Source organism: Quercus robur, chromosome 4 (assembly GCF_932294415.1).
Source record: "Quercus robur chromosome 4, dhQueRobu3.1, whole genome shotgun sequence".
Lineage (NCBI taxonomy): Eukaryota > Viridiplantae > Streptophyta > Magnoliopsida > Fagales > Fagaceae > Quercus > Quercus robur.
Window position 1 is genome coordinate 44,488,475 of NC_065537.1, and position 72,089 is coordinate 44,560,563.

At 36.7% G+C, this 72,089-nt stretch overlaps 1 protein-coding gene across 2 annotated transcripts; it reads left to right on the forward strand.

Annotated features, from left to right (window-relative positions):
- Positions 1-12,353: 12,353 nt before the first annotated feature.
- LOC126722109 (DENN domain and WD repeat-containing protein SCD1-like) lies at positions 12,354-54,682 on the forward strand. 2 transcript variants are annotated; one of them, XM_050425257.1, is made up of 32 exons: positions 12,355-12,550; positions 14,185-14,482; positions 14,606-14,699; positions 17,019-17,220; positions 17,797-17,938; positions 18,065-18,165; positions 20,857-20,920; positions 21,178-21,291; positions 23,598-23,815; positions 24,940-24,994; positions 25,125-25,208; positions 25,454-25,652; positions 26,056-26,185; positions 26,301-26,364; positions 26,468-26,512; positions 33,113-33,188; positions 33,311-33,384; positions 33,497-33,547; positions 33,991-34,148; positions 36,121-36,168; positions 36,454-36,511; positions 36,632-36,715; positions 51,052-51,313; positions 51,411-51,610; positions 51,730-51,794; positions 51,910-52,033; positions 52,340-52,521; positions 52,615-52,686; positions 52,782-52,942; positions 53,058-53,099; positions 53,358-53,566; positions 54,322-54,682. In XM_050425257.1, exons 2-32 carry the CDS (start codon positions 14,309-14,311, stop codon positions 54,415-54,417), a joined length of 3,648 nt encoding a protein of 1,215 aa, XP_050281214.1. In that variant the 5' UTR covers positions 12,355-12,550; positions 14,185-14,308; the 3' UTR covers positions 54,418-54,682. The 2 variants fall into 2 exon arrangements, with proteins under 2 accessions (XP_050281215.1, XP_050281214.1); XM_050425258.1 differs by lacking the exons at positions 52,782-52,942; positions 53,058-53,099; positions 53,358-53,566; positions 54,322-54,682 and having other exon boundaries at positions 12,354-12,552; positions 52,615-52,690.
- Positions 54,683-72,089: the final 17,407 nt, after the last annotated feature.

Sequence of the window (72,089 nt, forward strand, 5' to 3'; positions counted from 1 at the left end):
CAATTGATGCCACGGCCTAAGCCCTTGCCCGACCTGTTGACACTGAAGGCATCAACGAGTTGTTTGGGGATGACCCCATTTCCTACGCTCAAGGTGACAGAGGGGCCACTCTTCAGAACAACCAAGTCAAATCTGTCGAAGATGAGACTCGTCCTCTTGAAGAAGCCAAGATGGTTGATAAGGAGAAGGACGAGGAGACCCTTATCGATTAGCCATAAATTTTTGAATTGTCGTAAACTTTTTTATTCTTTTTCCTTTTTATTGTAAAAATCCCTGTGAGAACAATATTTATGTTATTATTACCATCACCCATGGTTTTTGGGTTTTGGATGTAAGCACTTGCCCTCTATGGGCTTTTATCTTATTATCTTTTTATATCCATTGTTTGCATTTTTTACTTGAATACTTTGTCATTATGTTGGATTCTCATTTTGATATGCGCGTTTGTCTGTCCACCATGGGGACTAGTATACATGTTAGGATGCACCTGTCCTTTTGAGGACTGGGTGAATTTTTTGGGATGAACCTGTCTACTTGGGTGTACCCGTCCCCTTGAGGATTTAGTAAATTTTAAGGTATCATCGGGATGAACCCGTCCACTTAGGGACTTGGTAATTTCAAGGCATCCCTTTAAGATGAATTTGTCCACTTAGGGATTTGGTAATTTCAAGTCATCTTGTTAGGATGAACCCGACCACTTAAGGACTTGGCAATTTGAAGGCATCCCTTTAGGATGAACTTGTCCACTTAGGCACTTGGTAATTTCAAGGCATCCCTTTAGGATGAACCTGTCCACTTATGGAATTTAACAAGTTGCAAGGCATCCGTTGGATGCACCCATCCATTTATGGACTTGTATAAATTTTAATATGTCCTTATGGCGCATCTGTTCACCTAAGGATTTGGTCGTAGACATGGTTTTGTAGAAATGTATACATGCGCATGATATTTCTGAACAACTCCTCTTATTATGATAAATGTGTGAATAAGTAAAATTGTTTTTGAAAAAGAAAATAAAAAGCTGCCCTTTGGGCTGAAAAGAACTGTAGATAATAAAAACAATTAGAATGAAATAAACTGGAAATGAGGAGTGGTCTGCATGCTATCGTCTACTGGTAGTATTTCTTTAGGTGCTTAGTGTTCCACGGATGATGCAACTTCTATTCGTCAAGTGTATCCAGATGATAGGTGTCTTTCCTTTACCACGAAGTGATTTTGTAAGGTCCCTTCCAATTAGGTTCTAGCATTTCCTCGGAAGGATCTCTTGTGGTGCCTGTCAACTTCCTCAGTATGAGGTCTCTAACTTGGAAATCTCTATGTTTGACTCTGGTGTTGTAGTGCTGACTATGAGGTTCTAATATCGTGCTAACCTTTGTTTAGTTATCACTCTAATTTCGTCTACTAGTTCAAGTTGTAGGTGCATGGCTTCATTGTTTCTACTCTCTTCATGATTCTCCACTCTGTAGCTTATGAGTCTGACCTTAGCTAGGATAACGACTTTGCTTCCGTATGCTAATCGAAATGGCATCTCTCTTGTAAGTGTTCTAGTTATCATCTTGTATGCCTGTAGTATGCTTGGCAACTCTTTCGGCCATATATCCTTTGTCCCCTCGAGTCGAGTCTTGATGATTTTAAACAAAGATCAGTTCATGACCTCAACTTGTCTATTGGCCGGAGGGTGGGCAGGTAAGGAGTAGTGATTCTTGATCCCCAACTATAAGCAAAAGTCCTTGAATGAGTTGTTGTCAAACTGCTTTTTGTTATCTGAGACCAAGACTTTAAGGATCCCGTATCTGCAGATAGAGTTTCTCCAGACGAATTTTTATACGTTTTTCTCCGTGATAGTGGCCAGGGCTTCAGCTTCCACCAATTTGGTAAAGTAATCTATGCCGACCACTAGGAACTTCAGTTGTCTCATCGCTATTGGGAATGGGCCCATGATTTCCAATCCCCATTGAGTAAAAGGCCATAGGGTCATCATCGGGGTGAGCTCTTCCGTTGGCTATCTGATGATGTTGCTGAATCTTTGGCATTTGTCGCAAGCTTTGACATAGACTTGGCATCCTTCTGCATGGTAAGCTAATAGTATCTTGCTCGAATCAACTTGTGTACTAGTGATCATGACCCCGAATCGTTCCTGTAGATCCCTTCATGAACTTCCCTTATGACATAATTGGCTTTTTCGGGGCTTAGGTATCTTAGGTATGGTCGGGAGAAGCATCTTTTGTACAAGACTTCTTTTATCAGGATGAATCATGCTACTTGAACTTTTAGCTTCCTTGCGGCCTTCTTTCTGTCAGGTAATGTGCCGTCTTTCAAGTAGGAGACTAATGGGGTAGTCTTATTGCTTTCAGAACTTATCTCCTGCATATTGACGCCATCTATTAATGGTGAAAGCTGAACAAAATAAAGTACCTTACTAGGAATGAGCATGTGTTTCGCTGATGCGGCCTTGGTAAGACGATCGGCTTGCTCGTTCTCTCCTCTTGGGATTTGAACAAACTTGGCTTGAAGTTCGTCCACATGTTTCCTTACTTGCTCTAGGTATTTCTTCATCCTTACATTTTTGCATTCGTAATCACTATTCACTAGCTTGTGACTACTTGAGAGTCGCAATAAACAACCATACTTGTGGCCCCTACTACTTTGACGAGATCTAGTCTTGCCACTAGAGTTTCGTACTCCGACTCATTGTTGGTCATAGGGAAGTCAAGACGAACCATGCATTCAATCTTGTCCCCTTCTGGAGAGTGGAGTACTATTCCTACTCTGCCAACTTGCTTGTTGGACGATCTATCCGTGTGGATACTCCACTGAGGATGCTATTCTGCCCCATGTCCTTCCATAATGGTGAACTTTGCAATGAAGTCAGCGACCACCTGCCCCTTCACGGCAGTGCGCGGGCGGTACTGTACATTGAATTCACTCAACTCAATTGCCTATAATGCCATTCGTCCAACGGCTTCAGGATTACTCATTGCTCTCTGTAGAGGCTTGTTTGTCAGAAATATCACCGTGTGAGCCTGGAAATATGGTTTGAGTTTGTGGGCTGCAGTCACCAAGGCGAAGGCCAGCTTCTCCGTCGGAGGGTACCTCTCCTCTACACCTTGTCTTCTTCTTTAACCAAAGCCGTGTTGACAGAAGCTAGGGAGATGACTAGGTAGAGAAACAATTCTTCCCAAGGTCTGGAATGACTTAGCAACAATGGGGAGGAGATGTATGCCTTTAAGTTCTCGAATGCTTGTTGATAATCTACCGTCCACTCGAAGGATTTCTTTAATGTGTGAAAGAAAAGCAGACATTTGTTTGTTGCCCTTGACACAAACCTATTCCGTGCCTCTACCTTGCCGTTGAGGCTTTGCACTTCTTTGACGTTCCTTGGTGGCGCCATCTCCATTATGGCCTGGATCTTGTCTGGGTTGACTTCAATGCCTCTTTGAGACACCATGAACCCTAGGAATTTTCCAGCTGTTACCCCAAATGTGCATTTGCTTGGATTGAGCTTCATGTTATAAGAGCAGAGGGTATTAAAGGTCTCATTGAGGTCGTCTAAATGGTCGTCTTCTCGTCGACTTTTCACTAGTGTGTCGTCCATATAGACTTGGACATTCCTCCCAATTTGATGTGCAAACATTTTGTTCATTAGCCTCTGATACGTTACGCCCACATTCTTGAGACCGAGTGGCATTACTTTGTCGTAGAAGAGGCCTTGGCTGGTGACGAACGAAGTCTTCTCCTGATTAGCGTTGTCCAGCTTAATTTGATTGTAACCAGAAAATGCATCCATGAAACTCAATAGCTAGTGTCTTGCTATCGAGTCTACCAGGACGGCGATCCATAGGAGTGGGTAGCTATCTTTAGGGCATGCCTTATTTAATTCTGTGAAGTCTACACACATCCCCTACTTTTCGTTGGCTTTCTTGATCATCACTACATTGGCCAACCAGTCGGGATAGTATACCTCCCTAATGAATTTTGCATCCTGCAATTTGTGGACTTCCTCCACTATAGCATTGTCTCATTCTTGGGAAAACAATCTCTTCTTCTAACGGATAGGGGGAAAAGAGGATGATAAATTCAACTTGTGAACCATGATTGACGGGTCGATCTTGGGCATGTCTTTATGACTCCAGGAAAAGACATCTCGGTTTTCTCTTAGGAATGTTGTGAGTGCTTGATGGGCTGGTGGACTGGCGAGGGTGCCGATCCTAGTTGTTTGCTCTAGTCTGGAGTTATCGAGAAGTATCTCCTCCAACCCCTCAACGGGCTCTGTAACCATCTGTTGCTTTTCTATGCTCATAGTCTACAAGTGGTCTTCTATTTCTAACATCACTATGTAGCACTCGCATGCTGCCACTTGGTCTCCCCGTACCTCTCCTACTCTGTACTTGGTGGGGAACTTGATCATCAGGTGATAGGTTAAAGTTATGGCATTCCACGAATTGAGGGTAGGACGGCCCAATATGGCATTGTAAGTAGACGAACAGTCGATGACAAGGAATGTAATATCTTTAGTGATTTGTTGAGGGTAATCACCAACCATCACAAGCAATGTGACTGCCCCAATGGAGTATACTCTCGTTCCTCCAAACTCGACGAACGGTGCATTGGCCAATATAAGCCGTTCTCTTTCGATCCTCATCTACTGGAACGCCAGATAATAGAGGATATCAACAGAGCTTCCATTATCAACTAGGACCCGGTGAGTGTTGTAATTCCCTACCCGTATGCTAACAACGAGTGCATCGTTATGTGGGTAGTGGTGATGTCAAATATCTTCCTCCAATAACCCAATTATGGGGTTGTTGACCCGTGGCATCTTTGGAACGAAACCCATTATCTGAACATTTTGAACTATCCTTAGGTAAGTTTTACGTGCCTTTCTAGATGAATCGGAAGCTGTGGTACCCCCTATAATCATCCTTATGTCCCCTAGGGGTGGCCTAAGGCGCTCGTTCTCCCTTTTTGCAGCTTGCTCTTGTGGTGGGTCTGTCATTTCTTTGATGATGAACCGTTGTAGTTTCCCTTCTCTGATTAGGGCTTCAATCTGTTGTTTCAAGTCATAGCACTCAGATATGTCATGATCATGATCTCGATAAAAATGACAATACTTCTCTCTCGACCTCTTGCTGGGATCTCCCTTTAATTTGCTAGGCCACGTCAAGGTCGTATCGTCCTTAATCTACATCAATACCTGATCAATCGGGGTGGTTAGCGGGGTGAAGCTGGTGAACCTTCTAGTGGGGGGTCTTGAGCGCCTATCCTTCCGTCGATCTCCGGTCTTAACCATCTTTCATCCCCTGTCTTACTATGTATCTTCTTGCCTTTCTCTTTTCTTGGGTTTCTCCTCTCGGGCTAGTAGTGCGTCCTCTGCATTTATGTACTTAGTAGCTCGATAAAGTACATCTGACATGGTCTTTAGGTCGTTCTTATATAAGGAGAACAAAAACCTCCCCTTTGCAAAGCATTGGTGAATGCAGCAACAAGTATCTTGTCATCAACTTCGTCTATTAAGAGGGTTTCCTTGTTGAAATGGGTTTTGTAAGACCTTAGCATCTTGTCCTCTTGTTTCTTGATGCTCATTAGGCATGCAGTGGACTTCTTATACCTGTGCCCCTCGATAAAGTGCGAGGCAAACTGTGCGCTCAGCTCCTTGAAGGTATCGATGGAGTTGGGCGTTAATTTGCTGAACCACACCTTTGTAGGACCCTTCAACGTAGTTGGGAAGGCTCGGCACATGATCTCATTCGCCATACCTTATAAGTGTATGAGGGTCTTAAATGACTTTAGGTGGTCTAAGAGATCCTTTGATTCGTTATAGGTTTCTATCTGTGGCATACAAAACTTTGCAGGAAGGGGGAATGAAGTGACGGGTGCTGTGAATGGCGAGTTTGTCTTGTGAACCTGCTCATTAAGGTTGTTTGACACTCGCCCCTTGAGGGCATTCATCATGAAGTCCATCCTCTCCTTCATTATTTGCATCTCCGTGACCATATGTGGTGGTGCCGTATTTGTGATGGATGAACGGCTGGTATCTTGTCGCCCTTGTCTACCTGGGGCATTGTTGCCTTCTAGTCCTTCTCTGTCCCTCCTTTAGGCATTATTGCCCTCTTGCTTCTTTCTGTGACTGTTAGGCCTAGCATCCCTCTGGTGTAGCTGTTCCTCCAGGTTGTGATTTTGCTTGGTAAAGCGTTCCACAATTGCGGCTAGGGTCTGTACTTGTCTTTCAAGGGAAGTTGTGAATGGTTCATCTCTGTTATTGTTGTTGGTTGCCATCGAACGAGTGAGTACCATACAACTCTTTGTCTAGGAAGTATTAATATGGCTACTATTGCTTTCTTATACTTTCCCACAGATGACGCCAACAGATGATGCCAAAAATCATCAGTGAGCCACACAGTCCTCACGTGCTCTAGACAGAACCTACAAATTAGAAAATAGAGAAGACCTTGCAGAGAGTACCAATATGGTACTGGCCAAATACCTTCCGTAGGTTAAGTTAGAGAGAATTTTTACAACTCTAGAGTGCCAGAGTTGGGATAATTACACGTACCTTGATTTTATGAGGGTTTTGAGGTTTTTATAATTTTGTAGAGTTAACCTTAATTTCTTGGTAGAGAGGGTCTTTCCTTATAAGGGAGATCTTCATCAATATTCACAATTTATGAGATGATTTCCTTACAGAGATTCCCATAATTATGGTGGGGCGTGGAGCGTAAGACATTTCCATACCAGAATCCTTGGAGACTACCCATGCCACGTGGGTGCCATGTAGATGCCATAAGGTGACGCGTGGCTTCAATGGACCGTTCCTTTCTATCCGTTCACCTAAAAGTGTCAATCTGTCCCTTACCTTTTCGTCCAGGTCATGAATCCATCAACTAGCTTTGTTAGACCAACTGTACCGTCTCCAAAATCTAGCTCCGTTAATTCAATCCATCTATCATGGAGTTTACCCCTATTAGTTACAAAGGTATCCACAATTGTCGGAGCATAGGGAAGGATAGACCTAGGTAGGGGCTCGGGCCTCCCAGCCCAATTATTTTATTTTACTTATTATATTTTTCATTTTTGTTTTTGGGCCTCCCTTCCAAAATCTTAAGCCCCTTTCCTCCCCAATCGGCTAGCTTAGCCCAACTAACAACTATTCAACCTAAAAACTTAACAAAAACGATATAAGTATTCACAATAGTGATTTTATTTTAGCAAAAAAGCTATTTTATCACCAAAGAACCAAAGAACCATGTGTTATTTGAAAAAGTTAAAGTTAATTTTTTTTGCAACTACAGTAAACTAGTATAAGTACCAGTTGGCTGCAGTAAGTTGTCAAAAATAAAATATAATATTTTATTAAGATTATCTCTCCTCATTCGATTAAAAAACTCAAATTATCTATTTTCCTTTAATATTTTAATGAGTTGTTTATATTAATTTATATTAAGTGGTAAAAAAATAGAACATTTGATATTGAGTGTATTGTAAAGTACGGTGGTAAAATAGATAAAGTAGTCTAACTTCAAAAAAAAAAAAAAAAATCTAGCCAACCTAGTATTAAAAAACAACATTATTTTGTTTTGTTTTATTTATTTATTTATTTTTGTCTTTGTTCGTAGATGATTGCATTGCATCTTAATGTATTTTGTGTATTTATAATTTATTAATATTATATGGATGCCTATTTGGAGTTTTTTTTTTTCTTATACTCCGATCCCCTTTAGCTTGAAATCCTAGATTCATCCCTATTGAAGAATCATGCAAATGTTGTGATATTCTTTGTGAAAAACATAGTGTTAAGTTATAGAAGCACTAAAAAATAATGAAATTTCAATTGGTTGTGGTTTGAATCAAGAAATGAGTCTAAAAAGACCTGGAGATACATGTTGGAGTTCCCATTATGGTGCACTTGTTAATCTTATTCATATGTTTTCTTCTATAATTAATGTGATTGAAACTATTATAGAAGATGCTTTAGATTCTGTTCCAAGAGTAGATGAAAATATCTTAATTGGTTTACTCCAAATATTCGAATCGTGTTTGATTTACATTTGATGAAAGGTGTGCTTGTCATAAGTAATGAATTGTCAAAGGCATTACAACGAAAAGATCAAGATATTATGAATGCTATGAAGTTGGTTAACATTTCATAGTAACGTTTATAGGCCATGAGAGATGATGGGTGAAGCTCTTTACTTGAAGAGGTTTTTGCATTTATTGCGAGAAATAATATTGATGTCCCTAATATGGATGATTTATACCAACCTCTGTCATGACGAAAAACTCAAAACATGAAAAATTCACATCATTATTTTGTGGAGCTTTTTTTATTTTTATTATTATTATCATTATTATTATTTTAATACTATTATAGATATGCAACTTCGAGAACTTAATAGTCATTTTGAAAATTCTGGGTTGTTACTTTTTGTATTTTGGGTTGTTACTTTGTGTCGCATGTTTGAACTCAAATAACTTTTTTTCAACATTCAACAAGGAGAAATTGATTCAGGTTGCTTAGTTTTATCTAAGTGATTTTTTATCAGTTCAACTTATTATTTTGGATAACCAACTTGAGAAATACATCCTTCTACCAAATAAATAAATATATATATATATATATATATTTTATATTTAAACTTAAGACATACATCCATGACATGCGGTCCATTGTAGAGTTTTTAGTGCTTAAAGAAATTAGACAACTTGTTGAAAAGATGGTAGAAATGAAAAATAATGTTTTATATCCATTGGTTTACTCATTAGTGATTTTGACATTGATCTTACCAGTTGCAACAAATACTATTGAAAGAGTTTTTTCATCAATGAACATAATTAAAAATCAATTACACAGTCGAATAGAAGATCAATAGATAAGTGATTGCTTAGTCACATACATCGAGAAAGATATATTCAAGACTATTGGGTATGAAGAAATCATGCAGCTGTTTCAAAATATGAAAAATCGTCAAGGGCAATTAAGTAAATTAAGCTAGGTATGAAAAAATAAATTAAACTTTACATTTTATGTTAGATTATGTTTGACAATTATATTAGTATATAGGGATAATTACAGCAAACACACCTATGGTATGGCCCGTTTTCACTTTACCTACTTGTGGTTTAAAACTTTACACTTTGCCCACCTAAACTTTAATCCGTTACCCACCTCTGTTAAAACTAGGGGTAAAAATGTATTTTACTTTCACTGTTATGTCTTTCTTCTCTAAAAACAAAAAATGACATAAAAGTTAAACAAACAAGATCGAAGAGGGGGGTTTTGTACCCATTTCAGATTTTTATACCCCAACCCTTCAATCAGACCCCTTTATCAAACCAAAACTTAATTCACTATCCAACACAAGAAAACCCTTTGGAAAATTCACCCAAACCCACCATTAACAAACCCCTAAAACCGAACCCAACATACAACCTAATCTCATTCACAGATTGAAAGTAGCAGGAGAGAATTAAAGGGTTTCAAATGAGTTCCAGCAAAGGCCAGAGAAAGGTGGATTAGCCATGGATTTCTTCGCCCAAACCCCAGACCCATATATCTCGAGCCTTCTTGTTGTTGCTCGTTGCTGCCATCACGTGGTGGTCCAATTGGCTGTTGGTGTTTGGTCGTTGCTGTTTGGGTCGTTGTTGTCTGGCCATTGGTGTTAGGTTGGTGTTGCTGTTTGAGTTGTTGCTCGCTGCTGCCAACACGCGGTGCACAAAACAAAACAAGGTCTGAACGACCTGAGAGATTTGATTGGCTGCCATGGCTTTGGCCGTACCTTGTCTGTTGCTCCTACTGCTTGTTTGGAGAGTGAAGAGTGTTCATACCTCTTTTTTTATTTATTTTGGTTTGGCCATTGAGTTTTTTTTTTTTTTTTTTTTTTTTTTTAATTTTTTTATGGGGGTCATTGATGTGTTTGGGAAAAAAAAATTTAGAATTTATTTCGCAACAGAGAAATAAATTTAGTATTTTTTTTTTTGCTTTCAACTAGTATAGTGCTAACTTCAAAGAATATCTTTATTATTTATAATTTTATCGCATGATTTTGTTTCTTTCCAATGCTAAATATTTTACAAGAAAGATTAATGTTAATTGTTAAAGAAATAGATCATTACACAAAACCATACCCTTGAACTCAACTCTGGAAACATGTGTTGCTGTCTTTGTCCTTGTATAGAGACACAAAACCCTCCATGCTCTTTCAAAAAAATTCAAACCCTAACCTTTTGATTTGTGTTATATTATGTTTTGGTTGTAAAAGTTGTTTTCTAACGGAAAAGCCAAAGGTGGGTAACGGATGAGTAACGGATTGAAATTCAGGTGGGCAAAGTGTAAAATTTTAAACCACGGGTAGACAAAATGAAAATGGGCCAAACCACAAGTGAGTTTGCTGTAATAATCCCTAGTATATATTAATATTGATTACTATTTTTTAGATTAATTTTTTACTTTTAATCTTGTCTTTTAATTTTGCCTCCCCTTGACCTAAATTCTGGGCTCTACCACTACCTAAAGGTATTGGTTTAAGAAATATTTTATAGTAAAAAAAAAAGTTGATTATTTTGATATTTTTTTATTTTATTTTATTTCCCATAAAAGTAGTGTGGGGCCCGAAATCTGAGGTCCCAGCCCATTTTGTGTTAAGGGCCCAAGGCCCAGTCCGAGAAGCCTTGTCGCCGAGGACACGCAATGAAAGCTCCTTGAAGGCCCAAGGATGTGGCCGAGGACGACCTTGCGTCCAACATCTCATAAAAACGCCTGAAGAAAAGGACAAACTCAGTACAAGAGCGGTACAAAGGAGAAAGCTGCCAACACCGTAATGTGGAGCCCAGCGCCTGACAAGCCCATACTCCACACCATGCTACCCAGCTTTTCCCAACCACTCTGACGTATGGATTGATAGGACGAGTAATTACCCCAAATAAGGAAAAAATGACACGTAGATGGAGAACGGGAAGTAAATAGTAGTATAAAAGGGAAAGAGAGCAAAAGGGAGAGATCCTACGAAAAAAAGGAGGAAGAATGGAGAAAATGTGACGTTCCTCGGACTAATTCCGAGGAGTCAAACCTTTCAAACTACATCGATGTAAGGCTTAGCTATACAGGCCAAACCTACCTTTGTGTAAGTACTCATGAAATCAGGATCGGACCGTTACCCGGTGATCAAGGGCAGGCCTTTCCAAACCCACTTTCTACAAATCATATTGTTCGGGTCCTTTACATACGAGTCCAACATCATCCTTGGGTCGTTAAAAATCGTGCCCCTACAAGTTGTATCAAATTTTTTCTAAAATAGTCTATTAACAAATATTCTAAGGATATTCGATAACCAAACCCATAAATTAATACACTTATATGTATTATTCAATATTTTTTTAAAGATTTTATTTGTTGGGAAAGAAATACAAAAAAATAAAAGTTTTGTTTTACATGATAAAATAGGAAAAAATTTATCTTTAAACTAGTTTAGAAAGAAATCCTTAAACTCTTCATATATCTCTTTATTAAATATGAATTTTGAAAATCTAACTGTTAGTTTTATGTTCTTAATATATAAATTATACATTATTTACTATTCAATCAATAAACTTACTTTTTAAACATATTTTAAACCACAAAAACTTTAAATTTAAACATTTAATTTGATGACATAATTATTGATCCGTAATTTTTTTAAATTTTATAAATATGAAAGATTTAATAAAAACATGCAATATAACAATTAGATTTTTAAAATTTATTTCAATAACATACTTACCTAAAATAGAATTTTTTTTAAATAACAATAAATATTAAAAAAATTAGTTAATTGTCATGTTTCAAAATAATTTTGAAAATAATATCTCGAGTATCTAAAACTCGAGTTCCATCTTGGAACTCGAGTTTTTAAGTCTCGATTTGTAAGAAGAATGAGAAAAAAAATTGAGCTGAAAATCGAGTTTTAAAAACTCGATTTCCATAAATTGCAAAAAACGCCGCTATATGGCTTTAAAACGTCACTATAGGGTTAAAAAAACGCCACTATAGGGCTCCATAAACCTGGTACTTACAAAATTTTTTGCAGAAAAACGCCGCTATAGGGCTTTAAAACGTCACTGTAAGGCTTAAAAATGCCACTATAGGTGAAATTTTTTGCATAAAACTCGAGTCTTAAAGACTCGAGATCTATGTGGCATTTTCCCACTCGCAACGCGAGTCTTTAGCACTCGAGTTCTAATATGGATCTCGAGTTTTAAAAACTCGAGATGCTACTTTTCTTAATTCTTTCAAACCGTTCCTAACTTACTATTTTTAACGGCGGAAGGCTTCTGATTTGCACAATACCTCCCTAAAATAAAAGCTTGATAAAAAATCCTTTAGTTTCGGCCCAGCCCATTTTTGACTCTGATGACCCGTTTGCCACTAGCCCATCTTTATTTCTAGGAAAGGGGAGAGAACACTGCCGTACCATCTGACCACCACGCCACGCCGCCGAGCTTCGTGCCATCCACCACGCCTCACCGCAGAGCTTGCCGTACCATCCACCACGCTACACCACGCCGCCGATCTCTCACCGTGTGAGATATTTCTTTTCATTTGTTTTCCGGTGGTTTTTTTTTTTTTTTTTTGCCGTGGGTTTTATTGTTGTGGGTATTGGTTGATTTTCATGGGTTGTGGTGGTGGCTTTTAATGTTATTGCCGGTAGGTTGTGAGGTTCAGGTTTATCTAGAGGGATTGGAGGTTCAGATTCAGGTGGATTTCTTTCTTGCTTTGTTATTGGCTTTGTTGTGGTGACAGTTTTGGGTTATGGATGGTTGTGGTGGTGTGATTTGATGGTGGATTCGGCAGTGGGTGGGTTCAGATGGGGTTTTTTTTTTTGGGTGTTTATGTGGTTTCTGATGCGGTCGTTTTGGTGTCTTTGATGGTGGGTTGTGGGGGTGATGGATGGTGTTGACCGGTGAGGTGGGATGTGGGGCGGTGGGGTGGTGGGCTTTAAAACACGGGTGCGTTTTTGGATTCGGGTGTGGGTACGGGACTCAGCAATTTTTGAAAAAGTAGGTAACAAGTGCGGGGATTAAAAAATTTCTAAAAATGCTTTTATTTATATTTTTAATATATTGCTAAATATATTTTTTCATATTATATAAACATATACCAAATTTAAGAGTAATAGTAAATAATAACTAAAATATGATGTTTATAAATTAAATAAAACACATAAGTTTGAAACTAAAACATTGCATGATGTTCAGAAATAAGAATACAACTCAGAAGTGTGAAACTAAAACAAAATAAAAGATAATCAACAAAATAATCAAAGAGTATCATCATCAAGATCAATAGCTTCACTTCGAATTAGTTTGATACTTGAGTTGAATGAGCTTGAGATTGAAAAACTAAGATTAAAAGCTTTAATTAGTTTGATACCTACGTTGAAAGTGGGTCGGTAAGGTAAGGTAAGGTAAGGTAAGGTGAGGTGAGGTGAGCTTGAGACTTGGGACTTGAGGTGAGCTTGAGATTGAGAGTCATGCAAAGAATAGGAGAGTGAGATATTGTGTCTTAGGGAGTGACTGAGTGCATCTGTGAGAGAGGGGAGATGGAGAGTAGAGAGCTGAGAGGGGACTGGGGAGCACAGAGAGTGAGAGAGAGCTGAAAATTGAAGAATGAATTGGGTTGAGAACTGAGATAGTTTAGGGTTTTGTTATTAAGTTCAAACGGTGTGTTTTACACCCTTTTTTTTTGAATTTCGGCCTAAATCGGCTGGTTTGGCGCCAGTACGGCCTGAATCGGTGTGTTTCGGCGGTTTCGGCCGGTATGGACTGATTTGGCCTGAGTCGGCGCAAATTGGCGCCAAGTCGGCGTGTATCGGGAAATGAAAAAAAAAAAATTGGACACGGCACCGACATGCAGGTAGCAGCGTCGGATGCGGGTGCGGCGCGCATTTTGCCGTGTCCGTGCATCATAGGTTGTGGGTTTTTTATTTTGTATTTTTATATACTGTTGGTTTTTTTAATATTTGTATATATTATTTTAATGTATAGAATTGAAGAATAGAAGATGTGATGAATAGTATATTGTAAAATGATGTGGTAAAATAATAAAGTAAATTTTTTGATGTGTTAAAATGGCATAATTTTGCAAAGTAGGTTATAATGATAATAAATCATTAGCTTCCTTCATCAATCATTTTCCACTTCCTTTTTTCCCAGCGAAAATTCTTTTTCCTACCTATTCAAATTTCAATCCCATCACCTGGGTCTTCACAACCAAATGCGAATCAATCCATTGGATTCAAATTCACACAAATCCTAGATCTCGCATTGCACAACAACAATGGCTCAGATCTTTGAGTACTTTGTGGTATGTGGAATCGGTCCAGAGATTCGAACCCTAGACAATATCAAAGGGTTCCATGGAACAGAAGTGATGTACCTTCCTTCTTTGCTCGATCAGTACCCTCCGCCTAACCACACTCTCTACCCTCCTCCACCGCCTCAGCTCCCCACCGTAAGTGTTATCGTTACTGCCACAGTTTTCTGATTTTGCTTTTCGTGTTTTGAGTTCAATTTTATTGTGCTTTTTCAATGCTGAGAAATTTGAGTTGTTTCGGGAAAATGTGCTTTCTGGCAGGTTGTTCTACCGGCTGGTGTGGAGTTTTACTCATCGGGCTTTGATTCCAATGATCCTTCAACTTTTCCAAAAACCTATCCGATCGTTTTAACTGGTGCGTTTGAACTAAGTGCAAATCTTATTCATTTATTTATTAGAACTTATTTAAACCTTATTTATATGAATTTTAGATTCTAGAATGTGTAATTTATGCTTGATGTGCATTTTATATTTTTTGGAATTGTAAGACCCCATATTTGTAATTAGCATAGCTAAGAAACCAGGACAATGCGATCCTATTAGTCAAGAGTCATGTAGTTCAATTGGTAGCTCCTGATGTTTCTAAATGGGACGATCAAGGTTCGAATCCCCCCCTTGTTGTAACTATTTTAAAAAGAAGAAGAAGAAGGCAATGTAATCCGATTAGCTGTGTGCATGAGTTCCATGGTTTGCTTTGCTTTAGCCATATTTCTTAGCGGATAATGGGCTATAATGCTTGTTCTCTCTCTTTTATTTTATTTTTGGTTAGTTACACGCATCCTGTGGATTTTGAACTTGTCACCTCACCTTCCACTAATAATTGTAGAAGGAGGAAGTGCAATTTAAGCTAGAGCTATCAAGCCTATTCTAATGAAAATAGTTGTTTTGGCACGGTTTATTTGCCCTCTATGCAGTACCTTTCCCCTTTTTGCTAAGTCTTTCATTAGGGGACTTTCTTTTGTGTCTTTCCTCACATTTACTTCACATCCATTACTAAATTTCCCAATTCCCTGTCTTTCTTCACCATCATTTTTCCTGTGTCTTTTTTGCTAGTGAGAAGTGCTCGTTCCAATACTTCTTTTGGCCCATGTATGTTTGAGTTGAGATCCAAAGTTGTAATGGCTTTGAACTTCTTTGAGTTGATAGGTTATTACTCTCCCTAGACAAATTTTTCTTGTTTCCCGTGAGTGTTGTTTAATCTTGTTAGACTTATTTTTCTTTCAGCCATAAATAACATAGAGCTCCAGCAATTATAGTTGCTGGAGCCTAGGCCCTAGAGTTAAATATTAGGAGCAACTCTCTGTAGTTGTGCAAATGGTTATATTTGTAATTTTTTTTGAAGTATAACATTGTTTCTAGTAACTATGTCTGTCCTGCTTGACAACTTAGATCATTAGAAACTCAAGTAACTTCCCACCCAATGCAAGTTGGCCTTGCCATTGACTTTATAAGCATTATTTTCTAGCCATCTGGTAGTGCAAGTTTGTATATCCCTCATACACTATGCCAAGCTTAGAATTCGATTGTTGATGTAGGACTTGTGTAGATGGCCTTTTGTTTGTTGCTATATTTGTGCATATCCTGCATATAATCTATTTATGCCGCAATTTTTTTTTTTTCCTCTGAAGAAGGATGATAAACGACGAGTGGGCTTTCAATGTGGTGGGTATGATTTGCGATGTGGAAGATGGTGATGGATTTGTACCGGCCTGATTTTTATTTTCTGGTCGAAAACCCTTCTTTTTTTTCCCCCTCTCTCATATCCGGTTGTACCCAGACCTTGTCCTAGCTGTACCCTTATAAAAAACTATTTATTCTTGCCCGGGTAAGCATTAGAGATAGTTGTACTCATATCCGACTTGTACCCGTGTCTAACATAGGTACTTTGCCATTTTTGGTGCATATGTGCATCTTAGATTTTCATTGCCCCAAAGCACATAAGGATTAGACGAATATGTGGCAAATCTCAACAAATGCCTTGCAAAACAACCTAGTGTCATCTTCAACTAACATATGCGAGATACCCATCTTTTTTGTGAAACCTCTTCTCACTTTGAACCCATTCACTCCCACCCTTCACGGTCCGCGCTAGTATGGCACTAATTGCTTCCATGACTAAGATAAAAGGGTATTGGAGATTAGAGATAATGGACCCCCTTGTCTCAACGCCCTTGAGTTGCCCAATAGAGAACTGTTAACTGATATTGAAAAATGCACAATAGACACATAGAAGGCTATTGACTTCCTTCACCTCTCCCCAAAATCATAATGATCTAACATATACAATATTTACATGATCATATGCCTTCTCAATATGCAGTTTACATGATCTGTGGTGTGGGGGGCTTTCGTGAAAGAATAACTTCTAGAACTTTAGGTATTGTTTGTAATAGGGATGCTTTAGTGGCTGAGCTTTTATCTTTCAGGGATGAGTCATGAAATGTTTAAAAGCTGATTTTAAATGGTGACTACTGTTTGGTGTTATCATGGTTTAGTATAATTTTTTATTTTTATTTTTTTAAATTTTATTTATATTTATCCATTTGAGTTAAATTTATTGTATTTGTTTATTAAACTGTGAATATTTTGTGTAAATTCTTTTTTATTATTGTATGTTATTAAGACTTATCATGAAATTGTTATTTATATTTTTATTTGTCTAAACTTGCTGCAGAGGGAGATGGATCAAAAATTTACGTTAGTTGCATTGCTTTTCGAGATCCAGTCAATGAAGATATTGCCGAAGCTTACCATATACAAGCAAATTCTTTTGCTGACAAATGTATTTGTATTGTTTCACGGTCGCCCAGTTTCCATGTTCTTAGAAGTGCACTTGAGGAACTATTTACACTTTGCTTTTCCCCAAATGGAAGTAGGTATGTGTCCTTCAGTGCTAAAATCTTGGTTGTGTTTTACAGTTGGCATTTAAGTGGGATCTAGATGTTTTATCTACAACTTTGTTTCTCTAGATGATATATATACATAGAAGGGTTGGGTTTAAGTTATATGTGGTGCAGCTCTTTATGATGGGGGACCATGGTAGTAACCATTAAAGACCTATAAAAAGCATTCCAAAGTCAATTCTAACACCCAAGTGTTAATTTGGCACATGACACCTCTCCCTTTAGGTTTGTGGATGAATGACAATTCCTCTTGAGGTTTGGCATAATCAACTGATTCACCATTACACTAGAACATATAACGCTAATCCATAGTAAATACCTTTTTTTTTTTTTTTTTTTTTTTTTTTTTTTTTTTTTTTTTCTGTAAATTGTCAATCGATAGACTTTTCCCCAAGATAGCAGTCCATACAAAGAAAGCCACTGGAGAAGGGAACTTAATCATTTATATATATTATGAATTTAAGTTAGAAAATTTGGAAATTGTAAAATGAAACTCTATGGTATTCTTTTCCAGTGTATTTAATGCTCTTAGCTTTGCAATAATTTCAGCAAGCCATTGTGGGATGTAATAGCACATATGGTGTCCAATGTACCTTTGCCTACCCCTGGAAGGGATCGAGTTTTGTTTGCGATAGATAACTGCCTGCTTTCTGTGGAGGCCCCACCCAAGGATGGTCTCGCCCATGCTGATGTATGATCCTCTAGTTCTTTCTGGTTCTTTAGCTATTTGGGGCTTCCTTTTGCCGATAGTGTGATTCAGCAGTTGTTGAAAAATAACCTTTTTATTTGTTAATCATCCTTTATTTCATGGATGCAGATATCATTTCAGCCACTGGTACAGTGCTTGGATGTTGACAACTTAATTAAACTTTTTACAGCAGTGTTGCTTGAAAGGAGAATTTTGCTACGATCAAACAAGTACCACTCTTTACTTAAGACATTTGATCTTGTTTCTAGTAAAAGCTAAGTTGTAATTATTCTTTTTTTATCCAATGCTGCTTTTGTTGATGGCAATAAGCTGTTGCCTCTGCTGTCATACGGTTTTGTTCAGTTCACAAGTGATTTATGGATGATACCTGTGATTAATATGAAACTAATATTCTGCAGTAGTTTATTTTTATTTTATTATTTTTAAATTTGGGCGGGGTTTGGAAAAATGTAGAACATTATGGGCTGATCACGTTGGTCCTGGATTTAAAATATTTTTTATTGGTAAGTTGCACATGCACTTGATTGGTTTTGATGAAATTGCCCTCCATATTGCTCTTACAATGGGTGAAGAAGTGCCATTGGAGTTAGAACTCGTATGGAGAAGATGTCTACAAAATGAATTTAGGGGAAATCTAAGGCCAGCTAAAAGGTAAGACGTATATACTCCTAAACCAGAAGAAGGGGAACAACACCATTCACCTTCCATGGGTAGACGAGGGTTGAACTCCCTAGGGATTTGGTATCTATCTACAAGGGTTTTCAATTTGAGGGTGTCTAAGGTGGACGCTACCTTGGGGGCACAGCTATAGATCACGTCTTTTTCCTCCTCTTCTTGAGGGCTAGGTGGTCCTTTGGACGAGCTAGTCCCAGCTCCAGAGGCCATCTTGCGTAGCATCTCCTGGAATTCCTCTAAAGGAATACCAGGAACCCCAGATAAATAGTCCTTGTCTAAGGAACTACTACCATAGATCGTGCTACCCTCACCACTCTCATAACTCCCAGAAGAAACGTCTTGGTACTCCTCTATCTCTCTCTCTAGACTATTACTAGATGAAGACATGACTAAAATAAAGAAAGATTAAGACGAAAACCTAAAAAGGAAGAGGAAATACCTGACAGAACTAAGACGAGAGCTAGATGAGGCCTTTGGATGAGATGGTAGAGGGGAGATTATGAGAAAGGTGAAGGGCAAGAAAGAGAATGTATCTATTTATAGGGCCCAGAAATGGGGTCAATGAAGCGACACCAGCCATTTAGAAGAAGACGCGTTGCGGTCCCTTTGGAAAACGCAATCGACGTTACAGGTCAACCAACAAAGTCGTGACACATAGCCCAGATTCAAAAAAAAAAAAAAAAAAAAATTTTTTTTGGGGTCAAAACCACAAAGATGCGCATTAAATCTCAATTATGTCTTTGGACGACCATTGGACGAGGGGGCAATTGATGGGATAGTGAAAATTACATCTCATTTTCGTTCATAAGCCTTGAGCTAAATGTTCAAATAAATCGTCTATGAGCAAAAGGGTCGTCCATGGGCAAAGCACAAGGACAATCACATAACACTTGAGAAATCTTCAGGTGTAGACTTATTCATGTGTGTGGAGGATTCGAGCTACAATCTTGGAGCGGTTACCAAACCCAAGTCCGTCGCCACAAATTCCTTATTAGTACTTCAATTCCACCAGCGGTTGTAACTCCTATAACTGTTGAGGAAGTTATGTTTGGACTCACTTATATCCTCGAATCTTGGGGAAGTTACTAAGCCAATAACCGCTCCAAAGTTCTCTATATAAGGACCGGTTTGAATCAAATCAAGGGAAGTGCATTCTGAGATTTTACTCCTTAATAAAGTTGGAACTCTATTCATGTGAGAAACTAACTTAGTCATCGGAGGGTATTTGGCCGGTCCATTCCGGTCCCCTTTATCTTTCTTTTCAATTTTAGGAAATGGTACATGCATACAAGTACAATCCAGTTTTCCATTTTGGCATGTATTGATAAGATTGACTAAATGCATTTAGATCATCAGCTTTTCCTTGATATCTTGTAAAAATAGTGTGAATTGCCATATGCGTTTAGTTATCCATTATGAATGCATTCATTTGAAGAGCAAGGGGTTTGCCTGTTAGGTTATATTGCCTGTCTGTGCTTGAAGATACCAATATGTAGTGGCAATACAACTTATCAATTACAAACTATAGAGTATTTATAATACAATTTTGGTGTACGCCATATTTTGTTGAATATTTTCTTTTGTCCATGTTTGTTTAACATGGTTAATCAATATATGCTTGAATATTTTCTTTTGTCCATGTTTGTTTAACATGGTTAATCAATATATGCAAGCGAATGATGGTTTTACCAATTAATATTTTCATTCATGTGGTACATTTGGTGGGAGTGAAATGCTAGAAGCTTCAAGGGATGTGAACTCTCGATCTTAAGTTGTTTTTCTTTAAATCGTTGTTAGATTGGTAGCTAGCTTTGGGTCCTTTTCCTTTACTTATCTCTTAGATAGGGTGGATCATTGTACCTTGAAAGCTTGATTGTGTGCCCTCAGTAAACTTCCTGTATACTTGGGTTCTTTTTTTATTAATTAATAAAGTTTTGTTACTTATTAAAAAAAAAAAATCATGTTTTCAGGTATTCTACTCTTTTTCTTGCCCCCTAAAAAGTATGTTATGCTTGTGTATCCTTGTGTTTGAATCATAGCAGCTATTTGTGCAGTATAGAATTAATGTCTATTTTGATTATAATTGTTTCTCATCACCTAATAAAGCACAGTTTTATGTCCAAATTGTATAATATTTTGTACTTAGCTTGACCAATTTCATTAATAATACATTAGATTGTTGTTATCATACCTGTGTCAATAAGTTGTCCTCCTGTCTTTGCCAGGTACTCACTTTTAACTCTTGTATCAGAGGCCATTTGTCATTTAATTTATCCATTTCGGTGGCAGGTAAGGTTTCATATTTTGAAGTCAACTTCTCTTTTGTTGGATTAGGAAACAATGTTTCCCTTACATATGCCTTGCAGATTTCTGCAATTCTGCCAGCATCATTTTTATTTTTTATTTTTTATGGTATATTATTGATGGAAATGGCAGTTTTAACCTGTTATTCAGTTAATACAAGATAATCACATAACATACTGATACCTTTTTTGTGATTTTTATAAAGATTCTCATCTAATCTTGGTATGTTTGTTGTGCTGAAGCATGTCTACATTCCGTTACTATTTTTCAGTGGAGTCGACTATATTGATGCTCCTACGCCGTATATGATGGGCCTCCATTCAGGTGTTGATACATCTGGTTTGGCAATGGATGGCGTAAGTTGTTATATATAAACTTCAGTGTTTAATTTACCCTTGTGATTTCTTATTCATTACCATTTTCTGGTTTTTATCACTTGGTGTTCTACTTGAAGGTGGCAGTATTTCTTCCCCTCCCCACTCCCCTCCCAAGAAACAGCCCACTTAATTTCGCTGCAGTAGGCAACACTTATTTAATCTCTCATTGGACTTATGGATTGTACATGATAAGTCAAAGAAAAAGAAAGATTTCACTTAAGTTCTTTCACTACTTTCCAAATAAGTTGTGCCATTGGGTAAACTGCAAGTACCCTTTTGAAGTTTCATCTATATGAATATCCTGCAAACAATAACTTCTCATATTAAGTGTTATTGATTTAATGGTCTATTTTGTCATATCTTAAAAGAACTTCCATAGTGTAGGTATTGCAACCTTAGGATAAGCAGAAAAAGAGGATTGAGACGCTAACAATTTACTAATTATCTCAAAAGCTTAAACTAATAGGAAATGGTGAATTTAATTTCATAACCGTAATTCTAACACTCCTTCTTATGTGAGGGCCCAAACTCCTCCTTAATAAGTGGAGCGTAACATGTGTGATTTTTAACATTTTAAATGGGAGGTAGAATGGAGTCAGGGATCAAACTCAAGCCCCCTTCCTCTAATACTATGATAAATTACTGATTGTCCCAAAAATTTAAGTTATTAGGAAATGGTAAATTACCGATTCTAACACGCTAAGAATTTGTGTTTTTTTTTTTTTTTTTTTTGATTGGTAGATAATGGGGAGGGAGAGTGGGGTTCAAACATATAGATGTTGGTCTAGTTCCAAATTCCAACTTCCAAAATTTGAAGCGTTTTGTAGTAGTTCATTACTTCAATCTCTGCCCTTGGTTCTCTAGTTTAGTTGGTGGAGAGTGTTATTATTTTGTCAATCCATTCTCTAGATAGATGAGGGTCAATGACAAGTGTCTTTCTATATCCTTCAGCCTCTTTTTTGGCAATTATACGCCCTGACATATGCTTTCAGACTATAGTTTGTTAATCCATGTTTTTTATTTTTCAAACTAGTCATTGTGCATGCAAATGTGTGTGCAAAATGATAAATAAAAAAAGAAAAACACACACACGCATATATATATATATATATATATATATAAGATAATAACATTATAAAATAAAATAGAGAAGGGAAAAAAATTTTAAACGGAGAGAGGCCTTTTTTGGGGGGGGGGGGGGGTGAGTTGGTCTAAAAGGTATTGTTCTCTTGTTTTAAGAACCTTTACCTATTTCAGTTTCTGCTTTGGTGTTTTCTATTTCTGTTTCCTTTTTGGGTTTACATGCAGTTTTGGTCTTGCATGAGGGGGACAGTTGTTACTGTCTTTTTGTGTGTTTTATATACTCCTATACCATTTTGTTGGTCCGTTATAGGGGTTCCCATTTTTCAAGGAAGCACACATTTCAATGTATGAATTACCACAACTAGCTCTCATAAGTGATCTATACTACCCGTTTTGGTATAACATTTCAAAATTTCCTATAAGGAGTTGTTTAAGAAATTGATGACGGAAGCATGAAGACAATTTTATTTTAATCTAGTTTTGTCTAATCTTAGAAGTCAATTGTGTTTTACTATTGGTCCATTGAATGTTATTCTAGGTCTTGCCAAGAGCATTGTAACTCAATTGGCACGTCTTGGTGTTTTCAAATGAGATATCTAGGGTTCAAATCCCTCCTCCCCTAACTATTGAATTATTGAAATGAATGTTATTCTAGGTCTTATTATCTAATTAGGTTAATAGTTTTTATTATTATTTAATTTCATTAAGTCAAGTGCGAGTTTTTTGTAATTCAAAAATTGGTCTTTGACCCAAGTCAATTAGGATTAGAGTTTTGTTCTAGTAGTCTATATAAGTGCACCATTGTACTCCAATGGAAATGAGTTTGCTTGATTAATAAAATTTTCTATTGAAAATTTTCTAATGGATTGGTGCCAATTCAAAGTACAAGTATATTTTAGCACACTTTTAGCAAAAAGTTTTCAACAAAAAGCTAGATAAGTTGTTCCCAAACGGACACTATATTACTGACTTGTGTTTGATGGATTAAATTTTTGGGACTGGTGGTTTCTAGTATTACCTAGGATAGCTTTCGCAATTGTTAGTGAGGCATTGCTAAACAACATAATATGTGAGTTCTTGCTTAATATTTTTCTTGTTAGAATATTTTTTTCTTCATTACTATGAATGAAGATATTATCTATTGCTGCTCATGGTCTTTTGTTGGTTGAACTTGACATACTGTTATATGTTTCCCTTTATAGGTGGTTGTGGTAGACCTTGAGTATAATCGTATTACTACAACAGAGGACATTCCCCCTATTCCAGGGCCAGAATTAAGCTCTTTGCGTGGTGAAATCATGAAGTTATTGTATCCCAATGTTGTGGGTCTAGATCAGATGAAGGCTGATTTTTGCAATTTATCTGAGCAAACTATATGGGGCAACAAGCCTTGGGGAGAGGATCATGACCTTCAACTTAGGTGATACTGGGACGTCATGTGAAATATTTATGAAGTACTCTTGCTTTCCTAGAGCCAATTCAGTTTACTGCATTTAAATAAATATACTGTTTTGGATGGCTTTTGCATTCCTGTCTTTAGAAAATTATGATATGTGGTACACTTCAATTCTAGAGGGTGCTTTGTGTCCTAGTTTTCAACGGAACATGATTTAAAGTTTTTCATGCTTATTTATTCAGCAGAGGAAAGGGAGATTGTGTAACAATTACCTTAATAGAGTCACCATATTCCTGTTTTGGATCTATGCCTGCCACCAAAATTCTAGCTTGATGGTTGTTCTTGAAGCCTAACTCTAGTTTAGGAGGCTGTCAAGTTACTCATTTCTATTCCTGGTTTAACTCTTAATTCTTCCAACACTATTTTGTGGTTGAAGTGGTAAATTTCTTGACAATTCTACTGTCTGAGCAAGTAGAGAATATGTATTTTCTAATGTTAAACTATCAATCTTATGTACACATGCAGCTATGTTGCATAAGGCTAAACCTCACCATTTGCATTTTTAAGATATGATCTATATGAGAATTGGATTGTTGCATGTTTTTATATATTGGATCCATTGCTCTATAGGCTTAGTGATTGTTAGCAGATGATACGGGAACTCCGCAGTTAGCATTAATTTCTTGGATATTATATTAAATGTATGCTTTATTGATTCTTGACTCAGTTCCCAATCTCAAACACTTGTCTGTTTGTTCTCACTTGTGAGTCAATGTTTTTGTTTTGTACTTGTCTACTTATTAAAAGAATTATTTGATTTTTCTTTTTTGATATTCCTATTTGAGTATGAGTGGATCTTCTAGGCAACTTGCATGTGCGCACTAGATATTCTGAATCTACAAACTGATCCATAGTGTGAGTTCTAAAGCAATGCCTTTTGTGGTTGAATTTTACATTATAAAACTCTCTAAGTAGTTTGTCTTTTTTTAGATCTATTATGCTTACTTTTCATTTTAACGTTACTAAGTATGCTTATCTTGTATGACCAGTGATGCTTTAATATGCCAATGTGAATTGCTTGATCATGTAAAAGCCTGCATTACTATGTGAAAAATCTGATTTTATATTCTGTGAATGTTTATGTGCAGGCTAATATTCCTTAAGTTCTTTGCTTCACTTTTAAGTGGCTACCGTAATTTCATTGTATGAACTTTTATCTTATATCTTTTAATATGGATTTAGTTTTTAATCATTCATAGTCATTTCCCTTTTTTTTTTTTTTTTTTTTTTTTTTTTTTTTTTTTTCTCTGGGGAGTAAAATTATCTCTTTCAGGAAAATTCAGCAAACAATGCCTTCAACACTCAAGCATTTCTAAAGAAGCGCTCTCGGTCAACCAACCAACCACCTGAGCCCATGGTGATGTTATGTCATTCCACTCATCTTTATATTACATTTTCCAACTCATTTCATTGCTTTTTTTTTTTTTTTTTTGGTTAATTATGAATGATGTTAAAAATTACTACTGTTATTATCATCATCATCATTATTTTTGGACTTTGTATAAATGACGTGAATTTTCTCTTTTGATTTGAAATTATTCCTCATTCCACTTTAAAATTTAGTGCCCTTGACTGTACTTTTCTCTTTGTTGGTTTTTACAGATAGCACAGTTTCTAGACTCGCATGGTTTCTTGGATTATCTGGAGAGAGGTCTGGGTTCTGGTGAAAATAATAATAACAATCTCCTTGACAAGTTACAAGATGCAATTGGAAGGGGTCAGAATCCTACTTCAATACTTCCCTCATCTTTGGTAGAGCCCGAGATTATAACAATATCAGATCCTGATGTAGGAATATCAGGTATATTTGATGTTTCTCTTTTTTGAGATTGCCAGTTATATACATCAATTATAAAAAGATAAAGATATTTCAAATTGGAGATTAGTGCCTCATTGCTTGTTTTGGTGCATTTGGTGTGAAAGGAATGCTAGAAACTTTGAGGGTTGTGAATGTTCTTTGCTGGAGATTAAGTCTTTTTTCTTAAACACTCTCTTTGAATGGAGTGTGGTCTTTTCTCATTTTTCTTGTTCTTCCTTTTCTTTTTTTCTTGACCGTTGTTCTTTTGTTTCTTGATTTGTGCCCCCATAGTAGATCCCCAATGTACTTGGTTTGGCAATCTTTTTATTATTAATAATATTTCCACGTTATTCATCAACAAAAAAAAAAAAAAAATTCATTTTTTTCATTTTCTTTGGTTCTCCAGGATCAGGTGCCAAATATACTTATGACAGGTTTCCTTCAAACATTAGAACAGAGGAGCAAGAGGAAAAGAGGAGGCAGATTCTTGCAGCAGCAAGTGGAGCTTTTGATATCTCTGAAAAGCATACTCCTAGGTATATATTTATTTGTGACAACTTTAAAATGTTCTGTTGGTTCCAGTGTTGTATACTTATTGTCATGCCTGTTAGAGAGTTAGTGCACCCCTCATTTTGTCTTTCTTTTTATCAGTTCACCTTCTATGATAGTGGGTAAGGATTCCAAAGCAGGAAGTCTCAGTCCAATGGAGAGGGCTGTAAGTTCTTTACACCATAACCAAGATGCCCTGATTGTTTTTTCTGTTTGAACTTTCGAATTGTCTTGAACTAAACTGACTATTTATTTATTTATTATTTCAGGCAGAAAGGGAACTCATGGTTTTGGACATAAAAGTTAAGCTGCAGGTGAGATCTTTTTATCATTTTGTTTTGTCTACTTTGTCATGTTTCTCTATATAGTTTGACAAATCCACATTTTCAGTAGCATTTATATTGGAGATTTTCCATGGGTTGCATACCCAGACTTGAGTTAATTTCATATGTTACTGGTACTTTGAATTCACTGTGTGTATTGATTGATAAACATGCAGCAATTGTTGGTTGATGCTCAGAATTAAACATATTTTTATCCCATAAGCGTTTAATCGCTAACTTGCCCAGTTATCTTATTTCTGAACTTGACACTTACTGTTTAAAATGTTCATATGCTGGGCTTTGAAAGTCAACCTTTCTCGGTCATAATGGTATTGCTCATTTTCACCAGTGTAAATGAGATTTTACATCTAGCTTTGAGCTGCTAGTTGTTCTATTTGTTAAATTTATAATGAGGATTTAATATCATGCATGTTTAGATATCTAATAATGGGGGAGCATTGACTAGCTAATGATGCTTGACTCTTGAAGCAAGATGAATATAAGTTGGATTATGCTATCCCTCCCACTATCATTTTGTTTTGATCACCACCACTCATGCAGTCCCAGGTCCCATCCTTTATCTCTCTTGCACTGGCCCCACTCCCCACTGCCTCATGCTCATAATATCGAACCATTGGTGCTGATCATATCTTATCCCTTTTTTTTTCAATTATTATTATTTTTCTTTTTGAAGAATCCGCTGCCGCACATTCGTCTGGGGGCTTGCCACCTTGATGGTGTGGGTGGGTCATTTGAATCACCATCCACATGTCAAACCCCAAAGACCACTGGCCTTGACCCATGGCAAACCCTAGCAGGCATCAACGTCTCATGTTTCCAAACCTGGACCTGAACTTCACAAGCCCACATCCTCAAATTTACAGAATGAATCTCCACTCCACAACGTACGTCATGAAACCTGCCGTCTTTATTTTATTTTATGAGTAACGAAAGTTTGTTAATAAAAAGAAGAGAATACCCAGGTACACGGTGTCCTTGAGTAGCAGTACATCAATCTCTCAAATTACAATGCTCTAACATATCAAATAAATTAGAACAGGGAAGAGAGTTAAAAGCAGTATTCCAATCCAGAAAAGGGTGAAGAAGAGATTTAATCTTGAGTATGGACAATTCATTTCCCTCAAAGCATCTCACATTCCGTTCCCACCAAAGACACCACAAGGCAATGCGGCACAACACTTCAGAAAACTATATTTCGATGTTTGCCCAAAGGACCTTGCCAAGCTGAGAATAAATCAGTGACACTCTATGGCATAACCCATAGAAGACCAAACAAATTCCACACCATTGTCCATAACTCAAAAGCTACGGGATAATGAAGAAAAAGATGATCCACCAACTCCCCACTTCTTTTGCACATATAGCACCAATCCACAACATTAACAACTTTATTCCATAAGTTGCAATGGTCAAAATTTTTCCTAAGGTTGTAGTCCAAGAAAAGAAAGTTACCCTAGGAGGAATCTTTGAACACCATACAGGATTCCATTGAAAAAGAATGCTAGGAGTCAAGGAAAGGGAGAAATAGTACTCACGCACCTTACAACCCTTAGTCTTTGCTGACTTCCAACAAAGTTTGTCATGTCCCTCACCTGTATGTGACATAGAATATATTAGGTCCATAAAGACAGTCAAAGGTTCCAACTCCCAATCTTGGATTGCTGTAGAAAAAAGAATATCCCAATGCTGCATCTGGTTAGGAAAATGCACGACTTTTGCTATAGAAGACACCTTATTATGACTAATGCTATAGGGTTAGTTTGGATTGAGGGGGAGGGGTAGTAAAGTAGAGTTGGTTGGAAATTGGTGCCTCCCTCAAACTAACCAATAAAGTTCCAGGAAGGTTTCTTGAAGGGTACAATCACCACACTGCAGATCATGCCAAAATTTTACTCTATTACGAACCCCTACATCAAATTGGATGAATTTAGAGAAAGTAGGCCAACCTTGTCTTATGGTTCTCTAAAGACTTAACACCATTGGGTTCCAACACTCTTTTGTACACCAGCCATCTATTGTACACCAGCCATATGGACAAATAACCCAAAACTTCTGTTGAAACCCACTATAAATTTCATTTAAAGCAAGCAACAACTTCAAAACACCACTAAATCCACACCCACACTACCAATCATAGCCAATCCATGAATCCTCAGAAGATCTCACCAGTCAGCCACAACAAATCCCAACAGTGCACCACCACCTTGATGGTCTGCCTATTAGAATGTATGTAATATGTTCAATTGTGAGAGAGAGAGAGAGAGAGAGAGAGAGAGAGAGAGAGCAGGGGTGGCGGCAGTTCAAAAGATAAGGGGATTAAGGTTTTACTATTATGCATATATAGCTTTAATACGTATTTTATTATGTTTATAAAAATTTAAAAACATAGAGGGTGGTGCAATTTAGAAGGGACGAAGACCTTTTCGTTTTGAGAATATGTGGCTTCAGGTGGAAGGTTTTGTGGGGAAGGTGGAAGATTGGTGGGATTCTTATCAATTCCAAGGTACACCTAGCTATAGAATGGCTATGAAATTAAAAGCCCTGAAGGTAGACTTGAAGAAGAGGAACGAATTGGAGTTTGGAAATGTGGTTGTAAAAAAAATACAACTTTGGAGTGATTTGAACGCTTCGGATGCAAAAGAGGAAGCAATAGTTTTATCAGAAGAGGAGAAGTTAGAGAAGGCAAGGCTTCAAACAAAATTTAAAAAAATCAGTCTTTTGGAAGAGATTAGTTGGAGGCAAAAATCAAGAATGCTCTACTTGAAGGAGGGGGATAGCAACACAAAGTTCTTTCATCAGATGGGTAACTCACATGGAAGGAACAATGCAATTACTAATCTCAAGGTTGATGGGGTCCTGACTTCTGATCAAAAAAGTATAGAGGATTGTATTATTCAGTTTTATAAAAATTTATTTACGGAACATAGAGTTTATCACCCACATCCGGATGTGTTGAATTTTCCTAAAATCTTTGATGACAAGGCTGGCTGGTTGGTGAGGCCTTTTGATGAAGCAGAAGTTTTTGGGGTAGTTAAAGATTTTGAGGGGGATAAAGCTCCTGGCCTAGATGGTTTTCCTATGGCATTTTTCCAAACTTGCTGGGATGTTATCAAAGCAGATCTCATGGAGATTTTTCAGGTTTTTTTTTTTTTTTTTTAGAGAGGTCAGTTCGAGAAAAGTTTAAATGCAACCTTTTTCTCCTTGATTCCCAAAAAGTCAGATGCAGTAGAGGTGAAAGATTTTTGACCTATTAGTTTGATTTTTGGGGGGGGGGGGGGGGGGGGTTTAGAAAATTATCGCTAAAGTATGGGCTAATAGGTTGAAAGAGGTGATTGAGGATGTTATTTCGGATTCTCAAAATGCCTTCATTAAAAATAGGTAGATTCTAGACTCATGTCTCATTGCAAATGAGTGTTTGTACAGTAGGCTGAGATTAGGAGTTCTAGGGGTGTTGTGCAAGTTGGATGTAGAGAAGGCTTATGATCATATGTGAAATGGGGTTTTCTAATGTATATGCTTGAGCGGTTTGGTTTCCCAAAAAATGGAGAAAATAGTTTTATTACTGTATTTCCATAGTTAAATTTTCAGTTTTGATTAATGGAGCTCCATGTGGTTTTTTTGAGAATTATAGAGGCTTACAACAAGGTGACCCTTTGTCTTCATTGTTATTTTTTGTTGTTATGGAGGCAGTTAGCAAAATGATGGATAAGGTAGTGACGGAAGGTCGATTTTCTGGATTTAGTGTGGGTACCTCCATAGGTAATCACTTACAGGTAACTCATCTTCTCTTTGCAGATGATACACATTGGTTACGTGCAATGCTAATATTGACTAGATGTTGTTTTTGCGCCTAATTTTGTCATGGCTTGAGAATGTATCAGGATTGAAAATTAATTTGGATAAGTCTAAACTAGTTCCTGTGGGAGTGGTTCCAAATGTTGAGATGCTAGTAGATGTATTAGGTTGTAAGCGGGGCTCACTTCCTATGAAATATTTAGGCCTTCCATTAGGTGCAAAATGGAAAGATAGAGCAGTTTGGAATCCCATCATTGAGAAGATGGAAAGGAGGTTAGTGGGATGGGAAAAATTGTATCTATCCAAAGGGGGGAGACTTACTCTCATAAAAAGTACTTTATCCAATTTACCTACTTATCTCCTCTCCCTTTTCCCAATTTCGGTAGATACCGTATAGAACAACTTCAATGAAATTTTCTTTGGGGTGGTCTGGGAGATGACTCTAAATGTCACTTGGTGAATTGGTCCAAGGTATGCTCTCCTATCTAGTCTGGGGGTCTATCAATTCGAAATTTGAGATTCTTTAATGAAGCGCTATTGGGAAAATGGTTGTGGAGATTTGATCATGAGAGAGAAGTTTTATGAAGAAGGGTTATAAGGGTTAAATATGGAGTTGAGGAGGGAGATTGGTGCTCTAATTCTGATCCAAGCACCTATGGGGTGAATTTATGGAAAACTATTAGTAGTGGTTGGTCTACTTTTTCTTCCTATATTTAGTTTCAGATTGGAGATGGGACTAGAGTGAAATTTTGGCATGATGTTTGGTGTGGGGATAATCATTTGAGTATGTGTTTTCCAGATTTATTCAGAATCAGTAATGATAAGGAGGCTTATGTGGCTGATCTCATGCAGTTTCCTAATGGGGTTCTTTCTATGAAGCACGGGTGCGTTTCTGGATTCGGGTGTGGGTGCGGGACTCGGCAATTTTTGAAAAAGTAAGGTGCGGGTGCAACGGGGTGCGGTGATTAAAAAATTATTAAAAATATTTATATTTTCTATATATTTTTACTATTAAAATATTCTTAAAAAACACATTACTATGCCTTGATTCACAAAACAAAGAAAAAAGAAGACAAGAAACACAAAACAAAAAAGAAAACACAAAAGAAGCAACAAATATTCAGAATAAAATTGAGGAAGGACAGATTTAGGATGTTTGGGCCTCATTCAAAGCCGATTTTGGCTGTTCCGGCATGATTCAAGGCTGATTTCGACCTGTTTCGGTCATTTTAGTCCGTTTCGATTGCCGGCCGGTACGACCTGATTCGATGCGAATTGATGCTGAGTTAGTGCAGATAAAGCGGGGTCGGCATGAATCTGTGGAAAAAAAAAAAAAAAAAAAAAAGCTTAGACGCAGCACTGACGTGCGGGCAGCCGCGTCGGACACCACACCCTACGTTGGGCCACATCGGACTCCGGTGCGGCACCCTCCCAGCCGCGTCCGTGCTTCATAGTGTTCTTTGTTGGGACTTGGAATTCTTGCGAGAAATTCATGAAAGGAAATCGGATTCTTTGTATGTTTTTTGGGATGTTATATATGGACTATGGAGTCTCTTTGAGTGTTATTGGTGAGAAAAAGATGTGTTGGACACCTGCTAATAGCAAGGGTTTTGAGATAAGCAGTTATTATCAGGCTTTGTTGGGTGTATGTACTTAGTCCTTCCCTTGGAGAAGTATTTGGAAGCAGAAGGTTCCTTCTAGAGTCGCGTTTTTTGTTTGGATTGTAGCTTTAGGAACTATCTTGACTATTGATAATTTACATAAGAAGAAGGTGTTAATTCTAGATTGGTGTTATATGTGCAAGAGGAATGGAGAATTGGTAGACCATCTTTTACTACATTGTCCTATTGTTTATGAGTTGTGGTTTATGGTGTTCACCTTGTTTGGTATCTATTGGGCGATGCCGAAGACTATGGTTAAGCTCCTTGCATGCTGGCAAGGAAATTTTGGTCATCATCATAATGGTGTTATTTGGATGGTTGTCCCTCATTGTTTGGTGTGGTGCATTTGGCGGGAGAGAAACAACCAGTGTTTTGAAATTCTGAAAGGACTATAACTGATTTAAAAATTTTCTTCTTTAAAACTCTATTGGATTGGATGTCTATCATAGGAAGTCATTCTATTTTTTCGGTCTATGAATTGATGGATGCTTGTAATTTATGTATTTGATTATTTTGTTCCCTTGTTGTATACTTCTTGTATGCTTGGGCGACTCATTATTATGTCATTGAATAAAATTTTCTTTACTTATCAAAAAAAAAAAAAAAAACGTATTTCAAATTGCTGCCCCATCCCTTTGTCAGGTTGGGAATCCATGGGGTGGATACAAATTGCTGTCCCTACTCCCTACAACCATATAATAAATGGATAGGTTTTAAGGAAATGAACTTCCTCTGATTTTTTTGAGATGATATCCAGCTTCATGATTCCCTCCCCTCTCCCCCTTTCAAATAATTTTTCTGGTAAACAAGCAGAACCTTTGAATTTTTTTTCCCATTTTTACTTTGCTTTTCTGTATGAATGTGTGTGCACCCATGTGTTACAAGTGATCTAAGTGAAACCAATTGAATACATGGGTCTGAAAGAAATGTGACAAACTACATTGCTAATGTGAAGTATTTATACTGCTAGTCTAGTTCGTCTACATAGGCATAAAATGCATATTAATTCCTTTCTATTTAAGTTAAATGATATATTTTGGTGGAATTTTAGCTATTGTTGTTTTCATTGTCCTTCACACTTCTTGTTTTAAGTATTGTGGTTTTCTTTAAATAGGGTTTGTGGCTTCGTCTTCTGAAATTGGGAGCAACTGAAGACCCTCTTGCGTCTTTTGAATATGGCACAATTCTTGGTATGCATCTAGTAGAGTTCTACTCTCTCATTGACATTTTTAGGAAAAAATTTTACTTCTATCACTCACTAATTCAATCTGCTTTCATCCCATGACAATGTCTATTTGTTGGCTTTTTGTAGCTTTGATTGAATCTGATGCAGAGGGAATTGGCGGTAGCGGGTTTGTTGAATGTATTAGGGAGCATATACATTCAGTATGTAGCTTTAAAATGCATTGTTATTATTATTGCTATTTCAATTACCACTGCCACTACTATTACTATTTTGCAGCATAAGCTAACCTATGCACTGGATTTATGCTCTCAGGGGTGGAATTGTCAGCTGACTGAGGAACAGTTTATTGCAGTGAAAGAATTGGTATGTACCCGAGCAAGCATCATCGATTATAAATTTTAAGAGTTAGAAAGCTCCATGTTGCTTTGATTTTACTTTATGCTTTTATGATGATGTTTCATCATTTGATTTTTTTCAATTAGTTTTTTGATATCCTCTCAATTATGATTATATCAAGTTTTCAGAGTACAAGCAATCAAATTCCTCCGATTTTTTTCTTTAATTTAATTTTTGATAATTTTTTTAATTTTGAAAAGGTAAATTACACTAATAAAAAAATCTTATGAAAAGGTAAATTATCCAGATGCATCCCCAAATTTACATTATGCTTATGCACCAGTTCTCTCTCTCTCTCTCTCTCTCTCTCGTTTTCCTTTACTTCTGGTTTCCTTTATACACTTTACATGGAATCTAAATGTTTGTGATAGTAAAATTTTTTCCTAAATTTAATTAATATGTTAATTCAGCTCAAAACGGCAATCAGTCGTGCAACATCTCAAAATGATGTGATGACCATTAGAGATGCCCTTGAAGTCTCTGCAGAAATGTATAAGAAAGATGCTAATAATGTTTCAGATTATATCCAACGCCACCTTATATCTCTATCAATCTGGGAGGAGTTACGGTAAGTGTTGCAGACCATATTTTTAGAGTAATTTATTCATCACACTTCCCACCTTTTTGCCTGTTTACAAGTACGACTTTGACATACTAACAATAGTGATGCTATTTGCAAAATCTTATCCACACAGTGCGCAATTCAATTGGATGTGTGAATTTACTTTTTTCCCCATGTAATATTTTAAAAATTAAATGGAGATGAAATATTGTGCAAATAGCACTACAAATCAACGAAAATTACAACCACCCAGAAACTCAAGCAAATTAGAGAATGAATGACCACATATAGCAGCCATCCAATCATAATATTAAGAAATTTTGATGATGCGGATTGAATATATAAAAATAAACAAAGTATATAATAAGTTTGAAGCCTGAGAATGTATCCTGTTACTGATTAACCAATGTAGTGGAAATTCCTGTTCAGCCTAATATCCTTTTTTTTTTTTTTGGGATAAGTAATAAAGTATTATTGATACCAAAAAGGGGTCACCCAACTATACAGGGACTATACAACCAATCACATAAATTACATAAATCTATTAAGTCTGCAACAGAAATTAAAGAGTGACTCGATCTAGCTGACAACCAATCCAATAGGGTTCTAAAACAGAATAACTTAAGATCAAGGATAGTTCTTATTGTATCTTCAAAGCTTCCATTATATCTTTCCCTCCAAAGACACCACATCAAACAATGGGGCACAACCATCCATATATCACCTTTTCTACAGCAACCAAATCAACCCTGCCAACCAGCTAACAACTCAATAACAGACCTCGGCATAACCCAACACACTCCAAAACAAACCCACTACCATGGACCAAAAATCAGTGGCAATAGAGCAATGAAGTAACAACTGATCGACTGATTCCCCATCACATTGGCACGTATAATACCAATCTAAAATCCAAACCTTTTTCCTTAAATTATCAATCATCAAATTTTATCCCAAAGCTGCTGTTCATATAAAGAAAGCAACTCTAGGAGGAACTTTTGGTTTCCGAATGCTTTTCCAAGGGAATGACTGATCACTAGGACCAATCAAAAGACGATAGTAACCATGAACCTGAAATCTCTATTTCTTATCTGGCTTTCAATACATATTATTTCTTATTAAATCCCTTTGGCTGATTTATTATTTAATTTAACTTCATAAAACTTCTATTGTGCTTTGTTTTTTGCTAGCTACTTCCTTGAACCTAACTTGTTCACTGTTGATAGTAGAGATCATTGTTTCCTTAGTCACAGATTGTTCTAAATGGTGGGAGTGTTAGGTAGTTTTTTTTTTTTTCTTTTCTTTTTTCTTTTTTCTTGAAAGTAATATGATTTATTAAAATCGAAACTCAAAAAGGTAATATGATTCCTCAAAAAAAGGGGCGCAACACTAGTACACAAGGGGTATACAAAGGAATGCCCAAAAAAATAAAAAAAGAGAAGGCATAATAAATGAAAGTAGTAAAAATGATTAATTGGAGCTTAGGGTGTCCGGGTACTTTAGAATGTATAAGGAATCGAGGTGCAATCATAAAGTTTTTAGGAATAAGAACTTCAGCTTTGCCAATTCAGGTTGGAGTCTTAGGGAGCTTAAGTTTGTAATGAAGTGCTATCTTTGGGACTGTATTAGTTCTTGTGCTTTGACATGTGGGAAGACTCATTATGCGTAGGAAGTAGGAAAGGCTATGGGTCAATCTTTGTCTATAATTAACTCCTTAAAGTACTCTTGTTTACTTGTTTGTGAAATGAGATGTTGAACTTGTGTGAGAAAAGGAGATAGTGTCCACTTCTCTTCACTACCCAATGTTTTCCTCCTCTGATTTTCCATAGTCAGGAATTTTTATTATCAGGATTGATCATGGTTAAAAATAGAATTAAACCTTCTTTCACATTAAATAACCTTAAAATGTTTTGGGGTCTAATGAGTTTTTTACTAATTTAAATTTGGAATTTTCATGGCATTTATAATTCTTTTACAGGTTCTGGGAAGGATACTTTGAATATCTAATGGAGCAGTCTTCAAACAAGTAAGGATTTCGTACCTCTTTTACAGGTTCAGGCTTTTTAAAAAAAAAAAAAAAAAAAAAAAATTGTGTGGGACGCTTGTGCAGCTGCGTCCAAGCCACACCCTGCTTAAGATATAGGTGGATTCAAGAATCAAATCCTTTCAAGACAACGATGGAAAGAGTATTACTAAAATTCCAAATACTATCCACTGAAATTCTTTCTTTCTTTCGAATTTGATTTTACCCACAAAATAGTGATTGTGTGATGTAATTCCTTGATATTGCTTTTATCTGATTTTATCTCAGGTCAGCAAATTATGCATCTATTGTGGCAGTGCAGCTAATTATGGTGGCATCACACATGGTAGTGCATTCTCTTTATTCATTTATTTTATTCCTTTTTACCTTTTTCCATACCCTCACCATATACATATACATGAGTGACTTCTTTTGAGTTCTGAATTTCTTTTATTTCTTCATAAAGGCTGGGCTGGGACTTCCTGATACTAATGCTTGGTACATGATTGAAACAATAGCAGAGAAGAACAACATTGGATATAAGCAGTTTGTAAGTTACATTTCTTTTGGAGGCTGGGTTACATTTGAATGTTAAATTTTCTGATATTTGTGGCGTACTGATTTCCCTTTCCCCTGAGCGTATGTGTTTGTGATGAGGTATTCATCATGGCTAGACACCTTTATGTACTTGGGATTTCTTGTATTGTGTGATTTTATCTTTGTTGTTTTACTCAATTCTATAAGAATTAAGATGTTTCTGCAGGAAGAATGGATGTGGTGTAGGGAATGTCTGGAGATGCAACATAATGCATTGTATTTTAGTCAAAAATTGAAATGTAGGATGCTGATTGTTAGGGGTGGCAAAATAAGCCCAAACCCATTTGCCCGCCTAAACTCACCCACTCTAATTGAACCCAAACCCACCTGATTATTATTTGGGTTAAATGGACATCAACCCAATTAGACCCAATAATTATTGGGTTTTAACTAAAAACCCATTGAGACCCATTTAACCCAAAAACAATTAACCCAAATCCAACATAGCCCTTTCCATCCAAAATAAAAATTAAAAAAAAAAAAAAAAAAACTCAGCCCTACCCCTCTTTCAGCCTCTCTAATCGTGTCACTAGGTTTTTCAAATTTTAAAATTTTCTTTCATTTTCTCAGCCTCCAATCACATATTCAAATTCCTAAACCCACCTAAGCAACCAACCCAGAAATACCAAAATCTTGCTTCACTCTCTCAACAATGGCGGAGTTAGTGACTAACAAGAGCTGCCATGGCTCGGCTATGCAGGCGCGACCAAGAGTGGGGTCCATGGGTTCTTCCAACTCCTGCGCATGGCTGGTGGTGATGAAGCGGAGGCGGAGGACAGCGAGGTTGGAGGAGAGTTGGGAGTCGGAGTCGGAACCATCGAAGAAGACGTTTTCTCTTACCCACACTCTTTCTTCTTCAATTCGTTTTTTCTAGGTTTTCCTTCTGCTCTAAGCGCCTTAAAATGACACTGTTTCATTCATTCTCTATTTGTGTGTGTGTGTATAAGCTTCTTGAAGATCTGAGGGTAAAAGGTTAAAATTTTCTTTTAACAATGTCCCTTTTATTTTTCTTCTTCCTATTTCAATTGGTTTAATGCTCTTTTTGGCAGTTGAGAAAATAGCTCGGAAGTTGGAATGGAAAGTATCTGCTTCCCTACCTTAGTAAAGGGATTCTCTTAGGCAATTGTTTTGTTTTCCACAATGTGTAAAAAGTATTTTTTTTTGGTGGAAGAGAAAGTGGTATCCTTGAAGAGAATTTGTTATTCCTCTGTTTGGTGGCTGAGAAAAAAAAGTACGGTAGTATAACGTTTTAGGTTGATTGGTCATAACGGAAGCTAAAAATTAAAACTTTACGAGTTTACAATTCATGCTTTTTTTTGTTTAATTGTGAATAATTTTTGAAGCAGAGAAGGATAAGGCTGGGTGGAGCTGTGAGATTTGAGTTTTTCAATTAAGGGCATTTTGGTAATTTTGATAATTGGGTGGGTTGGGGTTTACCCACAATAATTGAGTTGGGTTGGGTTTGGGTTAGAAGCAATTAGTTAAATGGTTTTTAATGGGTAACTGAGTTTTATATACCCAACCCAATTATGCTCACCTCAAACTCACCCAAACCCACCCATTTGACACTCCTACTGATTGTTAGAATTATGGTTAAATGATTAAATACATCATTTTCTAATAACTTAAGCTTTTAGGACATTTGATAATTTATCATGGTATCAGAGTAAGAGGTTCTAAATTCGATCCTTATCTCCACACTACCTCCCATTTAAAATGTTAAAAATCCAACATGTTAGGCCTCCATTATTAAGAGTAAGTTTAGGCTCACAAGTGAAGGGGAGTGTCAGAATTATGGTTAAATAATTAAATTTACTATTCCCTAATAGCTTAAACTTTTGGGGCATTTGGTAATTTATCACTTATATTCCTATTCTTTATGATGATAACAAAGAGAAGGTGCTGACCTAAATTGTAGAAGTGATCACTAATGTTTCTAAATCTCTGGCATATGCTTATAGAGAAGAAGATTGGTGGAAATAATTTATGAATAGTTTTCCAATTCTTTTCCTAAAAATGTTTCCATCTTCCATGGAACTAGATTAGACTTTGTAATCCAATGATTTACTTCACTGACAAAGATACTTTACCAGGAAGGAGGAAACTTTACACATGGAAGGAGGAAACTTTACTTGTTCTAATTCTAGGTAAGTTGAGTCGAAGGCACGATTGGACAGATTTTTGTTCATTGCAGAGTAGGGGGCTAAGTTTCCTACTATGTGTCAGAGAAGAATGTCTAGGCTTTTATCAGACCACGTTCCAATTGTCTTAGAGGGTGGATCCTTCTAGCATAGGGGTAGGAGGCTGTTTAGATTTGAGAACATGTGGCTTAAGGATGAAGGCTTTGTGGAAAGGGTGCGTTCTTGGTGGGATTCCTATTATTTTCAAGGTGTTCCGAGTTTTTTGTTGGCAAATAAATTGAAGCTGTGGAAAAATGATTTGAAAAATTGGAATGGGGAGGTGTTTTGGAAATGTAGAAGAATGAGAAAAACAGTTGTGGAAGGATCTTAGTAAGTTTGAAACTATTGAGGAGAGTTGTGATTTAATGGAGGAGAAGCTAGACTTGGAAAGAATTCAGGTGGAGCTTGAAAAGGCTTCTCTAGAGTACTTTGTATTAGAGAAGGAGATAGGAATATTAAATTCTTCCATCATATAGCCAATTCCCACAAAAGATTTAACTCCATAGATAGGCTTATGGTGGATGGAGAGTTGTCATCAGTTCCAGAGATCATAGCTGAGTGTATTTCTTTCTTCTATAGGCAGCTTTATTCCGAAGATGTGGTTAATAGACCTGTCCTTGATGACGTGGAATTCTCTAGGATTTTTGAGGAGGATGCTATTTGGTTAGATAGGCCATTTGATAAGGATGAGGTGTATGGGGTGATCCATGGTTTTAATGGCGATAAGAGTCCTGGCCCGGATGAATTTTCTATGGTTTGTTTTTCAATCTTGTTGGAGTGTTGAAAAAAGAAATTATAGAAGTTTTTTTGAACTTTCATACTCAAGTTGTATTTGAGAAGAGTCTTAATATTGCATTTCTTACCCTTATTCCTAAAAAGTCAGATGTTGTGGAGATCAAAGATTTCAGGCCAATCAATTTAGTTGGTGGGATATACAAGATTATTTTGAAGGTAATGGCTAATCGGTTTCGAAGGGTGGCACATGAGCTTATTTCAGATTCTCAGAATGCATTTGTTAAAGGTAGACAAGTTTTGGACTCTGTGTTAATTTCTTCTGAATGTATTGATAGTAAATTGAAAACAGGGATTTCAGGGGTGTTGTGTAAGTTGGGTGTGGAGAAGGCGTATGATCATGTGAATTGGGGCTTTCTAATTTATATGTTGCAGCGTTGTGGGTTTTCAGAAAAGTGGAGGAAATGGATTTTGTGTTGCATTTCTACTATTAAATTTTCCATTTTGATTAATGGGAGTCCTTCGGATTTTTTTGGAAGCTCTAGGGGGATTAGGCAAGGGGATCCTCTATCTTCGTTGCTCTTTGATATTGTTATGGAGGCTTTGAGCCGTATGTTGGATATGGCTGCAGCTGCTGGACAGTTTTCAGGGACAATTTTCGGGCTTCTCTGTAGATTCTGCACCTAGTACTTCGATGATGGTGTCTGATCTTTTATTTGCAGATGACACCCTTTTTTTTTTTGTAATGCTAACCCTAATCAATTGGTTACTTTGAGGGAGATTCTGAATAGATTTGAGGAGGTTTCAAGGTTAAGAATTAATTTGGGGAAATTAGAGTTGGTACTAGTTGGTGAGGTATGTAATCTGGATGTGTTGATGGGGCTGTTTGGTTGTAGGCATTTTCCCCTTCCTTTGAAATATTTGGGACTTCCTTTGAGAGCTAAATTCAAAGAGTCATCAATCTGGAATCCAATATTAGAGAAGATGGAACGAAGACTAGCAGGGTGGAAAAGGCTTTATTTATCTAAAGGGGGGAAGGTAACTCTTAATAAAAATACACTTTCCTCCTGACCTACTTATTTCCTTTCCATTCTTCCTATACCTAGGAAGGTTGCCAATCGCATGGAGAAATTACAAATAGATTTTCTTTGGAGTGGAATTAGTGATGATTCTAAGTTACACCTGGTGAAATGGGCTAAAGTTTGTAAGCTAATTCAAGTTGGAGGGCTAGGCATAAGACGGTTGAGAAACTTTAACTCTGCCTTGTTGGGCAAGTGGTTGTGGATATATGGGTTAGAGACAGATGTGTTATGGAGGAGGGTTATAAAGGCGAAATATGGGAATGAATGGGGTGGTTGGTGCACAAAAAAGGTGACAAGAGTGTATGGTGTTAGCCTTTGGAGGTTTATTAGAAGTGGCTGGCTGAACTTCTCTAAACTCCGATGGTTTGATGTATGGGATGGTACTAGAGTGAAGTTTTGGAAGCATGTGTGGTGTGGGGATTGTACCCTTAAAGAGGCTTTTCTAGATCTTTACTGCCTTAGTAGGGCAAGAGATTCTTTAGTGGCTGAGGTTATGTGTTGGACTGTTGGGAGAATTCATTGGAATTTTCAATTTTGTCGTTTGCCGTAGGATTGGGAGAAAGTCTCTTTTGATCGGTTTATGGCAATTGGAAGCCAACAAGGAGTAGAGGTTTTGAGGTTAGAAGTTTCTATCTTTCTTTCTACCCCCCCTACTATCTTCTTCCCTTGGAGGTAGGTGTGGCAATCGAAGGTCCTTCCAAGGGTGGCTTTCTTTTTATGGTCAACCTAATTAGGTAAGATTCTTATAACTGATAATCTTCTCAAAAGGAGTATTATTGTTCTTGACTAGTGCTATTTGTGTAAGAGGTGTGGGGAGTCGGTGGATCATCTTCTACTTCATTGCTCCATAGCTTCTGAGTTGTGGTCTTTGGTGTTTTGTTTGTTTGGACTCCATTGTGTTATGCCACTTAAGGTACTTGAGGTGTTTGAGCCTTGGCAAGGTAAATTTAGACGACATCGCAATATAGTTTTTTGGAGACGTGTGCCGCATTGCTTGATGTGGTATATTTGGAGAGAAAGGAATGCTAGATGCTTTGAGGGATGTGAGTGCTCCTTACTAGAGATCAAGTCTTTCTTCTTGCATACTCTCCCTATTTGGAGTGTGGCTTTGTCGCATTGTTCTTGTTTTTTCTCTTCCTGCTTTACTTGATCATTGTAATTTTGGTTCTTGCTTTCTTCCCCCACAGTACATCCCCAATGTACTCGGGTTGGTTATTTTTTTCTTAATAAAATTTTTTCTACCTATCAAAAAAAAAAAAATTTATTTTGTTGTCTTCATGTACTTATTTTTGTCATGCCCCAAACCCGGTGAAGGTCTAGTGCAGGAGAAATCCACAACATAAAAGCACCTACAAATTTTTTTTTTCTATGACAATTCCTTTCAATGATTCCCAAACATCAAGTGTTAACACTGATCGACAAAGTTTGTACATTAAACTCCCCATATGCTCCCAAAGTAAGTCAGAGCTCTATAAATAATTACATGGACCATTGGCCACAAAAGAATGGAGGTCTGAATAATAATAATAATAATTTTTTTTTGATAAGTAACGTAAGAATATTATTAATAAAAGAAAAAGTGCCAAGCCGAGTACATTGGAGATGTACTATGGGGGCACAAATTAGGAAACAAAAGTACAACGATTAAGAAAAATAGGAAAAGAAGAACAAGAAAAATGAGAAAATACCACTCCATTCAAAGAGAGTGTGCAAGAAAAAAGACTTAATCTCTAGCAAAAAACGTTCACAACCCTCAAAACTTTTAGCATTCCTTTCACGCCAAATGCACCAGATCAAGCAATGAGGCACTAATCTCCAAATATCAATGTGACGATGTCGCACAAACTTTTCTTGCCAAGCCTCAAATAACTCGAACAATATGAGGCATAACCCATTGAATACCAAACAAGCAGAAAGCCAAAGACCACAACTCCCAAGCTATGGAGCAATGAAGTAGAAGATGATCCACTAACTCCCCACATCTCTTACACATATAACACCAATCAAGCACTATCACACGTTTTTTATTAAGGTTGTCTGTTGTTAAGATCTTACCTAAAGAAGCAGACCAAGAAAAGAAAGCCACCCGTGGAGGAACCTTCGATTGCCATATCATTCTCCATGGGAAGGAAACAACAATAGGAGGATAGAAGGAGCTATAATATCCTCTAACCTCAAAACTTCTATTCCTTGCAGGCTTCCAACAAACCTTATTTGGGCCAAACCCTTGCACTGTCGAAGAATAGACCAACCCCATAAACTGATCAAAGGCTTCTTCTTCCCAATCTTGTGGTGGATGACGAAATTGCACATTCTAGTGAAACCTCCCGGTAGACCAACTCATAATTTCAGCCACTGAGGAATCCTTCGACCCACTAATACAATAAAGCTCCGGAAAGGCCTCTTGGAGAGTACAATCCCTGCACCACACATGCTTCTAAAATTTCACTCTAGTACCATCCCCCACATCATATTCTAGGAGTTTAGAGAAGTTCAACCAGCCACTTCTAATGTATCTCCACAGGTTGACCCCATAGGGACTTGTCACCTTTTTCGTACACCAATCACCCCAACTATTCCCATATTTTGCCTTTATAACCCTCCTCCATAAAACATTAGTCTCCATGCCATACCTCCACAACTATTTTCCTAGCAAGGCAGAATTAAAGCTTCCCAAATGTCTTATACCCAGCCCCCCAGTCTGCAAAAGCTTATAGACCTTGGCCCAATTAAGTGAATGAATTTTAGGTTCACCACCAATCCCATTCCACAGAAAATCTCTCTGTAATTTTTCCATACGCTTTGCCATCTTACCCGATAAAGGAAGGAGGGAAAGGAAATATGTAGGTAAAGACGAGAGTGAGCTTTTAATGAGTGTCACCTTACCCCTTTTAGATAAATACATTCTCTTTCAACCTGCTAATCTCCTCTCCATTCTCTCTAGGATAGGATTCCAAACATATAAGTCCTTAAACTTAGCACCTAATGGAAAACCCAAATATTTCAAAGGTAGAGAAGATTGCCCACACCCCAACAGACCCACCAAAGCCTCCAAATTGTGCACCTCACCATCAGGTACCAACTCAGATTTCCCCAAATTAATACGAAGCCCTGACACCTCCTCAAATCTAGCAAGAATCGCCCTCAAATTAGCAATCTGATAAGGTTCAGCATCACAAAAAATCAGAGTGTCATCTGCAAATAGAAGATGAGACACCATCATTGATGGATTAGTTGTACTACCCACAGAAAAGATTGAGAATTGCCCAGCGGAGGCAGCCACATCCAACATACGACTTAATGCCTCCATCACAATATCAAACAACAATGGAGATAATGGGTCCCCTTGTTGCAGCCCCTTAGAACTTCCAAAGAAATCAGACGGACAACCATTGATCAGAATGGAAAACTTTACAGTTGAAATGCAATATCTTATCCAATTTCTCCATTTCTCTGAGAAACCACAACGCTGGAGGATGTACATTAAAAAGTCTTAACTCACATGATCATACGCCTTCTCCACATCCAATTTACACAACACACCTGGAACTCCTGACTTTACTCTACTATCAATATATTCGGAAACAATCAAGACGGAATCCAAAATTTGTCTACCCTTCACAAAGGCATTTTGTGAATCCGAAACAAGCCCATGTGCCACCCTACGTAGCCGATTTGCCAACACCTCAGAAATAATCTTATAAATCCCACGAACTAATCTAATAGGCTGAAAGTCCTTTACCTCCACAGCATCCACTTTCTTGGGAATAAGGGCAAGAAATGAAGCATTAAGACTCTTCTCAAATACCGCCTGAGTATGAAAATTGTGGAATACAACCATAATTTCTGTTTTCAAAACACACCAACAAGACTGGAAGAATGCCATGGAAAAGCCATCCGAGCTAGGTGCCTTCTCACCATTAAAATCATTGATCACCCCAAACCTCTTCCTCCTCAAAAGGCCTATCTAGCCAACTTGCATCTTCCATCGAGATACTAGAAAAATCCACATCGTCTAAAACAGGTCTATGAGCCACATCCTCAAAATAAAGTTGCCTATAGAACTGAGAGATACAATCTGCTATGGCTATCGGGTCCGAAGACAACTCCCTATCCACCATAAGTCTATCAGTAGAATTAACCCTCTTGTGAGAGTTAGCTATACGGTGGAAAATTTTAGTGTCCTTGTCTCCTTCCCTAACACAGAAAACTCTAGATTTCTGCCTCCAACATATTTCTTCCAATAGAGTAGCTTTTTCTAACTCATCACGAATTCTTCCCACTTCTACCATTTCCTCCACTGACAAACTTCGACTATCCTCCTTATTCTTTAGAACACTTAGTTCCTTCCACAATTTTTTAATCCAAACACCTCCACATTCCATCTATTCAAATCATTTTTTAAGAGCTTTAATTTATTGGCTAGAACAAAACTCGATGCACCATGAAATTGATAGGATTCCTACCAAGACCGAACCCTATCCACAAAACCCTCATCCTTAAGCCACATATTCTCAAATCTAAACGGCCTACTCCCTCTCTAGAAAGATCCACTCTTAAGGACAATTGGAAAATGATCCGAGCACAACCTAGACATTCGTCTTTGAGAAACTGTAGAAAACTTATCCTCCCAATCTGCAGAAAACAAGAATCTGTCCAGCTTAGCCTTTGAAGCAACTTCTCGAGAATTTGACCAACTAAAAGTACCCCCTTGCAATGACAGATCAATGAGACCCTGTTTCGAAATAAAATTGGAAAACTCTCGCATGGCAGCAGTGAAAGAATTAGACCCCAATCGTTCGGAAGGGAATCTAACCACATTAAAGTCACTACCCACACACTAGCTATTCAAGCCACGGAGTTCCTCCCATAAAAACCTCCTATCACGGTGTAAATTAGGACCATAAACACCAGTAAACGCCTAAACAAACTTATTTGACACACTTGTAAACTTACAAGAGACCGAAAATCTCCCCACTGCTTCCTCCATTTTATTCACTACCCGAGTGTCCCACATCACTAACACCCCTCCAGAAGCTTCACAAGAACCTAAGACCGACCAGTCTACATGTTGGCCACCCCACAAGCTACGAATTACCGCTCTATTAATCAGCCCCATTTTGGTTTCTTGAAGACAAACCACATCTGGCCCCCATTTCCCAATCAAATTTCTAACCCTGAGCCTCTTATCCTGCTCATTCAACCCTCTAATGTTCCAAGAAATAATCTTCACACTCATTAATAAGGCACAACAGCCCGCTCAATACTTGCACTCCTTGGTTTACTTGGATCATGCTCAACATTCAAAGATGACAACAAATTTTTCAACTCCCGTTGACCTTTTTGGCCTGACTTTACCATCTTCGTCTGATCACCCACCACAATTTTCTGTTTATATTTTTTTTGGCCTCTATAGCTAATAACAATCCCGTAATTTGCTACTCAAAACCTTCCAACGAAGTGTCCACAGATTTCTTGAAAGCCTTTATCCTATTAGTTACCCATTGTGATATTTGACAATTATCCCCACTCTCCTTACATCCAAACTCCTTCACATGACTAGACACCAACTCCAAAGGACCTTCAGTGGCCAAAGGTACCACAACCAATGGCTCATCACCTTTCTCACAAAACCTCAACCTTTCATCAGATTCCCACATCTCATTCTCTAACCTAGGAACCATAGACGAAGATTCTACTAGCCCCTCACCCTCATTTGCCCAACTACCCCTTTGCCCTTCATTAGTGGTAGAAACATTACCTGGTACACCGTCTCCCTCCAAGCTTAAGTAGACCGACATACAATTTGGAGATCGATCTAATGACAATGGAAGCACTATTTGCCTTGCATCATGCAATTGTAGTATCCAGTCTTTGGAATTACCCCAAGACTTATCCAAATCTCCGACCAATTCCTTAATAGTTGGACCAGGTAGATGAGCTCCCTCAAAATTAGAATCACTATTAGTAGGAGCCGATCCTTTTGAACCCACAAAATCCTCATCCCCATCATCAGATGCCACTTGAGAAGTCAAAGACACCAGCGCCGACACTATCGGGTCAATAAAGGTCATTACCGGTTCCGAAATCATGGCTGAGGACACCACCGGCACCAACCTCGACCCACTTGGAGCATTGATCGCCAATAATGGTACGTGGGAGGCTTGGGCCACCACCAATGCTCCTGTCGGCACAGTGGGTGGCTGAGTGAGTGGCGTCGGGCTGTGCTGTACCTTCGGTGACATCGCTGGTTGCTCTGTTGTGTTAGCCGATACCATTGAGCTCTCAAGCTCCTTCGTGGCAGTGAGTTCACTCCTACCTGAACTCTGAATAGAGATACCATTCTGAATAGAAGGCTCCAGAGCATTTATTCCACTAATGGAACTCTCGCCAGCCTTAAAGTTTTTATTACCCAACAGATCTTGAGCTGTTTGCTTGTATGGGCCCAGTCCCACTATTGTATTTGGGCCACAGTTAGCTTGGGAAGATTTGGAACATTCCCCATCCTCAAAACCACACGGGCCTAATATGCTTTTTGTACTGCCCATTAATGGGTGGGCTTGTGAAATATATGGGCTCAATCCCTCAGCAACTAAAACAGAATCCTTGTTCCCCTTTGCTACCCAACTGGCAGATTTATCAGCCCCTTTATTATGCTCCCACATAACCTTCCTCTTTCCATTCTCATTCAACTCCACAATCAGCCCCTTCCCTAACCAACATGAAGTCCTAATTTCACGCTCTTTCCCAACAACACCATATTTTGAATTCAAATTAAACCTCAAGGGAAATCTGTGTTTATTTCCTTCCAGATTTTTCGCCTCGAATTTATTCTCCACATTAATACAACGATCTCTCCCCTCAACACCATCCACGGCAGTTGGTAAAGATTTTCCAGCTTGAGATTCAAAAACCACAACCTGTGCACATGGTTTGTCTCTTGGATACTCTGCTTTTTTCTCCACTAATCTATTCCTCCCCTTCTCTTTGTGATGGGCTGCTGAAATTGCTTCATGCCCCTTTCCTGTATAGGACCTTTCACAGTTTCTACAAAGGTCCGAGAAAATTGAATCTCTGAAAATTGCTTAGGCCTATGAGGTATAAATTTCGCACCACCCAACGCATAATGGGTAGGTTCCAACAGTCTTCTTAATTCAATCCCAAAAGCCCCCCAACCATGTTGTACCTTGCCTGCTGGAATAATGATAGATCTCCTAAGGCCTCATACTTTTAGTTCTGTCACTGTTAAGTACTGACCAAACGAATTGGAACCCCTTTGCAAAGTGTAAGCACTATCTCCTTCTCTGATCGTGAAAAAATGCTTAGGATTGGCCCCAATCACAGTATGTTCTATGTTATGCATTAACCAAAGTGCATTCTTACCCATACAAACTGATTGCATGAAATATTTTCCCCGATCAAAAATCTAAAGGGAGAAAAAGTTCCCTCCCTCCTCAACTACCAATTGAAACAACTTAGACTCAATAAAAAAACTGCAAAATCCACCCATACCGATGTAAAGGAGGAAATGAAAACCAGTATTTTTGACTAGCTCCAATTTTCTTTAAAGAATGCCTTCTCTCTCCAGTTATTTTTATGTTGATTGATGGAATACTGAAGCATGCTCTTTACACTAACATAATTGATGATAAATAGATTTCCAGAGGATAGGTTTTCTGGTGAGTTTGATACTCATTGCTAGACTCGGGGCTGTGTTTCACAGAGACTTCAAAATTGGGAAGTGGTTGAGGCTTAGGCAGGAAACGTCTGTGTTAATGATTGGGCATGCCATCTGAATAATAATTATATATCAATAACTTGTCCAATGGGGATAAATGTTATCAACATTGTTAGATACAAAATAAATGAGTCAAGTCTCCTCTGGGATGTACAACGCCGATGGAAATTCTTGAGTCCCACCTCAAAAGTCCAGCCTCCAATTGTAGTTGCCTAACTATTGCTAGTCACAAAACTTGCTTCAAAAATAATGGAATGAGACAAAGTCCAATTAGTAGCATAATTAATTGGTGGGGAAAATGCGAGTTTCATAATGATGATAATATTACAAAACATGTTATAATTTGAGAATTTCTATTTGAATTCTGCAAAATCCTTTTCAGTAATAATATGACAAGAATGATTGAAATAATGCAACACAAAGTTTCTCAAAATAACCACCATCAAACTACATAAATCTACATAATATCACTGTGAGTTATAACTATGTTCAATATCATTTTAAAGCTAGAAAACCTCACCCAATGCCACATGATGAGTCATCACAAAAACGTCGTCACAAAGGCATGTCACGCAACAAGGGAAAAACGACATAAAGAGCTCACAAATTACATGTACTCAAAATACATAGTTTATTTCCAAGTAGTTTCATAAAATCTTTAAATGCCCAAGATATCCACAAAGTTCTTGAAGTCTTCAAAATCATTCCTCGTCAAAAGTGTTTGCATTAATTTCCCCAATAACACATGTCAAGATAAGCATCATTACTCTTTAGAATTTCCAAATAATACCATAAATTCATAAAATCCATAATCAAAGGATTAAATCAAAGATGCTCATATTATTTTCTATACCAACAATTCATGCATTTCCCCATATGCAATATCAAATAAGATGCACTTTTCATATATAATCACATATATATATATATATATATATATTAAGGGTTACAGAACAAAACTTTCTAGGAAAATATAGTTCCACAATCAATTTTCCAAAAATGTGTTCAACCTCAAAACAACATTTCATGCAATATGATTATTTTTCTAAAATCCTATTAAGAAGCTACTTACCTTGCAACCTGCAAAAAGCCTAATTTCCAAAGCTCCAAAAGTGGTTAGCTAAAACCTAAAGAATGCCAAGCAAACCTACCAAGATACATATAAAGCTTGAAATTGCACCTACCTATGAAATAGAAAATTGCTAAACAAGTGACTAATTTAGGCAAACTTAAATATTTAGAATTTGGGTGTCATCCTACCCACCTCATTTTAAGACAACACTCTTATTCGCATGGATAAATCAGCTATACCCAAACTCTTCCAAAAATCCTCAGTGGACATCGTTCTACCCAGTTAGCTATAAGTCTTCCATCAAGTTGGCAAGGCCTAGCTTAAAAAAACCCCATCAAAATGAGTCAAAAGTCATTAGGTCCACACGATAATTTAAGTTGAAAAGATTAAGCCCCTTAAGCAAATTCTCCCACATTCATAGAATTCCCTTTAGTCATGCCCAAAGATCTTAATCTCACATGTATTTGACTTACAAAGCCACTAAACAATAGATTTGCTAGTCATAAACTCCAACTTATAATTATAAGCCATTCAAAGCCTTTCCTATTTGTTTTTGTTTAAATTCCTTTTTGGCCTTAAGATCCTAAACTTTATAAGTTTTTCCACAAGATTTATACAACATTTTCAAGAGAGACTCATGAAACAAGATATATCACAATATCCACCAAGACAATAACCAATCTAAACCCTTAACTAGCTCCAAATAAACTCAATAGCAATGAAAAATTAGATTTACCAACTATTTCATATTAGAAACCCAAAACCCCCAAATTTTAGCTAAGCAGAAACCTCAAATGGCCATCATTTGCATAAAAACCATAAACCATTAATCAAACAAGTCCACCAAATCAAAAATCATATACTTACATGAATATCACTCAAAAAGCTTAGATTAGAAGTAAGTCTAGCAATAACAGGAAAATCTACCAAAAGTTTAGAGTTTTACCTTAAAATTTTGAGATGAAAGAGCCCAAGAAGTTCCAATGGATTTTTCCAGTGCATCCTGCCGGAAAAATGATGTTGGAGGTGGTGGTGGAGTGGTGCACCAGTGGGAGTTTGAGAGAGATTGAGGGGGTGTGTGCATTTTTTTTGTTTGTGTGAAAGAAAAGAAAAGAGAGAGTGGGCCTATTCTAAAACAATCTGTTACTCTTGTTTTGGTTAATGCATTGTCTAATGATGCTTCCGTTTTCTGCAATCCAATGTTTGTCTTAATGATTTTTTGTTTTTTCATTTCACCAGTTCTTGGGTTGATGGTCATTAAATCAAATTCATAAGGAGTAATTAATTTTTCTCACATTTTCATCTCATTGGTCATTTTGTGTTGAGCTGCAAGGTTAATATTTGTTTTTCGACTTTCTTTTCATCTCATTGTTTATTTTGTGTTTTGATTTTTTCTTCCCCTTTCCTGTTGATTTTATTAAACCGAAGTTTTGCTCTGATTATGGGTACTGTTGCTAAAAGTTTTCTATCACCTGTTTGTTGCAGATAAAACTCAGAGGATTCTTATCACATATTCAGCAACTCCGTGTTGGTTACTGGGGAATCACTTCTATTAAGGCCCAATCCATGTTGTCTCCTGGATTGCCATCCCCACGTTCAAAAGATGCCACAGATGAGTATCAGCAGCCTGCCGAGGCTTCTGGTGTTGGAAGGAACTGGGTTCAGAGCATGTTCAGCAGGGATACAGCAACCAGAACAAACTCTTTTAGTCGTGTTCGTAAATGGGCTTCTGACGGCAGCAGTTCAGGTAGCCCTTTCATTAACATTACACACTTGTATTATTATTTGTTGTTTTCAGTTAATCTATCACCGTATCAATGTGATTTGCTGTCTTCTGAGTTCAGCCACAAATGAGAATGGGACTCCTCGCAAACAAGATGTATCTGCTGCTGGTCAGAAAAATATTCAAACCAACGTTCGCATACTTAGGGGTCATAGCGGTGCCATTACTGCTCTACATTGTGTGACAAGAAGAGAAGTTTGGGATTTGGTGGGTGACCGTGAAGATGCAGGTTTCTTTATCAGTGGAAGCACAGACTGCTGTGTAAGTGTACATATTTAGGTGTTTTCTTCTATCTTACAGTTTCTTCACTGGAGTGGCTTTGTATTATGTTGTGAAGGTTTTAAAGATGCAATGTATATTCTTTTTCTACAATCATGCAGGTTAAGATCTGGGATCCTAGTCTTCGTGGTTCTGAACTGCGGGCAACTCTGAAAGGACATACCAGGTTTTCTTTTCCCTTTTTCCTTTTTGGTGGATTTATTGAAGCCAATCTGCAGTACTCCCTTTGTCTCTTTGATTCACCTTCAATTAATGTCTTTCCTTTCTTGCTTCATATGAAGGACTGTCCGTGCAATAAGTTCTGATCGAGGAAAGGTGGTATCAGGATCAGATGATCAGTCTGTTTTAGTATGGGACAAACAAACAACTCAGCTTCTAGAAGAGTTAAAAGGCCATGATGGACAGGTTTGTGTGCTCAACACATCTTTTCTTTGATAAATGACTGGTTATGGAACTAGAAAGGTGTGTGCAGAGGGTATAAGTGGAAGAACAACCAATTCAATGTAACAGTAAAAGAGTTGTACTTGGTGTAACTTGAATCTGACCCATACATGTGTATAAATATATGATAACATCTTATATGCAAAATTGCTAGCTTCTTTTTCTTCCTTTTCTTTCCTGCTAAGCAATGAAGGCATTATGGAGAGCAGTAGTAACGATATATCTAGTTGATGATTGTAACTGAATTAATGTGTATGTCTGTCTTTGTAGGTTAGCTGTGTGCGCATGCTGTCTGGTGAACGTGTCCTCACTGCAGCCCATGATGGTACTGTAAAGATGTGGGATGTTAGAACTGATATGTGTGTGGCAACAGTAGGTCGTTGTTCTAGTGCAGTTCTATGCATGGAGTATGATGACTCAACAGGAATCCTTGCTGCTGCTGGCAGAGATGTGTATGTTTATTGAAAGTCACAATTATTATCAAATTTGGATATTCATATCTGGCTTGTTACCTGGAAGCCAACTTGGTAATACTTGCGTTACAGGGTTGCCAATATTTGGGACATCCGTGCAGGTAGGCAGATGCACAAGCTGTTAGGGCATACAAAATGGATTCGGTGAGAGAAAGGATCATATAATATTTTTTTTGTTGCTTTTATATTTTCTAGGGATGGGTTTAAAGACTCCACGATTTTGTGTGTAAAATATGCAGGTCAATAAGAATGGTTGAAGATACTCTAATTACTGGTAGTGATGATTGGACAGCAAGAGCATGGTCTGTTTCACGGGGAACTTGTGATGCTGTTTTGGCATGCCATGCTGGTCCAATATTATGTGTTGAGTATTCCCCATTGGACAAAGGAATAATAACAGGTTGAACCTCATCACCCATTCTGTATGCCATGTTCTTTCCATGTCTTCCTTGGTTACTCCAAGAATTTTAGGGTAGCAATGCTTTTGTGAAATTAAATATGATGTCCTTTTTCAGGTTCAACTGATGGACTGTTGCGGTTTTGGGAAAATGAGGAGGGTAAGAGCATTGATGATCTCTTTATTAGTGAAAATTCTTTCTTTCCATTCCTTGGATGATCAGCTTCTTTTAGTGCTTGACCTTATCTAAACAGATGCATGACACTGTTCATTATAGTACTTTTTTAGTGCTTGACTTTATCTAGCCAAGATCTGAATCTACATACCAAATGAACAGTATCATGCATCACAAGTGAGGGTAAGAGCCAAGATTTAGATGTTTCTTCTTTCATTACGATTAACTTTGCAATTTGTGCAGGTGGTATAAGGTGCATGAAGAATGTTACCATTCATAATGCTGCTATATTATCTATCAGTGCTGGGGAACACTGGTTAGGTATTGGAGCAGCTGATAATTCTATGTCTCTCTTTCAACGGCCTCAAGAGAGACTTGGTGGCTTCTCTAGTACAGGTTCAAAAATTGCTGGTTGGCAACTCTATCGAACCCCACCAAGGACGGTTGCCGTGGTATGTGTTGTATGTCTTTACTTTCTGCTTGTATTATGGCTATTTGATCCCTCATTAAGGGGTGGAGCCACACTAAAGTTGTGTGATAAGATTTGGCCCTGAGTGGAGGGGGAAGGGGAATTCATGTTTGGATTGTCCTTGTAAATTCAAGTTTTCCTTTATTCCCTATATGTATATGAATATGTAATATATGTGTGCAAGTTAACGTTTGAGAAACTTATTAAACCTAGAGCACATATTTATCTCAGGAAGTTCATTACTTCTGGTGTGGGATCATATTGCTCCAATTACAAATTTTTGTTTTTTATTTTATTATTGTAATTTGTGTATTTATCTTATTCATCTAGTTGTGTATATGCTGCGAACCTGACAGCTCAAACTGTCACCCCCCCTGCTTACCAACTCACCCAACTGGTGGTGGTTATTCTTCTAGTTGTTGAGAATTAACTCAATTAGAACAAAAATCAAACTAACATAAATGGAGCTTGCTTGATGACAAGTCATTTTGTAAGCTATTTGCTAAATAAAGCATAGAGCGAGAATATGCATGGGCATAAACAAGGGATGCAGATTTAATATGATCATAGTGATTGGTTTCTCTTAATACATGGTTTATGCATGACACAAAAGATACAAATGCTAAAATCAAAGCAATAAATGTCACAACTTGAAATCTTACAATGTGTGATGCCTTACATACAGATTCATGGTTACTTGATTCACTGTTTGACTTTGGCCTCTTCTGTGGTATCCAGGTAAGATGTGTAGCTTCGGACCTTGAGAGGAAAAGGATATGCAGTGGTGGTCGTAATGGACTTCTTAGACTATGGGAAGCCACTATCAACATCTAAGTTTTTGTTGTATTTTATGTACATTTTCTGCGATGTAGTTCAAAAGGTCAAGGGGTAAGGGTTGTGATGGCGATTGTCTATTTTTTGCCTGGTGTTTCTGTGAAATATGTAAGATGGCTAAATCCTAATTTTGCTTGCTGGCTGTGCTTTCGCCCTACTGTTTTTATTTGTTTGGTTCATCAATCTATACAAGTGTTTGTATTGTAATATAAAAACTTAAGGAAGTGAAATAAAATATGATGTAGTCGAGTGTATCATTTAATAAGAGATTGTCTTCTTCATTCTTTTTTTTATACTTCCATGGCTTAAATGGACGATTCACTTAATACAGCTAACTTAAACATGATATGTTGTTCAGTACAAGTCAAAAGTGAGGGTAGCAACGTGGTGGTTTATGGCTATTGGTGGAGTTATTTCTAGTTAGCCCCCATTAAGCTATTTTCCTTTAAAAATAAATAAACAAAATCCCAAGAAGCTAAGTGGAGGTGTAGAGGATTAAGGGCTTGTTTGAAATTTTGTTGTAAGAAATAGAGAAAAAACAAGTACGAGTTATGACTTATAATTTAAATAAAGATGCTTAGATTGTTTATTTTTGTTCTTATTTTGTGCCTAAACATTGATTAAAGATAAGTTAAAAATATCAAATATTTTTTGTTCATATCAGGACAATTTGACAAAATAAATATATATTTTGTGGTACATTATAAAATACTTCACATTTTAAATTGTTTTATAGTAATTTCTTATACTATTATATATAATATTAGAATAGTATATACAATGAAAAAGAAAAAAGAAAAAAGAAGAAGCTATTTTACCAAAAAAAAGAAAAGAAAAAAAAAGGCTTAATTGTCAAATTTTTATTTCATTTGGTCTCAAAGACATTCCTAACGTTGTCGCTACATTAAAGACATCTTATCAAGTATACGGTATACCATTATAAATCTCCACCGTGTCTGTTGATCTTAAAAGCGAATAGTGAAGTTTCTTATCTTCATCAACATATCCCATATGTAATACAAAATCACATTTACTTGGCATAGATCGTGAATTAAGCTAATTGTCTATCTCTAATGCAGATCACCCTTCAAGAAACGAGACATTAAGTAGCACAATAAATTCTATTTTGATTCATTGGATGCATTCATAGTTTTAAAACCCGGACCGTTCATTGAACCATAAAAAGGAGAAGTTTAAAGTTTTTGAGGTCGAACTGAGATTGACTGGAGTCAAATTGTGATGATATCATAATTAAATTATTAATTATTTTAAATATAAATAAATATAAAATTATTACAAATAGAGTATTTTATTAAAATAGTATAAATAAATATAGAGATGCAGCACTTTCAAGTTTAAAATATTACTTTAAAGTTTATCTTAATATATTAAATTAAAAAGTTTAATGTTTAAAAAGTCTAACATTTGAAATTAAATATAAAAATAAATGCATTAAAGAAAATGTCCACTCATGCATTTAATTTACCCTTCTCCCAAACAAACTCTCTTCCCCATGCGTTAGTATTTCCCATCCTCATAAAACCATCAGACCCTTGCCCACTAGAACACTACCACTAGGCTAGTCTTTTCTTTCTTTCCCTCACACGCTTCTTGTTTTGTTTCTCTCTTGCCCCTCTCTTCCAGAACTAATCTAAGTAAACTCTTCTCCCTCCCAAAACAAATCTGAGCAAAATCTCTCCCAAAATATCAATTTAGTGAACAAGATCTGCTACTTTCGGTTTCTAGCAAACAAGATGACCCTCTCGACGATGAAAGATTCAAAACTTCATGCAAGTTTTCAGTGAATATTTTCAAACAAAAAGCCCAGGTTTGACCGGAAAACCTGTGCACGGTCTATCAAACCGGACGGGTAGATTGCGATTCGAGCAGTTTCCTACAAAAGTGAAATTTTCGATTATTTGTGTTTAAAAAACCGGATTACTGATCGGTTTCCGATTAACCCGATTTGACTGTCCGGTTCGGTTTGGATGCATCAGATCAATTTGCTGCTTCTGGAAAGTTGGATTCGATGTCACATTTCCCATCCATCCTATAAAAAAGAGTAACCCAAAGAACCTATCAACTTTGGTAACAAGATGATGGGAATTTTAACAGAATTATATACTATATATAAAAAAAAAAAAAAAAATGCAAAATCACTATATAATAAAAGTAAAGTTTGGGCAAAATCATTATAAAAATATTGTAAAGTTGGAGATCACTTTTATTCTGTCTCCGCATACTTTCTTCATCAATCTTATTTCTTTTGAAATCCTCTTTATTGCTTTTCACATATGTAATACAATATCACATGTACTTGCCAATTGCCATCCCTCGTGAAGGAAGCTAATTATCAACTCTAATGCACTTTCACTCTTCAAGAAAGAAACATTAGGCAGCACAATTTATTCTTTTCACCATTGATATCATTTCTTGAAAGAACAAATTACATGAGCACATCTGCACCTCAGCAAATGAAAATACTTTAAATTTAATAAAAGTCATAAAAATAAAAACAGTTTAGCTTATTATTTTATCTTTCAATAGGCATTGGAGATGAACAAAAATGTGAAAAGTTCAAAGTCACACATCACAATTCACAACCATTCGTATGAGTTGATTTCTAATCAACCCCTCATTTCTTGATTCATTGGATGCATCATAGCAAATTGCTGCTGCGGCTGGAATTAAAGTTGGATTCAATGTCACGTTTCCCATCCATCCTATAAAAAAGAGTAACCCAAAGAACCGATCAACTTTGTTAACAATATGGGAATTTTTACAAAATATGACGTTAATGTTTTGCTTTTTTTGACATGTGGTCTTGCAAAAGTATCACACAGTACTTCTGTACAAAATCTCCTTTCTTATCTAATCAATATTGTCAAAATTATACTTTAGTATCAAAATTAATTTTGGATATAAGAGATCACATTCACATGCAAAATGCTTTGTGCAAATAACATTATTCCTTTTGTTACTCGCAAAGTCATTTACTAGTGCAACCAAAACTAACATGGCTGCATGGGATTAGCTATTATATTGTAGAAAAAATAACTTTTTTAATGGACGTAAAACCGAAATTTCAACATTCCTTTCATTATGGAAATGGCTTCATCATTAACCCAAAACATCTCAAAAGATGGCAAAATGACTGCTGAAGTAAAGATCACTAAATTGTTAAAATCAAAAGGAGATTACTTTTCCATTAAGTAAAGATCCATATTGATGCAGTTTCAAATTCTTAAGAATTTGGATTTTCCTTATATTTTAGGCACTTTAAAGTTTTAACTTTCCTATTTAATAAGAGTCATTTGATGGTAGTTTATTAAATAGTAAGTATTTAGAATTTTTTTTTTTTGGTATTTGGTTTTATGGAGCTTATCAATTATCCTCCCAGCCTCTAAATGAAAACAACATTCATCAATTAAATTCCTTTGAGTGTTTCAAATTCTTTATTTCTAGTAGATTTCAAAAAAAAAAAAAAAAAAAATTCATGAATTTGAAGAATTTGTATCTGATTAGAACAAGATATTGCACTATTTATGCATGATCATATAATGTAAGTATAAAGATGGTTCCAAGAAGAGTCAGAATCATGCTTTGAATTCTTTAAACTGTAACACATCAAGAAGTGATCTATTTTATATTGCATCTATGTGCATGCATGGTTACCTAGAGAAGGGTCTATGCCTCAGGCTTGGAGTTCCCTATACTCTTGGCATAGTGCACAAGGCTCGCAGAAGAAGTGGGTGATCCAGTCCGGTGCTGGGGACTCAGTAAGGCCAAACCTACCCTTAACTTTGTACGATATGTGCCTGACATAATGCAGGCCATTCTAATGATGATGGAGATATCAACCCGTAAAACAGTCCATTGACATAATGCAGTCCATGCTCTGAATTAGATTTCTTAGAGCATTCACAGACTCACTACAATTTTAGTCAAATTTGATCATTTTTGTTACTTTAACTAATCTACTATTTACACAAAACTACATCAGTTTTAATAATCTATCTATAATCCATTCAAATATTATTTTCTTTCTTTCTTGTCTCCCTCTTTCCCAAATAAACTCATAAAAAAATCAATATCAAAATGAAAATCTACACAGTGGTCCGAGCTCTACCAACAAAACTCACAAGCTCCACCACAAGAACCAAGTCAACCCACGAGCTCCACCATCCACAAATTTGTCATCTCCAGCTCAACCCAGTCCCACCAACTACTTTTTTTTTTTTTTTTTTTGAGGTAAAATTGTAAGTGTTCATTTGGCTTGAGCTTATAAGCTCAATTTTTAGCTTTTATGTATAACTTTTTAAAACCTTATTTATTTATTTATTTATTTTTTCTCATATTTTCTCACTTTTTCAAAGTAAAAGTATATTTTTTAGCAAAAAACTATATAAGTTGTTCCCAAATAGACACTAAGTCTCATTTCTTTTACCTGTAGCTATACTTTTACACTATAAACATTTTAAACAAAATAAACTAACGAAAAACAAATTTGTACCAAACATTTTAAAAACTTCTTACTCTAGTCTCCACCAGTGTACATGTGATGTGAGTAAGCTTAGCAGAAAAATTAAATGCCTAGGTGTTGTAAGTGTATCCAATGATATTAGGTTTATGCAAAATAGAAAGAGAAAAATAGAAGAAACAATCAAACTAGAAACTCTAGGAATTACAAGCTTTGAACTTATGCCTTTGTTCAAGAGTGCATCTAGAATAATGTTTCACTAAGAAAATAGAGAAATTACAAAAGTGGCATAGAGACACACTCATAAAATTCAATCTTAAATACACTTTAAGAGCTCTCTCTCACCACAATTAGCACGCCACATATAACAACCAAAGTTATGTGCTAGCTTGTCTCTCCGCACGAAAAACCATAAATATTGCATATATCTTTTTGCCTTTTTTTGTTAATTAGGTTTGTTGGAAAAGACCAATAAGGTTAGCTAGTGCTTGTTGAATTCAAGGTTGCATTTATTTTGACGTAAAATATTTTCCAAATAAAAATTTTCGTATTTTTAGGTGTTTGAGCCAATTGAAAATGTTGGAAACATGAGCCCCTAAGGCGTAAATTGATTTACATATCTCAAAGGTTGTAAAACAATTTACACTCAAACAAATTAATACACCCACCCATCACCCCCCACCTACGTGATCTCTCATGATTAGGAACCAAATTTAATTTCATAGTCGTGATTGTCCACTACATAATACCAATGTTGTCATGCCACCATCGCCCCTCCATCCTCACACAAACATTTCTCTCTCTCTCTCTCTCTCTCTCTCTCTCTCTCTCTCTCTCTCTCTCTCTCTCTCTCTCTCTCTCTCTCTCTCTCTCATGCAAACGATCATCTTCTCCTAGACAATCAATGTTTTATTTTATTTTTTAAATTTTTGGAAGTTTGTATTAGATTTGGAAAATTTTGATTTTGAAAATGTGGATATGGTGTCGATTGGATTCATTGGATCTTGAGACACTGGCATTTAGATTTGTAAAATATAAAAATTATTTTAGTATTTTGTTTTTTGGAGTGACATTGGATCTGGTGTTGGTTAGATTGTTGTTAGTGATGTGAATTTTGAATTCATTATGTTAGATTTTTGAGATTATCTAAATTCATTTTTTGTACAAATCAAACACTTGAAAATATTTTCAAAAACATTGGGAAAAATAAAATTGTACTACATAAAATATTTTCCATTCAAAAAGCATTCTACATCAAAAAAAAATGCAACCTAAATTAACAAAATTAATGTTTGAGAAAATAAATCAAAACAATTAATAGTTGATGAATCAAATTAATATATAATTTAACTAAAAAAATAAAAAAAGATAGTGTTCTTTTTCGCGTTGCTTTGGTTGTATGGATTAATTGAGCTACCTCAACCCCAAGTGTTATAGTTATGCTGGATTCACTATGATGCTTGAAGGCCCATAATAATTTTTGGGTAGACTTTGGATTGGCCCAAGCCTAATAGCAGTTGATCTGATACAATTTTTATTTTATTTTTTGAGCAAATGATATGATACAACCTGATTAACCAAAAAAGGATAAGGACTTGAATATTACCTATTTAATTTTTATATTTATATTTTTGAGACTTATATAGTTATATTTACAAATTTGAGTCTATTTTAGCGATGCTTGAAATATCGTTGCATTTTATTTGAGCTCTAGTAGGCAGCTTATAGAGGATTAAGGGCTTGTTTGGAATTTTCGTAAGAAATAGAGAAAAGAAAGTGCGAGTTATGACTTATAATTTAAAGAAAGATATGCTTAGATTTTATATTATTGCTGATTTTTTATCTTATTTAGTGCTTAAACTTTTTATTATAGATAAGTTAATAATATGGGAAAATTACACTTTACTACTTTAAACTATATCCTAATTACAATTTGCACTCTAAATTTTAAATTTTCATCCAAATTAATAGCAAACTTAACATTGGGATACAAAGTGTAACAAAGTTATAATTTAGGATGCAAAACATGTATTCAAAAAGGTTTAGGTACAAAGTGTAATATGAGGTATAGTTTATGGTGGTTAAGTGTAATTTTCCCTAAAAATATCAAATCTTTTAGTCCATATCAGGAAAATTTGACGAACTTCATAAATATATGTTTTGTAGTACATTATAAAATGCATACTTTACATTTTAAATTGTTTTATAGTAATTTATTATACTAGTATGTATAATATGAGTATAGTATATACAATGAAAAAAAAGATATAATTATCATACTTTTATTTCGTTTGGTCCCAAAGACATTCCTAATGTTGTCACTACATTAATTATATATATTATTTGGTAAAATGAGATTGTAAAGACATCTTATCATGTATACCATTATAAGATCTCTTAAAAGCGAATGGTGAAGTTTCTTATCTTCATCAACATTTCCCATATGTAATAAAACATCACATTTACAGATTTACTTGTCATCCCTCATGAATTAAGCTAATTATCTATCTCTAATGCTGATCACCCTTCAAGAATGAAACATTAAGCAGCACAATAAATTCTAGTTCGATTCATTTGGTGCACCAAACCAAATTTCTTCTCTTGGGAAGTTGGATTCGACGTCATGTTGCCATCCATCCTATAAAAAAGAGAAACCCAAAATTTTAACAAATTTATATACCATATAATAAAAATTGGGCTTAGAAAAAATTGCAGCAATGTTTTAGATAAAAAACAAAAGCCTACTTGTTCTTATGAACTTTTCCACATTAGAAAGCCTAACTTTTTGCTTTCTACTCTAATTCTAACCGGAGTAAATAAAATCTTATCTCCAAGATAAATGGAGGTTAACGCCATCATTTTTTTTTTTTTTTTTGAAGCCCCATCATTAATATAATTAATTACACAAAAAAATTATATTAATGGGTAGAAAACATAATGAATTGTATTTACTTTTAAAAATAAATTCATCACATAAAATTAGTATTTTAAGTTTTTTTGTTTAGCGCTACTTCCTTTCTGAGTTTTCAGATTTTTTACATTTATAATTTTAAAAAGAGAGAGCTAAAAGCTAAAAGTTTTTGTCAAACAAATACCATTGTTGCAACGTAGGGTTTTAATTTGCTAGAATTTAGAAATAGTGGCAAAACTATTGTTAGAATCAGCTACACAACTGTCAAATGAAGAAGAGAAAGATCAAACTGGCTCCCTTCTTTCGCGTTACTTTCAAGATTCTCTCAATTCATATTAAGGATATCATTTCGGCTGAATTATTGAATTATCAGAATCTTTTGAAATCAAACAACATGTGAAAATGAATATGACTCTTGATAGGCCACAAATTGAATGACCCATTGTGATAGAAATTAATTAATTAATTAGTCAAGTTATTAATTAATCAATTTATCATGCAAACGCATAGTAGCACAAACAAATTACCAATAAAGTAATAATGCAGCGGAAAATAAATAACATGGTGATTTGTTTACGAATGGGGAAAACCTAACGGCAAAAACCCCATCGGGTGATTTTTAGGTCACCACTCCCGAAACTCCACTATTATCACAACAAGCATGTGATACCCCAATTTGATTGATTGTGTGATGTGTGTGGGTGTGTGATGAGTCTCATATCGGGTATTTACTGGGTAAATCTTGGTTTTATTAACAATTACAAGGAGCCTCAATTGTGACTAGTCCTTTTGAGGTATAGCGCAGATGTGGCTAGCGCTTTTCCTTGGGTCGTTACATATGATATCAGAGCCATGCCCTAGCCGGAAGTGTGGGCCCCACACGTGAGGATGCATGTGCCCGTAAGGGGGATGGATTGTAGTGACCCAAAAAGGGGGGTCTTGCATTCCATGGAATCCCACATCGCCTAGGGAAGCACATGAGAATGTGTTTATAAGGAATGACCTCCCTTCAATGTGTAGAGACCTTTTTCCCAGCGCAACCTGGGAAGAATAAAACCATGAGGGGTATGGGCCCCAAAGTGGACAATATCTACACAGTTGGGGTGGGGTCATTATAAATGGTATCAGAGCCGACCCGATAATTCCATGTGGGATCAGAGACACTACCCTACAAAGTGGGCCCTAACGAGGACGTTAGGGATTTAAGTGGGGGAGATTGTGATACCCCAATTTGATTGATTGTGTGATGTGTGTGGGTGTGTGATAAGTCCCACATCGGGTATTTACTGGGTAAATCTTGGCTTTATTAACAACTACAAGGAGCCTTAATTGTGACTAGTCCTTTTGAGGTATAGCGCAGATGTGGCTAGCGCTTTTCCTTAGGTCGTTACAAAGCGGTTACAAGTAAAGGAATCCAAGTACCTTACCAACCTACAGTTGAACCCTTACCCCAATACCCAATTGGACTTGTTCTGTAGTGACAGTTCCCCTTTCAGATGCACAACTCCCAGTACGTGACTAACCAATTGTGTGAATCCCAGTACGCGACTTCAATCACCAGCTAAGAAGGTTGTTGGTTGCAAAGTTCTTCAATTCATTCACACGATGAAGATCAAGAATATTTTTGGTCACAAAACCCTACGGTGCACATACATAGCAACTTCTTCAAGAGAAAGAAATGAACTAGGGCAAGAACTTCGTCTTTGGTCACAATTTGCTTGAACAGAGTTTGCTCAAAGTTTGTGCAACTTGTGAACACTTTGACAGCCCTTAAACTGATCCTTTTATATGTCTAGGGTTAGGAGAAAAGAAAGCTCAAAGACACATTAATGGATCCTAAGAAAATTAGATTGAAATTCTGAAAATCTTAAATCTTGAAAGATAGCAGGTGTCAAGCAGGTGTCGAGCAGGTGTCGAGCACACCGAATGTAGAACAGCTTCCTTAAGCTCGATAGATGCAGCTGTTGAGCTTTAATGATTTTGCACTCTGAACTTGTTTTCTTGAACAGACTTGAAGGTTTCAATACTTGATCTTGAAACAAGATTTCTTAAAGTATTTAAAGACATCCTAAATCTATCCAAATACAAGTAAAGTGAGTTTTGTCAAAGGATAAGCCAATTACATAAAATTATGACATATCTTCTTAACATGTGAAACACATATGTCCTAACAATCTCTCACTTTGGTAATCCGTGACAAAATCACAACAAACAAATAAATATATGAGAGAAGTCATAAATCACTCAACTCATATTCACTTGTTGAATAAAATAAAATCTATCATAACACAAACTTTTGAAAAACTTTGCAAGAAGAGAGTTTATGGCAAGTAGACTTTGACAACTTGTATTTTTGAAACATTTTAAACAAAACTCATCAAGGCATCATTGTGTGAAACAGAAATAATAGATTGCATACAAGTATAAGAAACATGTGTATAAAGGGAGAAAAAAAACAACACATGTAGGTGAAAGAAAAACATACATCAATATTAAGAAAGAGATAAGTACAATGTATGTTTATAAATGGTCACAAGACCTCATGTACAAGAGTAATGTATCTAAAAAGAAATAAAAGAAAAGATACATACTATCCTCACTACATCCCTCAAAATGTATCAACATTCCCCCTAACAAAATGGTCCTATACTAACTCTCCCCCTAAGATGAACTACTCTCATATCAAAACTACTTCCCCTTTTCGTCACGAATGACAAAGGGTAAGAGTGTCAAGTAGACATCTCATCGGTAGAGCTAGCATCTCCATCAACATCATCTGAAGCATCATTGTCATCACCATCATCATCATCCTCATCCTCAGAATTAGAAGCCATGGGAGAAGGTGGTGAAGAAGTAGCCTCAGGAGCAAAACCACCCATGGACGCCTGTAGTCGTGCAATACGACTGACACGAATGTTCACCTGATACAACTCCATAGAGAGTGTATCGAGACGAGCATCCATGCGCTGCAGTTGCGCCATGATGTCTCCTAAAGACACATCGCCCGAAGAAGAAGGAGGAGCCGATGTGGATGGAGCCGAACGAGATGGAGTTGAACGGGAGGAAGGAGCTGTTGAATCTGATTGTCATAACCGAAGCTGGGCCTCGCATCGTTTAACGGTAGCGTAATCTATGGCACACATGATGGTAAAATAATCGGAAGAGGGAAAAGGAATAGAAAAATGGCGTAAAATCCTTGTGATAGCGAAAAGAAAGATGAGCTTATCACGGGACGCCGAATCAAGATGAACATCTATAATAGAAAAAATGAAATGAGAAGGAAAATCTATGGTAAGATGCTTAAGAAGTGATAACAAAAATCGAGCATGAAGCTCTGTGATGGAGTTATAGTGAGAGAGGGGATGCAAAACAAAAGTCATCACCATGTTCATGAATCTAGGACATTTAGCAAAAAGTCGACATGGTGTAAACAGACGCTCACCCCAAGAAGAAGGGCACTCATAGAAAGTAGACATGAGCTCATCCCTGGACACAGTCCTCAGACACTCACAACTAGGATAGTCAGGAAACTCTATCCTAGGGACTCGAAGCACATTCACAACAATCTGAGGTGTGATAGGAATGTGTGTACCTCGAACGTGAGTGAAGAAAAAAGGTACTAACTGATCAATCCCGTGCATGTTGGATTAGAACTCCTAGATAAGCACGAGATGACAGGTGACCGGGACGTCACACAGTGACTCCCATCCCCTACTGTGAATGACAGAGGGAAGGTCGGTGTCTGCAAAATCTGTCAAAATGACTTGGCGTTTCGAATGAATGCCTCGTCTAGAAAAGTTCTCCAAAAATGCCTTAAAGGCATCATCATCACGGAACCGGATATGAGATAGAGTAGGATCAGTCGAAGAAGTAGCACTGGAACGAAAAGGGTTTCGGGCTGGAGTGGATTTTATGTTTAGGTGCCATAAACACGACTAACGTAAACTAATAGAGAGGGAGAGAAAGAACGACAATCAGAAAAGTCCCAAGTAGTTTCAAATATATCAAATATATTGAAAAGAAGTACGTATGCATGAGAAATGCATGAACATGTGACATGCAAAAAAAATTACATCATGGGCTCAGCCCAATCCAAACCTATCAGCACACACACATATAACACACATCTAAATGCATGGCAATATCATTATAATGCTAATGTGATGCAATGTATGAGGTTTTAAACACATTTAAGTGAAAACCCAACCCAAAATTTCAATGAAAGCTCATCAATTTTGAAAAACCCCAAAAATTTTCAAAAACCCCAAATCCTAGGTTTCAAAACATGAAATGCATGAATGAGAAAGGATTAAAAGCTTACCAAGTAAAGAAAAACTTGAAAAACATTGAAGAATCCTTGAGAACCAAGATTGGAGTGAGATTTGAGTGTTTTAGGGAGAGAAACAGAGAAGTATTGAGAGAGAGATCGATGGAAATGAGAACCGGATTGCGTAGAGGCCTTATATAGGAAAGCCAGTAAATCTCGACAGATGCAGGTATCGAGAGGTATCGAGCGATCTTTCGAGGATGTGTCGAGGAAATGCTCGTCGACAGCTAAGGCGTCGAGGAGGTATCGAGGATCAACTCATCAGAATCAAGCACAGAAGCTTGATCGATCCACCAGGTATCGAGAAGCTATCGAGCATACAGACCCAATCTTGATTGATCCACCAGGTATCGAGGTGTAAGCAAGATTGCGATAAAAAAAAAGTTTTAGGAAGCTCGACAGATAGCTAGCTATCGAGGAGGTATCGAGCAAGCTTTTAAAACCAGTTTTTCGAGTTGTAAAAAACACAAACATGAATGCAATCCAACATGCAATTCAACCAACAATCCAATCAACATATTAAGCTTTCAAAATCATCTCTCAAATGAAAATTTAAGCACATGGATCTAAAAAAAAAAACACACACACACACATTAAACAAGTCTAACCAATTTTATATTTCAAAAACAAGTTAAGACAGTTTAGTGAGCATACATTAATACATGTAAAATCTCATGATGGCCAAATCACATTGTACCTGCACATGTATCAAGAATAGTAAAGAATATTACGTGTTGTGTGTGAAAAACATTGTAAGATTGCATAAGTGTATGCATGTTATGACAATTTGAGATATGAGAAAATCACTTTAACTCACACACAATCATAACTGCTTGATGGGGACTATCACCTTTGAGGTACATTTTATAACTCCCACATCTCCTAGAATACATGCTTGCAATCATTTTTAAAGCATTTTGATATTTTTGCTTTTGATTTTTCTTTGCATATTTTTCTTTTAAACATATCATGCATGGGCTTATTAGAGAGAGAAAAGAAATACCCAATGATATTTGACATTCTAATTTTGCTATGCCTAAGCACACAAATGTCATTGACACTGCAATTTTGCTATGCTGAAGCATAGAGGTGTCTTATTATGATTGGCGGGTAACAGTGGTGAGATGGTTATTTATGCATTTCTCTCAGGATTTTTTAGTCATTCCCATCAAAAAGAGTGATATGCATGTTAAGTTTAAGAAACAACTTAATCGTACTCATCACAAACATGAGCCACAAAGCTCACTTGTTTAGTTGTGCATAGAGATGCTTATCTAAACTACAAATGATACAAAGTTTAGAAGACTTTGTTTCAATGGCCATCCAAGGTACACAAGTACCAAAGTACACAAAACACACACTGTTTTTGTATTTTTTTTTATTTTTGATTTTTTTTTAAATTTTTATATGAAAAACAAAATGAAGCAAAAACTGAAAAATAACCAAACAAAAACATGTTAAACAAACAAAGCATAAAAACTAGACTGACTCAAAAACATGAAAGCAAAACACAAAAGTAATGCACACACAAAAACAAGAAGAGAGAGAGAAAAGTGACAGAATCACTTGGAGCTTTTTTCCTTCCACACCTTGGAAGAACCTTTCCGTCTAGCAAACCCTTGAACCGGCGGTGAAGGGGAAGAATTAAAACTTTTCAAGTTCGAAAGAAACATGAGGACTTTGAGAAGATCACCAAGGGGAGCGAGAGAGGATTGAAGCTGATTCTGGTTCCCAAATGCTATCATGCCGTTGCTCTGTTGAGTGGCAAGCCACTTGTAGCAATTTGGTCGAGTATGACCAACAGCTCCACAATGATGACAGAGATGCTTCTTCTTTTGTTTAGGCTTTTGAGAGTTAGCCTTCTTAGCCCTAGGGTTTTTAACATCTTTCTTCTCAAGTTTAGGGGGTGCTCCTAAGATAGATTTATCCTTGCCTAAGTTCTCACTAGCTAATTCAGTTTTAATCTCATTGTTCTCAGTTTTAACATTATTAGCAGGAGGAACAAAAATAGTAGTACTAGAAGAAGCAATATTAGAGGAAGAAAAACCATACCCTAAGCTCGTTCGATCTGAAGCAGATTTCTGAAAGCTTAGCATCTCATCCAGCTTTGCCCTTGAAGTCCTTTCCAGTTGAGCTCTGACTTGACATAGCTCTGCTTCAAGCTTCTTGGTCTTCTCAGCCATGAAATTGTTCTTAAACCTCAGCGCCCCAATAGTTTGATTAGCCTTATCAAACTTTGTGGAAAGCTTCTCACGGTCAAGTTCCACATCACTGAGCTTCTTGGTGGTTAGCCTATACAGTTTCTCATGCTTCTCAGAAAGCTTGTATAGTTTCTCATAGACTGTATGGATGTCATCTTGATCATCCATCTTTTCAAATTTGGATTCCACCAGTTCCTTTTCTTCAACCACATCTTCAACAATCCCATCAGTAGGATTGACCGTGGCCGTGAAGGCATTTAAGATTCCGTCATCCTCATTGTCAGAATCATCCTTAGGCTTAGTGTCACTCAAGGTAACAGCAAGTGCCTTACTCTTTCTAATGCTCTTGAGGTATGTAGGACACTCATGCTTCATGTGACCGAAGCCTTGACACCCAAAGCACTTAGGTCCTGAGGGAACAGTGTAACTGATCACCTTCCTTAGCATCCTTCTTCCCTTTGTCTTGGCCTTTAAACTGAGAAGAAATGGATTACCTGCAGTCCTTGTCGAAACCCTTTCCATTGGCGTTCTTCATAAACTTTTTGAACTGCCTGGTGATGTAGGACTTCATCTTGGAATCTTCATCATCAGAAGATTCATCTGTTTCACTGCTCTTGGCCTTTAGTGCCATACTCTTGCTTTTACTCGACTTGCCTATTCTTGTTAACCCTAACTCGTAGGTCTGCAAGTTTCCAACCAGCTCAGTCAGAGGAATCTTGTCAATATCCTTTGATTCCTCTATTGCCATAATCTTGGCATGAAATCTCTCGGGCAGAGATCTGAGCACTTTCCTTACAATCTTGGGTTCAGGAATGGTTTCCCCAATATTGAAGGCTGAGTTCACTATATCCTTTAGCTTGGCATAGAACTCATTGAAAGACTCATCCTCCTCCATCTTTATCTCTTCAAAGCTTGTAGTGAGCCTCTGAAGTTTTGAGTCCTTGACAGCCTTAGTACCTTCATAGGTTGTCTGGAGAATGGTCCAAGCCTCCTTGGCAGTTTCAGTGGAGGGTATCTTCTTGAACTCCTCATTGGTGACAGCACTGAATAATGCATTCAAGGCTCTGCTGTTGAAGTTTGCCGCCTTAATCTTGGCATCATCCCAGTCGGTTGGTGCTTTTGTAGGCTTAGTCCAGCCTATCTCCACAGCTTGCCACTTCTCATCTAAAGACTGCAAGAAAACTCTCATGCGTACTTTCCAGTATGCATAGTTAGTGCCATCAAATAAAGGAGGTATGATTAATGATTGTCCTCTATCCATGACAAACAGGGGTCAATGGATCAACACAGCAAAGATTAAACCGTAATCAGAGTGTGCCTGCTCTGATACCACTTGATAGGCCACAAATTGAATGGTCCCTTGTGATAGAAATTAATTAATTAATTAGTCAAGTTATTAATTAATCAATTTATTATGCAAATGCGTGGTAGCACAAACAAATCACCAATAACCTAATAATGCAGCGGAAAATAAATAATACGGTGATTTGTTTACGAATGGAAAAAACCTAACGGCAAAAACCCCATTGGGTGATTTTCAGGTCACTACTCCCGAAACTCCACTATTATCGTAACAAGCGGTTACAAGTAAAGGAATCCAAGTACCTTACCAACTTACAGTTGAACCCTTACCCCAATACCCAATTGGACTTGTTCTGTGATGACAGTTCCCCTTTTAGATGCACGACTCCCAGTACGTGATTAACTAATTGCGCGGATCCTAGTATACGACTTCAATCACCAACTAAGAAGGTTGTTGGTTGCAAAGTTCTTCAGTTCATCCACACAATGAAGATCAAGAAGATGCTTGGTTACAAAACCCTACGGTGCATATACACAGCAACTTCTTCAAGAGAAAGAGATGAACTAGGGTAAGAACTTCGTCTCCGGTCACAATTTGCTTGAACAGAGTTTGCTCAAAACTTGTGCAACTTGTGAACACTTTGACGACCCTTAAACTGATCCTTTTATATGTCTAGGGTTAGGAGAAAAGAAAGTCCAAAGACACATTCACGAATCCCAAGAAAATCATATTGAAATTTTGAAAATCTTAAACCTCGACAAATAGCAGGTGTTAAGCAGCTGTCAAGTAGGTGTCGAGTACACCGAATGTAGAACAACTTCCTTAAGCTTGATAAATGCAGCTGTCGAGCTTTAATGATTTTACACTCTGAACTTGTTTTTTTTTAATAGACTTGAAGGCTTCAATACTTGATCTTGAAACAAGATTTCTTGAAGCATTTAAAGACATCCTAAATCTACCAAAATACAAGTAAAGTGCGTTTTGTCAAAGGATAAACCAATTATATAAAATCATGACATATGTTTTTAACATGTGAAACACATATGTCCTAACAACTCTTTTGTTAAAGCATCCAAAATTTGTTAATACTTTCACTATACAATAACAATAAAGATTTCTGATATTTGTTAGAGAAATCTGAATTATTTTGCTGGTCACATGGAGTGTTTCACTCTGTTTTTGACAATATCAGAAATATTTATTGTTATTGTATCCCTGCTTTTGAAGGCTATACAAGGTCTCTCCCCATTTGTATTAAGCATCGCCTAATTTAATTTCAGCTCAAAGTTTTCCTTTGTTTCAAAACTTTTTCCTATGCAATCATCTTCTGTAACCTAAATCTTTCTTTGTATCCCTAATCTCAATCTTCCATTGTAATATTTTGAAATATTTAAATGAATTTCATAGTTTGAAATAATAGTCAAGATAGCTTCAAGTAAGTTTTTAGATTATTAAATTGTACTGTTATCATGTCTTGCAGAATACTTTCTTGAGTTTCTTCATCATTCTTTCTTGAGTTTCTTCATCATTCTTGTTTCTTTATTGCTTTTCTCATATGTAATACGACATCACATGTACTTGTCATCCTATGTGAAGGAAGCTAATTATCAATCTCTAATATCACCCTTCAAGAAAGGAAACATTAAGCAGCACAATTATTTCTTTTTACTGTTGATATAATTTCTTGAAAGAAAAAATTACAAGAGCATACATCTGCACCTCAACAAATGAAAATACTTTAAATTTAAAAGTCATAAGAAATAAAACAGTTTAGCTTTTTTCTTTCTTTCTTTCAATAGCCATTGGAGCATTAATGGACGAACAAAACTGTAAAAGTTCAAAGGCACACGTCACAATTCACAACAATTATTTTGAGTTGAGAAGAACCATTCGTTTGAGTTGATTTCTAATCAACCCATTATTTTTTGATTCATACATCCTATAAAAAAGAGTAACCCAAAGAACCGATCAACTTTGTTAACAATATGGGAATTTTAACAAAATATGATGTTAATGCTTTGCTTCTTTTGACATTTAGTCTTGCAAAAGTATCATACAAATACAAATTTTTCTGGACATATTCACTTTTCTAGCCCTTCTTATCTAAACAAAATTGTCTAAATTATACTTTATTATCATAATTAATTCTGGATATAAGAGATCACATTCACATGCATAATGCTTTGTGCAAATAACATTATTCCTTTTGATACTCGCAAAGTCATTTACTAGCAGTGTAACCAAAACTAACATGGCTGAATCCGATTAGCTATTTTAGATAAATTACTTTTTAATGGACATGAAACTGAAATTTCAACGTTCCACCCAAAACATGGATTTAGATTGGGTGCACCTAGTGCAATTACCCCACTCTACTTGCAAAATATTTTTTTTTACCACTTTCATTTTTAAATTTAAATTAAATTTTTTTTTTTTTTTACTTTTTTTAT

Bases quoted from the DNA above. Each gene is read 5' to 3' on its own strand.
- LOC126722109 (XM_050425257.1), top strand. From the start codon at position 14,309: ATGGCTCAGATCTTTGAGTACTTTGTGGTATGTGGAATCGGTCCAGAG. The intron at 26,513-33,112 runs GTGAGATCTTTT...TTCTTTAAATAG, and splicing joins ACATAAAAGTTAAGCTGCAG to GGTTTGTGGCTTCGTCTTCT. The intron at 51,611-51,729 runs GTAAGTGTACAT...ACAATCATGCAG, and splicing joins GTGGAAGCACAGACTGCTGT to GTTAAGATCTGGGATCCTAG.